This window comes from Emys orbicularis, chromosome 14, assembly GCF_028017835.1.
Source record: "Emys orbicularis isolate rEmyOrb1 chromosome 14, rEmyOrb1.hap1, whole genome shotgun sequence".
Classification (NCBI taxonomy): domain Eukaryota; kingdom Metazoa; phylum Chordata; order Testudines; family Emydidae; genus Emys; species Emys orbicularis.
In genome coordinates this window covers 32425736-32497824 of record NC_088696.1, presented here as the reverse complement: position 1 = coordinate 32497824, position 72089 = coordinate 32425736, and the positions used below count along the sequence as shown (strand labels likewise).

The following is a 72089-nucleotide window of genomic DNA, read 5'->3' as shown; positions in this document are numbered from 1 at the left end:
CTCTCTTGGGGTCTGATCCAAAGCTCAATGGGAGCCTTTCTATTGACTTCTGTGGGCTTTGGCTCAGAATTTTGAAGTATATATTTTTGGACTACATCCTGGATGCTTGTTCCTTTTGTGCTCTGAGGAAGGGGAAATCCTGTTTTCTCAGGGTGGCGGCGATTCTGTGTCCGAATTTTTGTGAGAGAAATTTAAGTGCCTAAATTGCAGTTATTTTTAAAAGGCTGATCTTGATCAATTGAACTGAGTTAGTGAAAATTTTTAAAATGCAAGTGTGTAATTAATTGGGGAATTTACTAGAATTATATTCCCTCCCATGTTCATGAGAAAATCCAAGCTCAACAGGGAGCAAGGAAAATATGTAGTTACACAATAATTATAGATTGTTTCTGTAGTGCGTAGGTATTGGGTAGTATCTCTTTAAATAGTGTGTGAGTCCTCTCGTTGGCCTCCCTGTCTTCTTTTGCACAAGCCACCAGAAGCTATCAGAGGAGCCATGTATATGTACTAGGCCTTGTTTGTTTGTATGTATGTAAGTGGTAAACACAGTACTTGGAACCCAGCTACGTCCATGTGGTTTCACCAGGTCCTTAAAGTTGGATAAAGAGTGAGGACACTACAGTTCTGAAACAATCATTTATAACAGTGAAGATAAGCAACCACTGGAACACATTACTATGGATGTGATAAATTCTCTATCGCTTGGAATTGCCATGAGCTGACCTACTAGACAGTAAGGAAGAATAGGACCTCCCTTCTTTCTCCATAATGCAAGGCTGCTGTATTTAATTCTAGGTCAGTGGTTTTTCCATAATAAACAAAAGGCTCTTGCACTTCAGTAAATTGAAAGTATGCTGGGGAATAGCCACCAGGACTGCAATACAGATAGAACCTGTTCATGTTCATATTAATAGAATTTACCTTCCCATCAGGGAAATGGAGAGGTCTTGCCAATAAAGATTAGATCTTGTTGTATATTAGACGGTAATAGAGAATAGATTAATCTGTATAAATTTGAAATATTTAGCGGTGTTTTTCAGCCTCAGATAATGAAACATCAGAGAGACCCAGTTAAATTTTCTGTTTATTGACAAACATCTGCTGCTCTAAAGAGACTGCCAGTAATATGGCTTCTGTTTTGAACTGATTTTATATCCTGATCACTCTCCATAGTCATGGGAAACATCCCCCCATGCTGGAATGGAATTCAGCAGATCTGCATAGAATAATCAATTATTTATTGCATTGTCTATGACAATTCCTCTTATTACTAAACCATACCTGATTCTTATGGCAAAGGGCTCTTGTTAGGGCACACAGCAGCAGAGAAAAACCCCATGCTTTGTTCTTCTTTTCAATGGCAAAAAAAGAAAAAAAAATATCTGAATTCGAAGCACTCAGCTCATCTAGTATATTTGGGTTTGTGAGAAGTTTGTTTGATCCAGTCAATGATTGGTTGATTTTGGAATTTCCATTATGCTTGGGAGATATAACCACCTAAGTGAACCAAAAGAATCAAGCATCAAATGCCATTTGTTGGGGAGAAGGAACCATTGTTGATGTCCGTGTTCTCTCTCCTCCACCAAGCCAGGGCCCCATGAATTTCCCGGAAGCTAGTTAAATATGTTAGAAGTCAGGCTGCATTGAAGACTGGGAGAAATTTTAAAAATTGAGGGACAGAAAATAACAGTGACTTTTTCATAACAGACAAACTGACCCAGAGAATATAGACATTATGGAGGTGCACATGTGGCTGCTTACCTTGAATGTCCATATTTCTGCGGCTGCTTCTTCATTTGCCTTCTTCTCCCTTCTCATTCTCTTGTCTTTTAGTTCCTCTAACTTGGTCACAACTTTTAGGTATTCCTGATGAGGTACATGGGCTGTAAGCCTATGTTTCCATTATAAAGCCACTGTAAAGACCAATTGCAAGTGTTCTAAAGTTGGATCTGCTCTTCTTATTTCACTTTATAGGCTAGTAAGAGGATGACATTGTGATATTTTAATGGTTGCTTTCCCACAATTATTGGATTAGCAATAAATTTTCATTCTTCAAATGTGGCAATGAGTGTGTTCAACAATCATTGCTCTTAATTATTATGATTTCTCACTCTCTCTACTAAGTAGCCAGTTATAGCAAGAAACTGCAGAGTAACTTTTCACTGTGATACACAATAATTAGTTGTGCAATATTATCATTGACATTGCTTGGCTAATTCCCCATGCTCTGTGCTGAAAGGTTACCATGCTAATAAGTGGTTGTGGAAATAAAAGTGTACAACAAAATCTGCTGTTGGGCATGTTGAATTGTGATAGAGAATTGAAGCAAAGTGGCTGATGAAAGCTGTGCTTGGGATTTAATATATTTATATACTTCTCTTAAAATTACATAAAGATGTGGACAGATACTACTTACCTGCACTGGCGTAATGGATTTAGGGCCTGATCCAAAGCCCTTTGAAGTCAGTCGGATCTCTTTATGTTCACTACAATGGGCTCTGGATCAGGTTCTTAATGAGCTGTTTGGATGAGTAGAACAGAAAATAACAGTCTCCTAAAAATACCTTGGAATTATGTTGACCTTGTGTTCTTCAAGAATGCAAAAGTAAAGGGTTAGATTCACTTGGTTTTGAAAGTGCCTCCTTCATATGCTGTTTTTATTGCATGATCTTTCCTGGTATGAAGAGCTGTATAAATTCTTGCTGGTTTCACCGAGTGGACTGATACAGTATACTATGAGGTTTTCCGTCAAGAAACCATCACAGCCAGTCAGGTCAAAAGTCCATTTTTTTGCTAAACAGGCTTTAGTAAAGATTCTTTAACAGGCTGTGATGACCCTTTAGGAAATTTAAAAAATTGTGTTCAGTAATGTGCATTTACAAAATAAATGCTGCTAGCAGCTGTGATACATAGCTGAAATACTGCTGAAATGTGGGCCAGGTCAGTGGCTTAGTGGCAGCATGTTCTGTTTCTACAGAGAAGATCGTTGCTTCGCAGACTGCCAGGAGTGACTGTGAGTCAAGACAGAAACCTCAAGCTCTTAGAAGGAGGAAATGTCTTGAATCGGCCTCAAGCACCCCTTTCTGGCTGACATGCTCAGTGATTCTGGAGGGAGTTAGTTCCTTGGCTGAAGGAATGATCACCAAAATGCAGGGCCTGAGGAGAATGGGGAAGTGAGTATATATAAGTAGTCATGAGAGCTGATAAGGCAATGTTTTTGCTGCTTAACTATTTTTGCCTGGAAATGTATTCTCGCACATATGTCCAACAAATATACCTTCCTTTTATGTCGACCACTGTTTTAATTAATGGCGTCTGTTTGTATAGCACGATACTAGTCCCAAATAGCACAAAGGGAGTGGGAAACACTTACAAGTCCCCTGCTTGGCATTGCCCTGATGTTGGAGATAGTGGAAGCTGCATATAGCTGAGAATCTGGCTCTGGATCTGATATGGAGGATTAGTGGTGGGCATCTGATTAATACAGGCATGTGTCAGGACATTATATAATGTACTTCAGTGCCACACACTCATGCCATGCCTTATCATATCCATATCAATGCCCACACCTTCATTTTTGTACGATGTGCTAAGTTCTAAACACAAATTTCATATCTAATCCTCAAATGTATGTCTTGATGTAAGTATTAGAAGGGGGGTTATAATGGCTTAAGTCCCGCCCCAAGCTGCTGTAATGAAAAGACAGTTTAACCTGGATATCGTTGAGCTCCGTCACTCTCAAATTGCAGGAATTATTGTTGGTTAGTGTTAAGGTACTGAGTGGAGGAGGCATTAGGGGAAGCAGTGACTGAGGGGATACTGCACCTTTTAATCTTGCTTTCAGCAGAAGTCATTTTTGTGCCTGTACTTTGAAAAACTGTCCAGGGTAAATATCTGTAACTGTCTTGTGGGAAAGTGGAGTTCATGTTTTTGGCAGTTTCCGCATCCTGGGTTGGCCATGGTCAAGCATAATTCAGAGAGTGAATTCAGAACGTATCTTAGGTGAAACTTCTCTTTTGCCATGACTGACAAGTCGAAGGGGTGGTGTGGATTGGGGCTTAATGAAGTCAACTAGGTTTTCCATTCGTTTTAACTTTGCAAATTCCACAGGTTTGAAACACATTAGTGCAGTGATTCAGTTTGGCCTGTGAGTGGCGCTGTTTGTCCAGTTACTGGACTATGTCACATAGTTGATCCCAAAACCATATGTAGGCTGGACTACTTCAGAATCTTTCATGCTTTCCAAATATCAGTGTGTGACAGCCTGTTTGTTGATTCTGAAAATAAAAGCAAACTAGAAACAATGCTGTGGCAACTGCAACAGCTCTCACTTGCTGTTCTCTGAACATATCAATTATTGCAAAGCCAGTCCTACAGCTACAGTCTTCCTTGCCTCAGTCTTCATGAACTCCTTCATTTTAACTTTCTCATTTCATAGATGTTCTTATTTCTCAATTCTACCGAATAAGCTGAGTATGTGGGACAATACATGGGTGTGCAGTAGGGATCCAACCTGTTTGCAAAGTTAGGAGAACATGGGCCTGCTGAAATCACATGAACTAACCTGGCACAGTTATCATTATTTCCACTGTAATTCCCACACAAGTTACTATGTAATTTTCACAACATGGTCAGAAGGTATTTATGGTATCTGGTATCATTGCATAATTCTTTAATACATACTTCCTTATTAAAACATCATCATAAAAATCCCTTCAAAACCTAATAGAAAAGGCTCCATTTTCTATCAAAAAGCATTGTGTATTTAAAAAGTGCATTTATGTCCAGCAGTTATAGTTTTTCTTGTTCTAGTCAATTAATTTCCCTTTCACAAGATTATACAGGGAAATATGCAGAGAAATCCAGAATAGTTTGCTAGTAATTTAAACATGTCGTTCCAGAGATGGGTGAAAAATTGCATAAAAGTAACATTTTTCATACGGCTACATCAACACTGCAAACATTTTTCACCACTTCATTTTGCATCCGTAAAATTTTGGGAGACCAAAAATGTGTTTCAGTGAAGAGTGAAAAAACGTAGAGGCCCCTTTTCCTAATCAAAACTTTTGGAGCAAAGAGGGGAGGTGACATTGCAGCCTTAGAGGTCACACTGTGCAGAGGAATAAGCATAGAGCTGGAAGCCGGGATTCTTTCATCACCTCTATGACAGACATTAGTACCCCTTTGTAGTTATATAGTGCTTGACAAACATCTAGTTAGACCTGACAACATGCCTGTGAAGTAGGTTATGTATCATTATCCTCAATTTTAGGGATAGGGAAACTAAGCTCGATTCTGTACATGCCAAAAGGCTGAGGCTAATCTCCAAAATCAGGCACGTAATAATATGTTTGTAATTTATGCTGGTTTTAAGCAGTTCAAATTCCACAGTGCACAGCCTTTGGCAGCTGAGATAAAGATACTCACTAGAAGGAATGGAACAGTCTGAAAAGAGGCGAATTATTCTTGCTGTTTACATATAAGGTTCAAAATGGTCAGAAGGAATTTGTCCTCATGTCTAACTTATGCTGACCTGTTTCTTTATATGAACGTAGTATTTAGATGCCTGAATGTGACAACCCTTGAATCTGAAGTCTTCTTTCCAAAGGGCTAGTATAAAGGCATTGGCAGACCCAGCTGCCCTAGAGTGCCCTTCCAACACACTGCATCTTAGCAATATTTGTTGTTTTTCAGAGGCAAAGATTCAGTCGGGGGTGGTTAGCTTTTGTAGAGCTAAGATACAGAGCTATGCTTTCCAAAGATCAGAATTGTTTAATAAGAAATACTTCCAACTTCCACACTAAGCAAGCCCTGCAATGCTGCAAAATCCACAAAAGCCTCATTTTGGGGGGACTTCTTTGCTGTCCTTGCAGACTTCCACAGGCCAAAAGCCAAGTGATGCTTTTTAAAAAAAATTGAATCCAGGTTTAACGCTGAAGAATCATATGTCATGCCAATATGTATTCCTGAAAATAAACAAGTACTCAAAACCATTTTATGGGTGCAGATAACCCACTTAGTTCCTCTTCTCTAGGACACTTGTCTGCAATGTGTTTAGCAGCTCTCACCTACCTCAGCGGGCGCTGTGACATTAATGTTTGTAAAGCTTTCCGGGATGCTCACATAAAAGGGACTCGATGAAGGCAAGGCATCTCAAACGGTGTCAATTGGTAGCTATGCTCAGCTGAAATTCCAAATGCATTCCTAGGGTGTGTTTGCACTGGGGATTTCCGGCACTTAGCAGCCCAACGGGGAGAGAACAGTGTAGCTCCACTAGTGGTAGCAGAGGAGGAAACCAGGGCTGGACTAAGGTAATTTGGGACCCTAGGCAAACCATGACACAGGTCCCAGTATGATTCTGCCTCCACTTGGAGTGGTGGTGGCAGTGGGGCCCGCTCCTTTGCCCTGACAGAGAGTCATGGGTAAAAGTGTGAGTCCCCTTCTCTCCAGTTTAGGAATGGCAAGGTTCGCTCCTCATGAGAGCAGTAGAGGTGGCAATCGATGTCCCCCACCCACTTCAGAGAAGCAGCTGTAGCAGCTAGGTGAGCCCCTCCTGTGCTTACCTCAGCTGCCCTCCACAGTGGGAGGGCTGGGCCCTCTCTACTCATCTGTTCTTGCCCCACATTGAATCCTCTGTTGGGGTGGCATTGGCAGGGCCCCAGAGCAGTAGGTCTAGAGTTATCACTTCATTGAGATACATACTGTAGTTTACACCTCTAAGAACTATTGTTTCAGGCTCTCTGCAGACTCAGGTGCTGCATTGGTTATGCTTGGTCCACATTCTGAAGGTTTTCTCTGCAACTGTTGGGGCCAGAAACTGTAATTTTTCTAAAAATGAAAACATCAATTATGATGTAATCATAAAATTCGAGGATCTGGGGCCATCAGCCTATAGTACCCTAATCCTGTCTTGGAAGGAGCGCTAATGTAGATGAGTATGATCGAACCTTCATATTGTACACAGTTAACATGACATGATAGTAAAAATGCCTGGGCCCTGCCTATACCAGCACTTCTACCATGATACCACCAGTTGAGTTGTACTGGCACTGAATCAGGGGTGGGAAAAGTGCTAACGTAGACAGGACCCCAGAGATGTGTTAAATTGGCCAGAAAAGACTGCAGTGATCTCTGATCAAGAGTTTATCTGCACAGTCTTGGGCTACGTGGCTAGTCTGCTTCTTGTAGCAACCTCTAGCAAAACCTAGTGAAGTGCTTTAGTGAAGTTTGCAGTATTAACCTTGGCATGCTGCAAGGCTTTCAGTAGGTTAAAATTCACCACAATGCTTATTTCACATGAGAAAAAAGATCTCATAGTATTAAAGCAATCCATATTTAATAGCTTTCTGGATGTGTTGGTGAGTGTGGGCTTCAATAATTTAATGTGAGGAATTGCTAACACAGTGGAAAAATCAATTGCGTTTATTGTACTGAAGGTAATCTGATAAGAATGTCTTATGTGAGTGTCTTTCAGATTGTCTTGGTCTAGATGGGCAGTGGTATGTGCATTATGGGGAGTTACCAAATAAAAGGGTTATGATTAAATGCTTGCACCTCTTTAAAGTTGGAGCTGATTTACTGGTACAGATGCTCCATTCTTGGCAATGCTGACAGACTCCATCTGTGTGCCACAAAGGGTCAGAGTAACTAAAGCCCCCTGGTGCTGCCACCTTCCATTGAGGAGCGTGCACATGTCTTCAAATCCATAGCATAAGGGATGCAGAATCTGGCCCTTGAGTAGTACACACTTCGACAGGTAGACCCGCAGAAGTCAGTGGGACTGCTGATGTGAGCAATGGTTACAGAATCAGGCCCTAAACAGGGGATGTGCGGCTCTGAACCTACCACGTCTTCTGAGGCTTTCTAATGTCACTGGAAAGTTCTATAGATTTGGTATTTTTTTTTAGCTTTACTGGGGCTTCTTAAACCCTTGGACATTTTTCTGAAAGGTAGGTTTGCAACCAAATTATCTGTAAAATGGCATGTGTGTGTTAATGTTACAGATTGCATAATGAGAGTCCATCCTCACTGTGATTTGCAGCACCATACCATACAGATAAAAAATATAAAAGAAAATGATGTAAAGGTAGCCTTGCTTTTGAATCTCTAATGACACATAACAGTGTAAATACTTAGCGGGTAAGGGCTGCTTTGCAAAGGTATTTAGGCACCTATCTGCATCTTAGGTGCCCAAATACCTTTGCAAATATTGCCTTGAATCCCGATGTCCTGCTCAATTCCTGTTTCTTCCACAGACTTTCCATGTGACCTAAGACAAATTTCTTAGCCTTTCCAGGCCTCAGTTCTCCTATTTTAAAGTGAGGGTATTTTAGCTCTCTCACCTTCTGTTTGTCTTGTCTTGTCTGTTTAGACTGTAAACTATTCAGGGTAGGGACTGTCTCTCACTATCTGTATTGCCAGTGCTGAGAGCAATAGGGTCTGACCTTGGTTGGGAGCCCCTGGTTACTAATGTAATACAAATGGTAAATAGTAATAATTACTTATTTGGCCCATTAAGCTGGTATAAAGGTTAGCCCAAGCCCTTTCCCGATCTAAACATTTACCTCATTAAAAGTAAAAAGTTTTCTGAAAAGAACAGTGTGTGCCAGTTTGGTACCATTAGCAGTCTCTGCCCATGGGAGACTGGGACTGGAACAGCAAGGGGCTTTAGGTCAGGAGTATATGGCATTAGCAGAGCCATGTGGGGAAGCTTGCATAGCACTTGGATTAAGATTGGCTCTAGCCAATGTTAGTAGCCTTTTTCTTTCATAAGCATAAAATTCACCCACAAAATATTAAATCTATCCACACTTTTAAAATAAATTGAATTTGGTGCTGACAAAGAGCTTTTGGTTTTCTAGTGGGGATTTGAACAGATGATTTTAGGGGTGAAAGGTTAAGTCCTCCCCTAACTACACTCTTCATGGACATTTTTTACTCCCAGTGTCCAACTGTGAGTAGACAGGAAGTAGATCTGGAGGTACAAGTATCTGAATAAACCTCAGTGACTAAGTGCAGTGAAACCAAAATGATATCGACAAATGCCAGGTATAACTTGATATATTATAAATTCATTCAAAGACATGCAGGACACCAGTTGAGTAAAAACTAATAACTAAAGACAGATTAGATATGTGTCCCCCTTGTGTGAATGGATTGGGAATGTATTTAATTTAGCTTTAGGATTTCCTTACTTTCAAAGATACTGGACTAACGGTATAAAGATCTGTGATGGTTTTCACCAATTCAAATCAAAACCAGGTCAGAATTATGCTTATTAAATATAATTGATATAAAGGTCAGAGGACTTGTTTCATTGGTACTGATCTTGCCTAGACACCGAATTATATAGCCTCCTGGCTAACAAGGCCCGCAGGTGTTTTTCCTTAAGCCCTTTGGTGAGCCACACCCAGCCAGTACCAATTAATACCCCTTAATTGGGGCTGGGCTAACAGGGGCCTGGCCAGAACTTTTTTGGCCAGCACCCTGTACATGCCTCCCCCTTAAGAAGCAGAAGGTCCAGCCGACCTCGGCCCCTTGGCCCTTCCACACTCTAGCTGGGGTGGGCCCTTCCGGGGAAAGCTCCCCGCCTCTGGCCGGGTGACCCCGGCCACCTCTGTTGGTGGGTTCTCCATCCCCCTCCCGCAGAACGTACACTGTTCTGGGAGTGGCTGCCCCCATAGCTCCGCCTCCGCTATCACACCAGTCCCCTGTTCCCTCTGCCCCTTGGGTAGGGGGTCAGGATTCCTCCCACCATCTGGCGGGACCTTCTGCACCTCAGTTTCCCCCGCTTTATTCCACGGGTCCAGGGCCTCATCCGCGGGGAGCGGTGATATGGGGTGCTCCCCTTCGCCCGTCCCCTCTTCTGAAGGGCTCAGGCTGACCAGCTCCCCCATATACCCTTCCCGCAGGTCCACCCTTTCTGGGCTCTGTTGTCTAGGAGTTTCTTCGCTACTGACAGGACTAGGCCCGTCCTTTCATCTGGAGACTGTCCGGCTCGGTATCTCTGCCCCCCCCCCTCGGGGTACCCCACCGCTTCCTTCTAGGCAGCGGACCTCAGTCCCAGCCTAACACTACCAGGTATGGTAGCCCGTCCAGCACCCCCACCCGCTTCCATCTGAAGCGGCCCCTCACTTCCAGGGGTACTGGGCCACGGGGCAGGACTTCTTGTCCCCATGGATGCCACAGGAATGGTGGACAGATTTGGCCCCCGTTTTTGCCCCTCAACTTGAGTCCATCCACAAAATTCTGCCCACCTGCACTCCATATCTGGGCAGTCCCGTTTCGTGTGACCCGGTTTCCCACACTGCCAAAACGTTAGCCAGGCAGCCTTTCGGGCGCTCCTTGGGGCTCCCCCTTCTTCTCTTGGCCTCTCCCGGGAAAAGGTTCCGTCTGTCTCCTCCCCGTCTCCCTGTCTTTCTGGGGTCGGTCCTCCCTCCGGGGTCCCTCGGCCTCTATGTACTCCTCCATCAATCTGACGGCCGCCTCGACGGTGCCTGGCTGGTGATGTCTCACCCATATGCGGATGGTCTCAGGGACGCTCTGTAGTAATTGCTCAAGGACCAGGGTATCCATGATTTCCCCCATTGTACGCGCCTCAGGCCTCAGCCAGTGCGTGGCCCAGTCCATCAGCCTCTGGGTATACGCCCCGGGCCGCACTGCCGAAGTCCACCGGGCCGACTGGAACTTCTGTCGGTACTGTTCGGCCAACAGGCCCACCCGGTCCAGAATGGCTGCTCTTATGGTCTCATAATAGCGGGCTTGTTCCTTGCTCAACGAATATAGGCTGCTTGAGCCTCCCCTGTCAAATAGGGAGCGAGTCGGAGGGCCCACGTTGCCCTCTCCCACCCGACGCTTGTGGCTACCTGCTCAAAGGTCCCCAGGAAGGTATCCGGATCATCTGCCGGGCTCATCTTACACAGTCCCCAGCCTGGCGGACGGGTGCCCTCTCCTGTCACAGGACTCACCAGGCATTGCAAGAGTTGCCCCTGTACGCTGGTTTGCTCCAGGATAAATTCCTTTGGGCTCCACTGCTGTTCCACCTGCCAGGCTAGGAAGGCCTGTCTCTCAGCCTGGTGGGACTGCTGGAAATTTTGCAGGGTCTGCTGTGTCTGTTCCTGCTGCTTTACCAGCCATGGCAGGGTCTCCTCCATTTCCGGGTCGCCAACCACGTTCACTGGCTTCCAATCCCTGACAAGCCCCCACGTGTAACAGAGCGCTTCGCTGCTCATCCCAAAAATCAGTCGGAGACCGCTTGTTATGCAAGCACCAGTGCCCTTTTATTCCTTGTGTCAGTTCCCACCACCATTTATATACGGTCCATTCCAGCCAGCTCCCTGGGAGACAGCTAGCTTCTTCAGCCAGCTGGGAACTACAGCCACAGGCTCCTCCCTTTTCTGTCGTCTCCCTCCTCCCCCGCCCCCCCTGCTTCCTTCCTGCCTGCCAGCTTTATATAGCCTCCTGCTAACAAGGCCCACAGGTGTTTTTCCTTAAGCCCTTTGGTGAGCCACACCCAGCCAGTACCAATTAATACCCCTTAATTGGGGCTGGGCTAACAGGGGCCTGGCCAGAACCTTTTTGGCCAGCACCCTGTTACAGACGTATACCGGGGAATTTTTCCCCATAAGAAATAATCGAATAAGGGGGGGTTCACATCTTCACCACACTCGCCTATGACAATGCTCTTTTTGCCTAAACAGTGTATCTTTTTACAATGACAGGTTATACAGTACACATTGTACACATAAAATATTGAATAAAATAATGTAGAACCCTACTAACATCATTCAAACACACAGAACATTTTAATACAGTCAGTACAGTACAGTAATACAGTATAAAATAGTGTCAATTATGCTAAAGTTAGGTAGGGGTGGCAGCTGGATATTCTTGGGCTGGCTTTTCCATGGTTGGCTTTTTGGTTGCAGAAGTCTTAGCAAAGGATTTTATCGACATCTGCTTTCCTGCATGAATCTCTGAATGAAAGATCTTCCTGTAGCAAGCCATTGCATCACTGAGAGCCTTGGAGACTTTTGCAGACCGTTCATGAAAAGGATCACCACTCTGTTTGATTTCCGTCATCTCATCCAGCAATTCAAAGAAATGGGAGAGATTCTTTGTCGTCAGACTCCTGGCTTCTGCCCTACGTCGTCGTCGTCGTCATCGTCATTGTCCTTGCTTTCTTCAGATATTCGTTGTTGGTCCAGCTCAATCAGTTCCTCATTTGTTAGTTGGTCAGCGTGAGACTCCAACAACTCCTGTACATCGTCGTCCTCCACCACCACCTCCTCGAAGCTGACATCCTTTGCCAACTTGACAATTTCTTGCTCGAGAACAGGAATGGCATCAAATCCCATGAAGCTGGGACAGCATCTGGCCATGCATGGTGCCAAACACCATTCATACATTGTGAAGTGACCTCTTCCCACGACGCATCAATGTTTTTCACTCCGTTCAAAATGTTGTAGGACTTCCAAAACTCCTTTACACTGGGCTTTCCTTCACCTGCCATCTCCTTAATCAGCATGGAGAACATCTTCCATAGGTAATAAGCCTTGAGCGTGGCCGGCAAATGCAAGTATAGTACTGTACTGTACAATAGGGGAACATGTTCCAATTCACGTTGGTCCCGATCCGTGCAAACGACAGATATGCAGATCTGGACCAACATAAACCAAACACATTACCCTATTGATGTGCGATATCCTAAACAACGGATAAATGGGAGATATATACCAGGGACCCCCTGTAGAAGCTTCCATTAAAAAGATATGTACTCTGAGCTACCAGACCTGAACTGCCAGATCTGAACTAGCTAGAGAAAGCTTGTTACAGGGATAGAGAGAGCAAACCTGAAGGCTGAGCAAGAACGGGTATTAGATAGGGTGTCTGCACCCTGGGAGTGAGCCTGAGAGGCCAGAACCAGTGCTTGGACACTGCTCAGATCCAGAGGGTAGAAACATACAGGATCCAGTGTTTGGATCTGAACCCATCAGCCTGGTGAGTCCAGCAGAGGGAGCTTGACCATTCTGGTCAATGATGGTTACCCATCTAGAAGTATGTAAGGAAGGGAAGATGGCCTCTGGCTTCTCAATCAATCAAATGCTTCAATGGGACAGAAGGGAGAGAAAATAGTATTTAAATGAGAACAGGTAAGGGAGAACAGAATAAGTACCATACAAGTATGCTGAGGGCGAGGACTTGCAGCTTTCGCCCGCCCTATGGCGGGGTGCTGTTGAGGGAACAGAAGGGTGCCTCCTTTTAATGTTGTCACCTTGATGTGAAACAGGCACCGGTAAGTTCATCATGTTGTCCATTGGTTCTTTGGCTGCCCCTCTTCTCAGTATATTGTTTAGGCTGTTGAATAGGAGTAACACAAACCCCTTGCATTTGGCACATGGACTTCCCAAGTTGCTGAAAGGCAAGTCACATGGCGGGGTGTGTGTGTGAAACACCCATATTCCTACTAAGTAGCAAGATGTCCTCCCATTTCATTTCTGGCACTGCCAAACAAGAGAGTTGGCAGAGGCCTCAGAAAAGGGTACATATATTATTGGGGAAAGAATGGACCAAAATCCTAGGAGGGGAATATGTAATGAACCTTCTCTCCAACTCTGTAGAGAAAATGGACTGAGGTGCAGCAGCTGGTGCACTGACTATTGAAAGAAAAATTGTCTGACTTTTTCCTATCACATGCAAGACTTGCATTTAAATAAATTGCATCAACTTGGTTTACTTACTACAACAGTCATTTGCCCTGTTTAGGTATTATACTCCAGTGCACCAATGTTCAGCACAAATGGGAGTAAAGGAGTTGAAAAGGAGGACAATGAAGAGAAAGGCAGTAGTCAGCACGATCTTTCATGGGGACAACCACAGAGTATTTAATAATGTCTCCAACGCTTAATTGGCTGGCTGATGTAGCACTGGGTGGGAGGCCTATGCTTAGATTTAACCTTGAGTTTCTTCATTCTTATGCTGGTGGAGATTTGAAGTCTTGTACAAGGGAGGGTGTAGGATTTTCATCTTTGTATAGCACCTGACTGCAGATAGCTAAACTGCTTTACGGATTCAGAAAACGCCAGCCCTCTTGGCATCAGGACTACAGCTGTGATGGCATATGGAAGGCGGGATATGGCTGTGAAGCTCCAAAGCAGCCCAAGATCGAAGGAGTGGATGAAAACCTAAACACAAACCCACTCCCATAATATTCTGAATTCCTGTCATGTAGAGAAGGAAACCATCTCTGAATAACCCTGGGATCAGTTTGACAAACTTCAGGCTAAGGCAAATTTAAACTATTATCCTTTTAATACTGAGTTTATTTTGGCAACACTGACAAACTCTTCATCGCAAGGCGAGTTAGAGTCACTTTGGAGTGGGTCTGTTCCTTTCCTTCGGAAGTGCCAAAGGGTAGCACTGGGCAGTTACAGGCAGTTGAAGGTTCCAAAGGTTTCTGTTCTGCCACCCTCCATTTCCATGGGATCTTTAGGAGCAACAGGAAAATACAGGCTGTGGTGTCTTCAGTACTGTATGTGGAAGACACACAGCTTTATATTCCAATCTTTGTTGACCTTGCAAGTGAGCAGCTTGTCCATCATCTACTAGAGTCTGGGTCTGGGTGCGGCCTACTTGAAGTGGGAGGTAATGCTTAAAGAGTTGAGGAAGCAACCAGAAGAACTGGGCATAGATTAAATCAGCACCCTCAACAGATGGGGAATGCTCACCCTTTGGTAGGCAGCCAAGCAAGTTGCAAAGGTGGTGTCTATTGATGAGTGCTTTTCATCATCTAGGCATTGCAAGAATGTGGAAGCCTGTATTCTGGGTGTGGGCCTCTCCATGGGCATCATAAGTGATTCCCAAAGGCTGCCTCTGCACTGAGGTTGTTCTGAAATTCTCCCACCATTGCTGCACTACTGCTAACAACCATTGGGAAAACGTGAGTGTAGACTTGTTGCTGGTTTTTGTCACTATGCTGTTTATCCCTACTCAGAACATGGCCCATCTGTTTTTGAGACAGGGGGTGTTGAGTGAGGTTTTGGAGCTGAAGTCTGGATGTTGATATTAAACTTGGTTAGTTAGCAATGAGCTATTTGTATGTGTTATTGACATAATCACTGTTTTAAAATGTTGTACGTGTACTTAATAAACACCTACACTATTTAAAAAAAATAAATGTGTTTAATTTCTGAACAATTATTTTTAGAATATATTGTTATGCAAAGCTGTCTTATACGTTAAAATATATAAGTATTTTCAGAATTTTTACACAAAAAAGCTTAGATTTGCATACACTCAATATATGTGCAAAATGTGTGCATAGCCATCACAGATGCACATTTAACTGCACTGACTATGTGTGTAAAAGGCCAAGTACACATTACTTGGCTGGTTGTGCATGAAATCATAGTAATTGTGTGTGCAATTGTAAATATCAGAGCCACACAGTTTAATCTAGGATGCCATTTTTGCTGTTCTTTTTGCTTTCCCTTCCTTTTTGGATTGCAATTCCAGAAGGTAATATGTTTCAAATAGCAGCAATGCAGCTCTTTGACAGACTCTGGTATGCAGGAAGCTAAGCTGACAGCTTTGGAGATACCTCCAGATCTGTCTTTCTGACTGCATTATTCTTCTCTTGTGGGTTTCTGGGTCCGTCTCCCCTCCACCCCCCCCCCCCCCCCCAGTTCTCAACAGATATCCCTACCTTTAAACATATAAGATTTTCACTGCTATTTCTTATGAGCTTTCTGTGTAGCCAATAGTGAGGAGAATGTTTCCCCTTTGTATATGTAGGCAGTTAGATGTAAATGTACATATTTGGCTTCAGCGATCCCACAGAGCCCAGTGCAGGGTCATTTGTTAGACTGAATCTCTTCCTAATGCAGAGGAAAGCTTAGGCTCCTGTTTTTTACTGTTAAAAGCAAGCCCATGTGGAGAAGTCATTTGTCCAAGATGGGCCCAGAGGACCTATTTGCTATTGATGTAAAGAACAGTCTAGTAGTTAATGACAATTGCTTAAATTCACAGGAAACTGTTGCTTTGTCAAATCACAACAAAATGGCAAGAAGAAAATTAATAACAAGAGTTCATGAACCAGTTACTAGTATCGTTTCTATTTTAGCCTGCTGTGTTTACTGCTTATGTAAACCGTATGCGTTGTTGTTGTAGTAGCAGTGTCCGTTCCAGGAGGTTAGAGAGGCAAGGTGGATGAGGTAATATCTTTTATTGGACCTTCTGTTGGTGAGAGAGACAAGCTTTCAAGCAACACAGAGCTCTTCAGGTCTGGGAAATGTGTTCAGTCTCACAGCTAAATACAAGGTGGAACAGATTGTTTAGCATAAGATGTTTAATGCATATTTCAAGGGGCCATTGAGGGTGAAGTGGACTGTTAACACCTCTCCAGTCATATGGGGGAAAGAAAGGGGAGGGGGGAGGGGAAGGCAGCTGGGGGTGGGGTGGGGGTTTAGTGGGTTTTAAATTGTTGTAATGAGCCATAAATCCAGTGTCTCTGTTCAGGCCACGATTTTTAGTGTGTAGCAAAATTATGAATGTAAGCACCCAGGCTTGTCTTTTGAAGGTGTTGTACATGTTTCCTTTGAGGATGAGGACTGATAGGTCAGATATAGAGTGCACGCTTTGTGAAAAGTGTTCACCCAGAGGTGATAGGATGTTTTCATCTTTTATCATTTTCCTGTGTGAGTTCATTCGAGAGTGTAGTGAGTGTCTGGTTTCACCCACTTAGTTGTTGGAGCATTTAGTGCACTGGATGAGGTACAGCACATGTAGTGATAGGTATGTGTAGGACCCACGGATCTTGAAAGGTACTTATGCTAAACAAACTCTTCCACCTTGTATTTAACTGTGACACTCTGAATACATTTCCCAAACCTGAAGAAGAGCATTGTGTAAGCTTGAAAGCTTATCTGTCTCGTCAACAGAAGTTGGTCCAATAAAAGATGTTACCTCATCCACCTTGTCTATGTAAACTGTGGCATTGTACTATAACCTCTGCTATGTTCTATGTTGTATGTATTGTAATAGACTGGCTAGTGAATGTACACCACTGCCCTTGACTGGATAGAACTGGAACTGCCCCACTGTGTGTCATAGACCCTGTACTGCTAACAACTAGTGGAAATTCTCCTTCAGATCAAGGGTTAAGCTTTGGAACAGGAGTACCTAGTTCAACCTCCACAATTGCCGAGATCCCTGTAGCCATGGTTTATAGCATAATGACCACTGGAAAGTCTTAAGTGGACTTGAATTTATCCCAACATTATAATAGAAGGGAGAGAATGTGGTGAAGCGGTTAAGACACCAGCCTGGGAGAGCTGGAGGTCTCCTCCTGGCTCTGCCATTTCCTCACTATGTGGCTTGAAGGTGTCACTTAAACTCATGGGCTCTATGTTCCTTGTGTGAAAGGGTGACAATAATGCTTACTTATTTTTGTAGAGGGTCTTGAGACCTGTGCAGGAAAAGCGCTATATGGTCTTGTCTATATTCACCATTTTCCCCTAATATTTCCCACCATTGATACTGCTGGTGCTGCTCCAGCAGTGGTAGCTAAGTAAGAATGCTAATGGAGACAAGGCATTGGCATTGAACGTAGACTTGCTCTGAGCAGCATTAGACAACAAGGATTGAGACTCCAGTGGCTGCCTAGTGCTCTCTCTACGCTAGGCCAGTTATTGCTGCTGCAACTTGTAGATTGGCACTGGCGGGAGTAACAGCGGGAAAGGGGTAGTTCAGACTCAGCTTCTCAGGGGAGGAGTGCTTTTGAGTCACAGCCCAGTCCCACCTCATAACAAAAGATTTAGGGCTTGTCTTTACTGTGGACTTAACTCGAGTGTTGCTCCTCACTTGAGTCCTGTCAACATACAGAAATTCTTAACTCAAGCGTGGTGCTGCTTATGACTTGAGTTGCCTGACCCAAGACGGGGTACAGGCTAACGCTCGAGTGAGCACAACTCGCTGGCTGCTAATTCAACTATTCTGGGAGTGTGGACACAGGCTAGTTCCACTTGAGTGCCATTGGTCCTCCACTGCCTTCCGTGAGCCCAGAAAAGGCAGAGAAGTTTAGGCAGACAAGTTTTCCCACACTTCACTGGGAAAGAATTTATAGAGCAGCTCATCTTACTGCAGCATAAAGAACCGTGGGATGCATCCCCAACAGGGGGAGGGATAGCTCAGTGGTTTGAGCATTGGCCTGCTAAACCCAGGGTTGTAAGTTCAATCCTTGAGGGGGCCACTTAGGGATCTGGGGCAAAATCAGTACTTGGTCCTGCTAGTGAAGGCAGGGGGCTGGACTCAATGACCTTTCAAGGTCCCTTCCAGTTCTAGGAGATAGGATATCTCCATTTATAAATAAAAAAACCCAAGTCTTAGTGTCTCACATGAGTGTGTGCAGCACACCAGTGTGGACACAGGAGATCAAGCATTATTTCATAGTAGGGCTGCACTAACCTTAGCTAGTGTAATGAGAGAGAAATAACCTGGGTGTAGATGTTGCACAGTTAACATGTACTGAAGACATACCCTTAATGTGCTTCTGGAGGTATTTAAACCCACAGGGCCTTATCTAGCTTTTACACTGGTGTAAATCAGGAGTAACTCCATTTAAGTCAATGGAGTTGCATTGGTGTGAAACCCCAGTGAGAGGAGAATAAAGCTCACTGGGTCTGAGAGCACAACACTGTAGGCGAGGGTTTGAAAATAGCTGTTCTGTTGAGTTCTGGAAATGGCGTGTTACATGTGTGACTGATAGAAAATGCCCTTTGCTTTTCACATGTAATAACTCTGTTAAAAATATATATCTACTGTTGGTAAATTAGACTAGGATCCTTTGTCTGAGTCAACAAATTTCTGTCCCATAAGAAAGCAAGATACTCTGGAGTTCAGACTTTGGTTGCATCGGTGCTGTGACAGTATGACTGATTCCACTTCCAAATTGGTCACAGTCAGAGTCCGTTAGAGATCTGTTAGCTATTTTAGAAATACAAGATCAAAAATGCTTTGCATGCAAAGTCAATGCCAGGTATCAGTATAATTAAATATAAATCATTCAACAAAAATGTGAAGAGTGGCTTTTTCTGGTCTAAAAAGAGGTTTTATTGGAAACCCACAAAATCAAGTAATGTCATGTAGGATGCCACAAAGTGCACCTCAGGAGTCCACAACTTTTTAGCTGACATCACTCTAAATACCACTTTCACCATAATTTTAAGGTTAATAGCCATCACCTTGATCATCCGTATAACCGAAAGTTTATTTGCCTGTTTGCATATTCAGAACATTAAAAACTTCTTTCTATTCCTTATGCAAGAACATAGACCATCAAGATACTGTGCATCTAGCCATACTGGATGAATTTTGAGTTGGTATTTATGGAGTGCTGGACAATCAACAGTGAAGTGATTAACAATGATGGTATTTAAGTGACCATAGTTGGACTTTATGGTTAATTGAGATATTCTATTTTAAAGAGGTTTATACCATGCTCATCACTGTGGTATCTGAGAGAAATAATTTATTTTACTACAATTGTCTCATTAAGGAGACAAAACCATTGTCTTCGACATCAGAAAGTTTTTTTTTTTTAATTTTATAATGAAAGCTTAGCTTTTGGAGAACCCACAGGAAGACCCGAATTCCTCCTCAGGATTTATGAGATTTTCTGTATGTGGAGATTTCTCCTAGATGCTCTGGTTAAGTAAGTGATAGGGATGAAACTAATAATGGTGCATCCTCAAGTTACAGCTTGTCACTGAAGTTGATATCCTGGAAAGTTATAATAAGAGAGAATCAATGGAGTATGGAACCTTTTACTTTATTTCATTTTTGACTGTGGACCCAGTATTGAAATGGGCACCTGTAAATGCTGGTCAAATTCTGTAGCTGAGCATTTAAAATGGGCATTCACAAGTCATGTGATTTGACTGGCCAAAGTCAGGGTAGTTTAGGCATCCATGTTTGAAAACCCAACTCCCTCACTTGCTCACTATTCAGCTTCCTACACCTTTCAGTTACTTAGGCACAGAAAATGTCAGCAGAGTTTGAAAGCTGGAGGATAGAGATTTGCAATATAAACTTTCTTTTGAGTTGTGTTTCAGAAATCTCTCAACCATTGCATTTTACAGCTTTGTGCATACGAAGAGTGTGCTAGCAAAGAGTTTAGCAATGTAACTAAGTGTTCCATATCCTACTGCTGCACTAATTCAATTTTAATGCTCTATTTAACTTTGGATTATACAAATCAGATGTGTAGTTTGGACTAAAGTTAGATCCAATTGAATGCCTAGATCTATTCACGGGTGATTATCTGAACCAAACCACACCAATCTTCCATGTCTTTTGTGGTTTGCCCACCAGCACTTGTAACCAAGTCTGTACTGTGCCGTATATATGTGAATTTCAGTCTGCATCTCCATTTTAATTCTTCAAATTGTTTTAGCAGGTTTTTCAGTAGGATAGGCTTTATTCTGATGGCTCAAACTAACATTCATTTATGGCAGCCTGTCTTTGAGTATCTCTTTGAATATATTCTTTGCCACTCTATCTGCAATATAGCCTGATATATTCTTTGCCAGTCCATCTGCTCTAATTTCATCTGCAACATAACCTTACTTTCACTTTGTTTCATTCTCTGTAAGCCATTCTCTATAAAATCTCTCATAGATTCATTGTGCATATGGCTTATTTTGAAAATATGGAGTCTTCAGACACTGAACAATGCAAAATTAGTCTAGGTTGCTCCTTGAAGTGTGTTAATTATCCAACATGTTGACTTTATCAGCCCATGTTAACAGGTCACAAAGATTCAGAATTGTATTTGAGAGTATTGCAGGGCAAGAAATGGTGATCCAGGGTGGACCTGTTTTGTTTTGATTTGTTTTGTTTTGATAGGAAGCAGCCTAATTAATAGACTTGACTTCTACACAGGAAGTGAGAGGCTAATCTGGGAAGCTGCATGCATCCATGACCCTGAAGTAAACAAAGAAGACATCTGATTTTCAAACCATTCTCATATGAATAGATCAGGGTTTCTAAAAGCAAAAAATTATACAGGCAGATATCAATTCCCTGGAGATTTGTTCTTATATTTAGAAATTTTTTTTAATCATGTGATTTTTTTTTTTAAAAGCAGGGATACAGGTATACTAATAGGAGCAACACTACAATTGGTCTAAAGCACCTCTAATAAGAGAGACTTTTTGTTCATCCCTCTTAAACAAAAACACTGTACAAAGCCATTCATTTCTTTGGCTAGTCTCGTCAACAAATGCCCTTTAATCACAACCCTAATTTTATTGCAACAAGTACGAGAGTTTATTAGAGCAGGGGTTCTCAACCTTTTCCTTTCTGACCTCCCCTCCCCCAACATGCTATAAAAATTCCACGGTCCGTCTGTGTGACAACTGTTTTTCTGCATATAAAAGCCAGGGCCAGCATTAGGGGGTAGCAAGCAGGGCAACTGTCTGGGGCCCCACGCCAGAGGCGGTCCTGTGAAGCTAAGTTGCTCAGGCTTCGGCTTTTTGCCCTGGGCCCCAGCAAGTCTAATGCCAGCCCTTCTTGGCGGACTCCCTGAAACCTGCTTGCGGCCCTCCCAGTGGGCCCCCTGGTTGAGAACCATTGTATTAGAGCCAGACCAGTATTGTCAAATACTAGTGATCAACAAGTTGAGCATTGTCCAGATTTACATGCTTATTTCTAATATTTCTTACTCTATTTCTAAGTCACATCCCTCTGTTTTTCAGTTTAAACAAACTTAAATGGATTGACTGTGACCAAATTAGACATTCTTTAGGAAAAGCAACATTTAGGTTTCATATGGTTTCTAAAAATCCCATCTGTTGGACTTCTACCTATACTAAGAGTTAATTAGATAAATGATTGCTCCCAGCTTAACGGAAGAAAGAAAATATTGTAGTCCATAGTGTGATACCAGATTTCTTATGCTTTTAAAATAATCATACCATTTATATTTTTTCCTCTATGGGTGCAGAAAAAAAGCATTGACACCAACTTTCATAGATTTTTAAGGCCAGAAGGTACCAGTATGATAATCTCTTCTGACCACCTGCATCACACAGGCCATAAACTCTAAATCAAGCTAGATCATTTCTTAATGAAAGTCAACCCATTTTGTTTAAAGACTTCAAGTGACAGACAATCCACTATATTCCTAAGTCTGTTTTTTCCAGTGGTTCATTACTCTCACGGTTAAAAATTTGCACCTTATTTCTAATCTGAATTTGTCTAGTTTCAGCTGCAAGCCATTGGATCTTGTTATGTCTTTGCTAGATTACAGGTCCCTCTGCTATCAGAAATCTTCCCATGTAAGTACTTACAGATTGTGATCAAGTCGTTTCTTTGGTCTTTGACTGTAAGACTTGTGTCCCAGATCTCAGGCCATTTTTGTAGTTGTTTTCTGAACACTTGTTAATTTTTCAACATTCTTTTTAAAGTGTGGACACAAGAACTAGACACAGTATTCCAGTAATGGTTCCACTAATGCTCTATACAATTACAATACAATTCAATATTCCCTTGTTTATAATCCAAAAATCACAATCTCTTAGCCGCTACATTGTGTTGGGGATTTATGTTCAGCTGGTTATCTGCCATGACCCCTAAAGTTCCTTTTAGAATCACTACTTTCCAATACAAAATGGTTGCACCCAATTTTTTAAAAACCTGCAAAACACTGCAACAAAAACTCCTGGAACCTCAAATCTATCAGATTAAAATCTTCTGCCTAACTCTGTGTATAATCACTTCCTCCTGGATAAAATGTCAGACCTCAAATGTCTGGCCTACAGAGGATATAGTCCTAATCATACTGCAGCTAGTAGAGATTTTACCTTTACTCAAACTGTAGAGGCCCGTGGCTTTGGATGAATGGCTATTTTTGAGCCCCAATGCTAAAGGGGCCAGAGTTAGCTGGTAGTTTGTGTCCTGTTTGGGACCATGGATTTATACACTAGATGCGTGCACAAACCATAAGAGCTCTGTTCTGGGCCCTCCAAAAAGTCTGAGAAGTTACTAAACCACTTTCTGCACATTAGACAGTATTTGGTCCCCAACAGGCAGTGCTAATTCTAGTTTTCAGTTCAATTTTACTTCCCCAGATGATTGGGAAAAGATGTTTTTGCATGTTGTTTCCTTTTGTGAGATTTTTTTAAAATCACATTATATCAATCAACAGTAGATAATAAGATGTGTGTGATAAATTGTGACAAAGATGACCGCATGTTAACAACTGGCCTCTGTGCTTTTTTGTATATTCTCAGTGTTCTCTTTTAACAGTATGTGGGGTTTGTCCATTTAAATTAAAATCACCTTAAATCACTAAACACTACTCATTTTTGGTGGCCAACCAGCATTGCTTTTCATATTGGGGACTTTGCATCGCTATTCAATTGCGTCTTTCCATATCTGTGAAGAAGGCCTGGAATCGAGACTCGGGAGTGAATGGAGAACTCTTTGGGATCAGCCAGGCCATCTATTGTAGCAGTGATGTGTTTTGTCTCTTGCTCAGATGCCATACCCAATCTTATTCAATCGTTTCCTGACAGATGCCAGAATTACATCATCAGACATTGGCTGCTTAGACCTTTAACCAGAGAAGTAAGTTGTAGACCAATGGCAATAAGAGACAAGGTGATAGGAGGCTATTGAGGGAATACAGACATGGCTGATGGACAAATGGAACTGTCTGGAAAGGCTACTTCAGTGGAAAAACATGGAAGCTAAATGTAGAAGTACAGTGCTCTCTTCTGCAGTTGTGGGCCAAATGTAAGGTGCTACACTTAGGGAACCAAAACCAAATGCATACATACAGAATAGGGGAAAACTGGCTTGGCAACCTCAACATGAGTCAGCAATGAGATGCTGTTGCAAAAAAAGCAAATGCAATTTTAGGTTGCATTAACAGAGGCATAGCATACAAGTCACAGGAGGTGATAGAACTGCTTTACTTGGTGCTGGTTAGGCCTCAGTTGGAGTACTGTGTCCAGTTCTGGTCACCAATGTATAGAAAGGATGTAGAAAAATTGGAAAGGATCCAGAGGCAAAGACAAAGATGATTAAGGGGATGGAATTCAAGCCATATGAGCAAAGGCTTAGAGAACTGGATATATTTAGTTTGGAAAAGAGAAGATTAAGGGGGATATGAGAGAGGTCTTCAGATACTTGAAAGGCTGCCACAAAAAAGATGGAAATAAGTTGTTCTCTTTTGCCACAGGACAAGAGGCAAAGGGTTCAAACTACAGCATAGCAGGTTTAGATCAAATCTCAGGAAAAACTTCCTAATTGTAAAAACAGTAGGAAAATGGAACAGACTGACTACGGAGGTTGTAGAAGCTTCTTCACTGGAGGTTATTAAAAAGAGGCTGAATAGCCATCTATCTTGGATAGTTTAGACGCAACAAATCCTGCATCTTGGCAGGGGGTTAGACTAGATGACCCTTGCAGTCCCTTCTGACCCTATGATTCTATGAAATTTCCGATTGGTGTAAATTGGTGCAGCTCTATTGAAGTCACCAACTGAGAATTTGAACCTGAGTTCCTAAACACTTCCAATATGCATTTCTGTTGTGGGTTAATATTGTCTTTCCTTTGACAGACACTCAATTTAACATGCTACCAAAATGCTTTGTAAATTCAAACAATTCAAGGAAGCATGTCTATGAGAATCACTGACAGCATCATTTGGTTTTATTTGTATCATTGGCATTTCTTGTGTGGGATTTTTTTTTTTTTTATGAATAAAAACATTCCATCAGGTAGTAGATTGAAAATTTTCCATCGCCCAATGTATAAGTAAGCAGGTCAACAAATAAACAAACAAGCCCCCCAATGTTATAGAGAACAAACAAAATAAAATAAAATAAAACAAGTTAAACATTAGTACTTGGCTTTTTATGTATAATGCATCGACCTCAAAAATCTGAGTCATTCTGTCCATATAAACAAGTGATAGTAGTAACAAAGTGCATGAAGCAAATTGCTAAATTTTAACTAAGATATTAAAATAAAAAGTACTTTAAAACAATACTTTTAATACAGTTTCTTGCCATGATTCCATCATGCATCAACACAAATCAAATCCTGAGGCAACCTGTGCCTTTGACAGTCTTTCTGTATGACTATGTAAATAAATGGAAACGATGACCAAAACCTGCAAGAAGGTGACAAGCGTTGAGACAAAAGTCCATCTATATTCAGAGTTGTATTTAAAAAAAAAATCAAAGTGCACTGCTGGTACATCTCATTTGGGCCTATTTGGGACTGGTACCCCACAGGGGACATAACCAAAGTCCAAAGAAGTCAGTTTCCATTGACTTCACTGGATTTTGATTCAGGCACCAGGGGAATAAAAGGTGTTGGATATTCTGCTATTAGCATCACTATGACTAGCATGAAAATTGGAAAGTTGTACCATATTTTTGGGATATGTAAGTAAACATCTTTTGTATATTTAGGAGGTGCACACTCTTAAATTATCTGATGAAAGAAAGTGTAGAGTACTGGTACTTAGTGTTTTGGTACCAGTACCAGACTGGTCCATTAATTAGCATTCAGACCTATCTCTAATTACAGAAAAGGCATATAACAAAAAGAGTAAGTATTTGGTTATTAATATTTTATACAGTTCAGCAACCCAGCCAATCGGATTTTACATTGCCAACTTTAACGATCTTCAAGCTAGTGGCTTCCAGTTTTAGATAATACCAGTCCTTGAAAAAGTAGCTGTACCCTGTGAAGAAAAAAAAAAGATATATATTATGGAAAACACAATTCTTGATAATAGTTTTTGTTTGTTTATTATTTTAGCTAAATCTATAGGAATAGATGTAATTTTAAAAACCCTGTTAAAAACAAAACACAATTTCTTCTAAATATCATTAGAAAAATTTCATTTGTATTAATAACTTTATAAACATATATTACATTTGTATTAATAACTTTATATATATATTTAATAAAGTTATTAATACAAATGTAATATATGTTTATATATGTTATATATATATATCTATATATCTATATAGATATATATAGATATATAGATATAGATATATACGCCACTACCCCGATATAACATGATTTCGGATATAATGCAGTAAAGCAGCGCTCCAGGGGGGTGGGGCTGCATGCTCCGGCGGAGCAAAGCAAGTTCGATATAACGCGGTTTCACCTATAATGCGGTAAGATTTTTTGGCTCCCGAGGACAGCGTTATATCGGGGTAGAGGTGTATATGAAATCCAGAGTGGATATCAAGGGAGGACTGATTTTGAATGAAGCCCATTTTGTGAGCACAAATATTTGCTGGCACAATTAATGTCATTTAAAAATTTTGCTCCATGGTATGAAGGTGCGACCAGGTAGGCACCTCCGTGACATCTCACAAACACTTGTGCCTGGGAAGCTGTCAGTGCAAAAATGGAGGCCACTTCTGAAAACAATGGACTAGGTCCTTAGCTGCAGCTGAGATACATTCAGAGATGGAAGAAGCAAAGTTGGCTCCAAGCTACCAGTCCTGAAGCTTACCATGGTCTGATTCAGACCCTGGGAGAATTAGAACAGTGCTGGAACATGCTCTAACTGGCCACCCATGATTCCAAGAAGCCATGTGGGGAAATCTCATGGGCACAAGGATTCCCTGGTCACGCCCTTTCCTCTTGGAACACTTCTTATGTCAGAGGATCTTATGCTGACCCTATCTGGGACTAGAAGGAGAAACCACAGGAAGGCAGCTAATCTGGTTTTCAGGCTTCACACCACGAGAATGGTGCAAAGCAGAGGCATTGGACCCAGACATCCAGTCCAAGCTTTAAGGACTGAGTCATACACATTTATCTTCCATGTGTGACTGATTCTTCTCTTACATTCCTCCACATATAGAACAGGTTTGTAACCTCCTAGAGCAGTGTTTCCCAAACTTGGGATGCCGCTTGTGTAGGGAAAGCCCCTGGTGGGCCGGGCCGGTTGGTTTACCTGCCGTGTCTGCAGGTCCGGCCGATAGCGGCTCCCACTGGCCGCGGTTCACCGCTCCGGGTGAATGGGAGCTGCTGGAAGTGGTGGCCAGTACGTCCCTCAGCCTGCGCAGTTTCCAGCAGCTCCCATTGGCCCGGAGCAGCAAACCACGGCCAGTGGGAGCCGCGATCGGCTGGACCTGTGGACGTGGCAGGTAGACAAACCGGCCCGGCCCACCAGGGGCTTTCCCTACACAAGTGGCGTCCCAAGTTTGGGAAACACTGTCCTAGAGGATAGGTGACAGAAAAAACTAAGGCCTTCAAGCTACCCATGCGCAAGACATGGCATATAAAACATAAAGACAAAATGAAGACCCAGTATACAAATTATATTGACAATGAGGTAAGTGTTGGGTAGGTGCCCAACAGTTCAGAATTTGTATTCAATTCAAAAGTTCAGGTGTTTAGACAAAATCTAACATTGCACTGACTTTCTCATGAGAAGTCTCTTTCCCCATGAGGTTTTTGGCATTCTGGTTCTGGTCAAGTATTCTGGAAGAAGACCCTTTCCTGAGGTATATTATTACTTCCACTTCCAATCCACGATGAAACAAAGTGGAGAAAACTCCTCCAAAGTAGAGATGTTCCAGTTGGCAAAACTTGGCTTCTGACTCCCCTCAGGGTTCCATATTTGGATTCTTACTCCCCCCAGGGTTCCATATTCCACAATATGGCTCAAACCCATCTCTACTCCAACCAGGTCTCTAATGGGCCGTTTTAAACATGGGTTTGGAATGGGGAGGAACTGTGTTATCTAATTTGGTTTGCTCATTTCTAAAAAGGGAAAATGAGAACTAAAAATCAAAGGATTCCTTTGCTACTAAATCTCTATTTCTAAGAGACTTCCTTTCCCAGGGACAGGTGTCAGGGGAGCTTAAATACTTTCAATATCAATGGTAGCAGATTTTTTAAATACAAGTACTGCATGAAAGTGGTACTGATTTGAAAGGATGGTTGTTTTTTACAGGAACCAGAAACGTTCAGGAAACGTAATAATTCCTAAATATTTTTCTTTAAGAATAAATTGAGAGCAATGGGATATTTAACTGAAAAACTTTTTTCAGCTGGCAGCATGCCAAGCAGAATGATTGAGTGGCTGCATGTTCATTAACCACTAGAAATGAATGTCTCCAGGAAGTCCAGAAGTAGACAAGGGCAATACACACTTGAAGGGAAGTTCTATAATGACTTATGCCAGACCGCTCACCACTTCCGCTGAGATCCAGCACAGCATCTAGGTTATCTGGAACTCCATTCCAAGCATCAGCAATTAATTTAGGGAACCCAGGGTCCATTTTCTTCTTTACTTCATTGTACCTGCAGAAGATAACACCCCATAATCACATGTCTTTATTTAATTGTAACATTTGACACTACCTTTCAGGAAGTCACCAGTAATTGTGGCTGTACAAAACATTCACATGTGAAATTCAATAACCATGTTTTCACACTGTTTGTTTGATTAAACTGGTCCAATTTTGTGAAAATCCTGTGAATTTTTGCAGCTTTTCCGTTTGAAAATGCAATCCGTTCTGAACTGAAAATGCACCTCACTTTCACCCAGATAGTCTTTTCTGAGCAACACCATCAATTTCCCAAAATTCATATTTTAAACTTCAAAACGTAATTCCAATGAAGATCAACTTTTGCTCTGCAACCAGCAACTTTTCAAAATGGCACATTTTGATGTATAATGGCCAGTTTGTGAAGATTCCATTCAAAGCTACATTTTTGAGCCATAAAAATTACCCAGAATGAAATTATAAATAGTTTTGCATGAATTTTCACCCCAAATCTCCACTGTTTTCACACAGCCCTACCAGTGATGATAAAAAGGTTACAAGAGCTAAACTTCTTTACAATGTGTTACTACTAGTAATACCTTAGCTTGGAAAAACAGAGAATTTAAACCAGCCCAATTACTTTCATTTGTTATACTTTTGGGGCCAAATCCTCAGCTAGTATAAATCAGTTTAGCTCCACTCAACTTCTATCTACTTTCTAACATCCTTTTGAAGTGACTGGAGCTTTGCCGATTTCTACCAGTTGAGGATCTGATGCTTTGTTCACTTTGGGCACTTCGCTCTAGACTAGCCTGTGCACAGGGAGAGGAAAGATGTAAGAAGCCTTTCCCTCATTTTCATAGCCCACATACAGTTAATCCACAAGTGACTGTCCCTATGCACATAGGAGCACAGGGACTAATCCCATTCTGTGACCCTCGGGATGCAGGATATCCCCACGGGGGCAGGGACGCTATGGCCTGGCTCTCTACCTCACATGGACCTAGGGACTGAGGCTACATCTACACTACGGGGGGGGTCGATTTAAGATACGCAAATTCAGCTACGCGAATAGCGTAGCTGAATTCGACGTATCAGATCCGACTTACCCTGTTGTGAGGACGGCGGCAAAATCGACTGCCGCGGCTCCCAGTCGACGGCGCTTACTCCCACCTCCGCTGGTGGAGTAAGCGCGTCGATTCGGGGATCGATTGTCGCGTCCTGACGAGACGCGATAAGTCGATCCCCAAGAGATCGATTTCTACCCGCCGATTCAGGCGGGTAGTGTAGACCTAGCCTCTGACTGATTCCCAGAAGAAGGGGAGAGGAGAGTATGCAGGATTTACCAAGGGATGGTAGTAATGGATGTGCCTATGCCCCCAGTACAGGACTGCATCAATGAGCCTCAGTTTAAACTGTGATAGTGGACTGATCTCTTTATGATCATCTTCACTTCCTACACACACATACTGTACAGACGTGTTTATATTCCTGTTCTATACAGAGCCTGATTCTCCTCTCCCTTACTAGTTTTACACACATAAAACTCTCTTGATTTCGACTGAGTTACTCCTCATTTATACTGATGTAATTTAGATCAAAATGAAGCCCATACATTCAGAGAGAGATTTAAAATCATGACTTTTTTTTTTATTACTAGTTAAGCAAAACCTACTTTGGGGGGCTAAACCATCCTGCAGTGAAGTTTTAAAAGTTTAGCTGTGGAATTTATGAACCAACTCCCCTCACCACCAGCCCAATAAACCTCCTTGGCTTACCAATCCTGTTATGAAGACACTGAAAGGGAGGCAGTGGGCTTCATTCTGATACCTCTGTTTAAAGCTTGTGATAATGACATGAAAAGGACTTTTTGTAAAGTAGTTATTTTGATTCTGTCTGGCAGAGTACTTGTATAAAATAAAACAGCTGCATATTTAATGGTTATAATGTCTGTGTTAAACATAGTTGCCTTTTCCCAAATGTTTTTTGATTGCTTGCTATCTTCTTTACACAGATATAAATCAGTTAAGCTGTTTAGTTGCTTAACAATAAATTATACATTCTACAGTGACTGCAACTGATAAGGGGCTTTGATAGAAATAGTGTCTGAGATCAGAGTGATAAATTTCTTGGAGTCCCAAAGGTACAGTTAATCAAAAGCGTGAGCGTTAAGGAGGAACTAGCAGCTTTGCTAACTCATGGTCTGTGATTTGAAGTATTACAAATGTCTATATTATAAATACTTGAAAACATTAAACATGATCAGCTGCATAGTTACTATTTTCAAAGTGAGTGATAAGCAATCTTTTGCTTTTTAGGATCAATGCCTGTATTTTCAGATAATGGGGAAAAGAAGAGTGCTGTTCTCAAAGGTAATTAATCATACTTGTCTTTCAAATGGTAACCTCTGTGAAAGGATATTTTATGTACTTATAGGAATTCATAGCCACCAGGATATAAAAAAGACACTTCATCTACTTTGTTCACAACATGAAATTATTGTTCATATAAAAAGGATTCAGGCACCCTAGATGTATCTTTGATATGTGATATAGCTTACATTTCACTGAAAGAATACTTGAAACTTTGGGAACATATTACATCTGTAGTAGGAGCTTCCTGGTTTTTCCTTGTTTCTATATTGTCAATTAATGAATGGCTCTTATTTCTACCTGAAATTTAAAGTGTGTGTTCTTAAAACCAAACCCTGCCCTAATTCCATGTGCGAGGAAGGTCTGCCTTGTGATTAAAGCAGGAGCCAGGATGTCAGGATTCTGCTCCCAGCTCTACTAATTTCTTGATGTGTATTCCTTAGGTAAGTTTCAGAGTAGCAGCCGTGTTAGTCTGTATCCGCAAAAATAACAGGAGTACTTGTGGCACCTTAGAGACTAACAAATTTATTAGAGCATAAGCTTTCGTGGGCTACAACCCACTTCTGGGTTGTAGCCCACGAAAGCTTATGCTCTAATAAATTTGTTAGTCTCTAAGGTGCCACAAGTACTCCTGTTATTCCTTAGGTAAGTCACCACAGTTCAGTGAAGCACTCAGACAGGTGACTAATTTTAAGAACCTATTTTTGTGCCAAAACCTGCTGACAGTTATACTCATGCAACTCCATGAAATAAAATAAAATGAGACATTTTTCTTCAGCTACAACATAAGATATTTGATACTAACCTTTCAATCACACTCATAGACCTGCGGTTAAAGACATTTCCTTCTAGCACAGGACTCAGTTAGACTTTCTAGACAGGGACGGGTGTGAAGGAGCTGTCCTTTCCTTCTAGCACAAAGTTAGCCAAAACTTCCTGCTGTGCAACTCTTTGAGTATTACTTTGATTATTTGGGAAGGAAGAATAATTTTCAGGAAACTGGTTTCAGTCCCCAGATCTGCCACAGACTTCCTATATGACTTTAGTCAAGTCTTTCAATCTCTCTGTGCTTCAATTCCCTTTCTGTAAAATGGGGATAATCCTTAATTTCTCCCAGCCTTTGTCTGTCTTGTCTATTTAAAGTATAATCTCTTTGGTGCAGGAACTGTCATTTACTATATGTAACTACTATGCCTAGCACAAAAGGATCCCATCTTTGTTAGAACCTCTAGGCACTATCATAATATGTGATAAATAACAAAAATAAGAATATGATATTTGAATTCTGCCTTTGGTTACTTATGTTGCATAATATTATTTTAACTCTCTGACAGACATTTCCAACATGACTCTTAGGGCACATTAATATACACACTAGTATTTCTGGGTGTCTGTGGACATCCTTACAAAGAGTGCTTGCCTTGCTGTGCATAGAAAACATATGAAGAGGATTGCAGATGCGGTCAAAATAAATTTCAAATTTAGATTTGACAAAAGATTAACAGATATATTTCAGCAGGATGTGCCCAGCTCCCCTCAGCACCAACTAGATAAGTAAAGCAAATATGTTAGCCCTTTGTTATTTCTGTGGCTAGAGAGCAGCTATCCCAAAGTTTGCTAGCCTTATATTGTCCCCCCCCCCCTTTTTCTGGCCAATGCCCTTCAGGAATAGTGGTTTAAGGGGAGATTTTTCAAAGGCACAGATGGCAGTTAGATGCTTAACTGCCAGTGACTTTCACCTAGCTGCTATTTGTGCCTTTGAAAATCTCAGAGATTTATTCCAGGCCTTGTCACCTGACCACCTTGTTTCTGTGCTGCCAAGGGATATAATCTTTTTAGGCTCTTGTCTGGCAAAACATTTTGCAGCAAACACCTGAGCCTAAATGAGAACAAGTATCCACCACAACAGCTGTGAGCTTAGTTAAGGGCTCACCACCTTAACTGTAATGTGTCTCACCTCCAAAACTTGTCTCCTGCAAAAATGTATGTCTTCTTGTTTTTGCTCCAGTTAAAAGCTGCATTGACGTGTTGTACCTCGGGAGGTAACCCCAGACTGGTGAGTTTCTTTGGATATCCTCTCTCCAAAGTACTGGCTGAATAAACCCAGTACTCATTTCCTAAGTGGGAAAAACACTTAGTTACATGGTAGTTAACTCTGTTACAAAGTGGATTAACTGAAAAAGCTATTTCTGTTTTGTGACACTTTATAGGATCTTTTATCATCCTGCTTATATTACTAGTAAACTGTGTGTTCCAGCAGGCAGAGCACTGCACTGAGGCTCAGGAATTATGGTTCTGTTCCTGGTTCTGGCATTGACCTGATGCTTGGCTTTGGACATATAGCTTCCCCAGTCTGTGCCTCTGTTTCCCCTCCTACTTGTCATCTGGCTTGTCTATTTAGATTGTAAACTTTCTGGGACAGTGGGTGCCTCTGACTATGAGCATGCATAGGCCTTGCTGTCAGCTGGGTTTACTGTAATACAAATAATTAACAATGATAATCTGGTTGGATGATGAAGTCTTAAAGCAGGCCAAATGCAGCCTATATCCTGCCCACACCCACCCTCTCCATGTATCTGTGGTTTGTTTATTTCAGAAATTTCAATTCATCCATCAAGTTAGATACAAGAATATCACATATTAAGTGGTCGTCTATATCTCCATTTTAAAAGGCCCTGATTCTGTGGTCCTTGATTTCTAATATGACCCAAAATACAAATCAAAGGGCCAAATTCTGCAACCTTTACATTGTTTGGTATCTTACTCAGTGAATATTTCCATTGACTCCAGTGAAATTATCCACCGGTGACCACGGAAGCTTTCGCCATGAGAGAATATGTCTATTGGCCATAATTATATTACAATAATTGTGAACGTCAGAAAGCTTTCCATTGACTTCACTAGGAGTTGGATCTGGAACTAAGTTATATAACACGAGAAAGGTGTAAGGTGCAACATTGAACTTCCTGGCAAACTCATAGATTCACAGATTCCAGGGCCACATGGGATCACTGTGATAATCTAGTCTGACCTCCTGTATAACACAGGCCATAGAACTAACTCAAAATAATTCCTAGAGCAGAGCTTTTAGAACAACATCCAATCTTGATTTAAATATGGTCAGTGATGGAGAACCCACCATGCTCAGATTAGATTGTTCCAATACTTAATTACTCTCACCATGGAAAATGTACTCCTTATTTCCAGTCTGAATGTGCCTAGCTTGAACTTGAATCGGGTTATACCTTTCTTTTCTAGACTAGAGCCTATTATTAAATATTTGTTCCTCGTGTAGGTACTCATAGACTCTGCTCTACTTCAGATTCCCCTGTTTATGCATCTCAGAATTGCATTAGCTATCTTGGCCACAGAGTATACTAGGAGCTCGTGTTCAGTTGATTATCCACCACAACCCCCAAATCTTTTCATAGTCACTGCTTCCCAGGATAATCTTCTCCATCCTGTAAGTTACCAGCATGGCCTTTCAGAAGCAAAATGTGGATGCTCCTGTACAAAGGATTTTAGGGTACTTGGGCTAGAGGCAGTTTCCTACTGATCTTTTAGCGTTTGCTAGCCTTTCCTGTTTAGAATTTTTCTAAAGCAATTGCATTTCCCTGCAAAAAACAAAACAAACAAAAAACGACACCAAACCAAACAAAATAAAATCTCCAAAATCCCCCACAACTAACAATAATATTTACTGGAGATGGCATATCAACGCATTTTGACTGTGCTGAGTTTTTATTTTTTACCATGTAGCTTAACTCCAATAGCCAATCAAACATGGGGAATAAATTAACAATACTTTCCCCCCCTTGCAGAAAATGTACAGCAGCATCAACCATGTGTTTTTTACATGGTTGGAGATGTTTAGTCATGTTGCAGTGGATTCTGGAGGATAGTTTTGGCTGGCTCGGTTTTCCAAACATTGAAAACAACCTCCCAGCTGCAGTAGTTTGGCTAGGCTAGCTGGAGCATATATACGACTGACTTAAAATGGATAGTATACTAATTTGTATCTATTATTATCCTCTCCCATCAAGCTAGCTAGCATGCCCGCGTGCATCCTCTCTGCCTGATGAGTAATCCAAGTTAGACTCCCGGAATGCAGAGCAGGAGTTTGTCTTTGACAGGCAGTAGAGGTGTAGCAGGAGAACATGGAAAGGAATGGAATTAAGTCTAAGATTCTCAAAGAGAAGTGATCTGTACTGATCCTGTAGCTGACAATGAGGGTGACCTGGACAAAGTGAAGTGTGACATTCAGTGTGAGTGAAATGCCAGCATTCACATAGAGTGAATCAATTCTGCATATTGCTGAGCTTTTCTTTCAAGACGCTAACAGCCTTTCAGCTCCCAGTGGGTTAATGGCAGTGGAGGGTACTCAACACCTTGCAGGTTCTGGACCTTTAGTTCTAGGAAAGGAATAGCTGAAATCTGACATTCATAACAGATCTGATATGGCTGCCCTCAGAGGTACATTTCCCTCATCCAGCGTAGCATTTAGAAGACTGAATTTGAATGCAGCGCTTATGCAAGCTATGTTTACAACTTCAAACCAATACCTGAAAAAAACACGGTCTTCTCTTCCTGAGGGGCCTCATAGACAGCATCAATTTTTTCTGGCACCTCTGGCCAGAATGTAGCAACAAGCAAGGGACCTGTGGGTTTATTTCGGGGGTTTACAGTCCTCCACATGAATCTGAACAGAACAGAAAATGGCACAGGCTTTACAATGAACTGATTCATCGGCACATCTGTTTCTCATCATATCTGGCAAAGGCATATGTGCCTGAACACGCACATGCTCTCACATGGTCTAGCAACAGCAGCACAAACTTATAACTGCTTGGCTATACGTTCAAAACTGTGCCTGAGAGGTTAAATGAATCCTCCTGCAGCATGCTAATGAAATGGTTGCATAATCTGCCGCCCGCCGGAACCCCACTGAAATGAAGTAGATTGATGGCTGAAGGGTTCATGTTGCTTCTTGCGCCAGAGTAAAATGTATTCTGTGCTTCAATTATACAAATAAAACCATTTACAAGGCAGTTACATGATTACAGTTATCCTGCTGTTGTGTATGGAGCAGATGGACAAGCATTTGACAAATGCAGACATTTGCATTCCATGAATTGCTCTTGCAATTATTATTGTAGAGACTAAAAGTTCAAATCGAATAACTATATATCAAGCAGCTGGGAAGTGAGCTTGGCTGTAAGAGAAACCTTAAACATTAAAAATGTTCATTAGAGAAATGCTTATTTTATGTACAAGCAGTATCCTCATTTGATTTAAGATTTTAAAAACTAATTATCTTTCAATGTCAGTGCATTGTGTAGATGGCACTTGATATTAACAAAGGCACTACTGTTTTTCTCCCCTGTTGAAGGAACAGCCTTTTTCTCCCCCCCCGCCACAACAGAACAAAAGCTTATAGCAGTTTGCCAAATTTTTAAGATGAAAAATCAACAAGCTAGCTGAAGCCCTGTTGCAACATAGTTTAGCTGGTAGCTAGTAAACTAATTATCAGGTCAAATCCAGCTTTTATCATTCTGAAAAGTAGAAGCTGAAAAAAGTGCCAGTTTTTCTCACCCCTAACTGGAATCCTTTTCTCATGAAACTCTCAGAGACTGAAATTGTATTTCAGTGTTGCCTAAAAATTGCAGGATCAGGCCCTAAATTGCCTTTATAGATTGCTGTACCACCATCAGTTGAAATCTGACTATCAACAAATGGAGCTAGCAAGGACACAAATTTAGAGCATTTTAATATGTATTTGTAAGTACGATAGTTTTTCGTCTCATTTCTAAAATTAAATAATTATGATAATAGGGTGTAGTAGCTGATATGAGCAAGACAGCAAATGGCTAAACGTATGTTACTTTTCCTCTTTTTTTTTTTTTTTTTTTACAAAAGTTTTGTTAGATATAACTTGAGATATGGTCTTAATAACCATAATAATGATGTCTTAATGTGTTCTATTTTTCATTGATATAAACATCAATTTCATATTTATTTTTAACGAAGAAGTCGTCAGAGTAGCTATAGCAGGAGACACACAAAAAAGCAAATTTACTGATACACTATATGAAAAAGGTCCTTTTCCTATTGCCTATTATATGCTTCTTTTCTTTCACAGAAAAGCAGATCACATGTGACATAAGGAACTCCATGTAACACATATCTGCCACTACATATATAGCTTTTAATAAATGATTATCCTTAGAGAAGGGCCTAAGCTGCAGAATTCTGATCCATATTAGTGGCTCTGCTCCCCTTTGCAAAGTTTGGATCAAATTTAGGCTCTAATCAGAGAAAAGGGCCAGTGATCCATATCCACATTTGGATTCTAAACCTCCCAGAGCCCAGAAGGGTTCGAAAGCAGGGATGTGGTTCAAGCCCATCTCTACTGAATGGAGCCCATCAAAATATTTTTGACACACAGTTTTCTGTTGGAAAATGCAGTTTAGTCAAAAGTGATATGTTTTGTGGTTACGTGTTGATTCCAGCAAAAAATTCAATGGCAAAAGAGAAGAAATGAACTTTCTTGTTTCATTTCAATAATGTTGAAACATTTTGTTTAGACTTTTACATTAAATATTAATTTAATATTGTATATTACATATACATATAATGCATCTAATATATTATGTTTTTACATTTGTGAAACAAAATGATTCAGTGGATTTGAATTTAAATTATTTGGACTTTTCATTTTGCAGGAAATTTCAAAAAAACTTTTTGTTCCAATTGAATGAAAACAAATTTCTAAATGCTGGAATTTCCCACTGAACACAAATTCCAATTTCCTCCCGGCTCTACTAATTAATAAGATTGCTTCATACATCCTCATTGGAAAGACTAGCAGGTCTTTTAATATGGGACCTCTTGCTTATGTAGAGTAGCACATATGCACAGTATTTCCCTTCCCTCATTTCTTGATTCTACATACATCTGTATGGAGAGGAAAAACAAAAACAAAACCCTTTGCTTTGAAGAGTTCATCTAGTCTTTCTCCTTAGTCCTCTCTCAGTCTTATATCTATGTGATATAAAAATTGGATTCTTTGGTCATTTTTATTATTAAGGTGGGTGAGTCATAAAAGTCACAGGCCCCATGATTCAGGGTTATTAATTCCAGAAATGGATCACAAGGTTGTTTTCTGCCTTCTCCTCTAATATTGGGAAATCCAGGAGACTGATAGGGGAATGAATTCCAAAGTAAACCAAATAAATAGTCACACCCTTTCTTTGCTGAATGTTAGATAAAGTATGAGTCAGTTTGAACAATTTGTTTTAGTCTTTATATTGTTCTTGGAACAATTAAATTATTCCGACTGCATGTTGAATTTCATATTTCCCTATGATTTTGTATATTATAAAATGTTGACCTGTCACAGCTGATGCCTTGTATATACACATTCATAATACTTGCACGTGAGTTTCAAGTGCAAGAGACCTATGTGAATAATATAGTTGATTAAAGCAAGGCAATTGTTGATTACACTAATGCTATGACTTGCACTACCACTAGCAGCTGGCAAACAAAGAAAGGAGGGGAGACAGGTGGAGAGGAACTGCAAGAGACTGTTGCTGGGCTCAGCAGAGGTGCCCTACATAAGGAAATTGAAGTATGGTATATTTATACACCTGACAACCTCCTCTCTCTTTCCCAGGACATTGAATGGAAATTTCTTCAGGAATCTTGGATTTTAAAGGCTGGGAAACTGTTTTTAGTAGGATCTGTTTTCAGAGATGACCTCTATTTGTGAATTCCATTTGTGCCAGAAAATAATTATGGCTGTATTTTTGTGGAATATTAATATCCAGTGCAGTACTAAGGTGCTTTCCTGAATCAGGACCTGAAAGGCAAAGGGACTTAGAATCTAAGTGCCTAAATCTCTTTTGAAAATGGTACTTAGACTGCTAAGTCAGTTAAGTGTCGCAATGCTGAACACATTAATACCTTTAAAATCCTGGGCCTAAATGACTACCTGTTTACTCCAGCAATATTCCATTGGCAAAAATGGAAGCTGGCTTGGGGCATGGCTGAAAATTGGGCCCTAAAAATGATACATATGGCATTGGAGTATCAATTTTAATACCACAATTCAGAAATGGTATGAGCTAGCCCCCAGTCAGGCAGGTTTTGCAAATGTATCAAGTTACTTTTGTGCAATGCAACAAATTTGACTCCACAGATTTCCCCCCCCTGCATTTAAACTTTGTCGTTGTTGTTTTGTTTAAAGGTGATTGACTTTATTGAAAGGCCATGTGTTTAGCTAAAAGGAAGCCTGAGCTAAGGGTTGCCCTCAAATATCGAGGCTAGCAGAAGTGTGTGCCCTGTGTATGGTAAACAGGAAGTGATTCGGGTCCTGGGGTCCAGCCCTTTGCAGCTCAGGCATGGAATGGTCCAAAGGTGGCTTTCTGCGATGTTTGCCCTCCATGGACTGCTTGTGCAACTGCTCACAGCCCACAAGGGACTTTTCTGGCAGCTGCACATCACCAGATTGTAGGGAAGCCCTGGCCACACCTACTTTTTGGGGGCCTGATAGGAATAGCACAAGAGCTTCTAAGTGCCCCAATGCCAGCAGAGATTCCTTCCCAAGGGAAATCTCCTGAGGCCTCTTATACCGATAGCACTACAAAGCAGCTTCAGCGGGAGTTTTCTTCATAGCCCATGTCTACACTAGCGGGGGGGGGGGGTCGACCTAAGATACGCAACTTCAGCTATGCGAATAGCGTAACTGAAGTCGGCATATCTTAGGTCGACTTGCCTGGCCGTGAGGACGGTGGTGAGTCGATCGCTGCCGCTCCCCCGTCGACTCCGCTTCCGCCTCTCGCAAGCTGGAGTTCCGGAGTCGACGGGGAGCACGACTGGGGATCGATTTTATCGCGTCTACACTAGACGCGATAAATTGACCCCCAGATAGATTGATCACTACCTGCCGATCCGGCGGGTAGTGAAGACCTGCCCATAGTCTCTTTACTGTGTTCCTCTCTTCTCCATCTGTCACCCCAGTCTCTGTTACTTGACCAGAAACCCAGTAACAGAGCAAAAGTTAACCTCCCATACCTTGGCCCTTGATTCTGATCTCACATGCATGTAAATTGGGAGTAAATCCATTGAATTATTCGAGTTATACCAGTGGAGTTACATAGTGATGAATCAGGCCCCGAGAGCTTGCCTCTCCCTTCTGCTCTTTTCTGTGAAAGGATGATCAAAGAACATGGCTTAGGCAATATTATTTCGCAGAAAATCATAAGTGTTCCAGCTGAAAATTAAACGTGGAGGACATTTCTGGGCATACAACACCAGCAGGCACAAATGATTATTAAATGGCCTGAGATTGGAAGCTCCACGGCAGATATTTTGTGAGCATGCCCAGTTTGGTTATTTAGTTCTGTTCAGTGCATCCAAGTCTCTTGTGTTTCAGCAGAGCACATAGCTGTTGTGGTTTCCAGTACTGCTGGAAAAATGGCCTTTGTGCCTGTTTATCTGGTTTATAATATAACCATTGACATTCTGATTCATGCCAATTTCATATTTTACAGCACTGCATGAGCAGTTTTAAACAAGGAAGTCTGCTTCTTTTAAACAAGTGAGATTCATTTTTACATTTTTAGCTATTATTAAAAAGCATAATTTCTAAAATGAATTTACTCAAGCACAAATGAGTGTGAATGTGCACACATATATACTCCCCCACACATATCATGTACATAAACACATATGCTGAGTTCATAGATTTTACGGCCAGAAAGAGCCATTATGATTATTTAGTCTACTCTCCTGTGTAATACAGTTCTCTGTTTTGGTGGCAATAATAAAACATTGGATTATTCGAGCAATGAGTGTACTTTTCACTCTTTTATTCTGTGTTACTTTTTGCAACTCGCAGACACTGAAATTGGATGGGTCAGTTCCATTTGATAGTTTGGCCAGGTTCACTTTCTGGTCCTAAATCTGAGCTGTTGTGTTTGCGTTTCTCTCACTCTCACTCTCACACTCACACTCACACTATATGCACATGTTCAGAACCTTAGCTCTAGCCAGAGAATGTTTGGTGTAACCAAGCAATGGGGAGGCGGGGGGAGCACAAGAGTGCTGTTTATACTCCCCCAACTAGAGCTGGTTGGGAGTTTGCTGGCTAAACGTTTTTTCATTACTGAGTCATCAAAACTGAACTATTTTGCAGAAACATATTTGTTTCAATGATCTTCTGGCAAAACATAAGTGGGTTCCAATGGAGCCCTGCCTGATTTCCTGCCACCTTGCCTGGCGTGCTGCTGGGAAGTCCAGGCTCCCAAGGCCAGTGGCTCTAGGAGCACCCCTGCCATTCAGACTGTCTTTGAGTCGGGGACCCCAGAGCTTCCAGGCTCCCTGTGGCAGAGCCCAAGCTACTGCAGAAATGGGAGCCTGGAAGCCCTTGGTAGTTCCAGCTCTAGACAAACCTCCCAAACCTGCAGAAGAGAGCCTGGGAAAATCTGAGGCTCCTGGGACTTGTAGGTTCCTGGCTCCCTGTCGTTTAAACAAACAAACAAACAAACAAACAAAAAAGATTATTTCTTAAACCTTCCCCACCCCGACCCCCGATTTCCCTTCCATGGGAAATTTCATCATTTCCACTTTGTTCTGAAACAGAACATTTGTTTTCTGGTTTTCAACCAGAAATTTACAGAATTGCTTTGACAGTATAGCACAAACTTTCCTTCTGCTCCAAGTAAACATAGAATCATAGGGTAAGACGGGACCACAAGGGTCATCTAGTCTAACCCTGTGCCAAGATGCACAGTTGGCTAGAGCCTCCTTTTGAAAACCTCCAGTGAAGGAGCTTCCACAACCACCCTAGGCATCTGTTCCATTGTCCTCCTGTTCTTACATTGTTTCCTGAGATTTAATCTAAATCTGCTATGTTGTAGTTTGAACCCATTGCCTCTTGTCCTGCCCTCTGTGGCAAGAGAAAACAACTTTTCTCCATCTTTTTTTATGGCAGCCTCTTATCACTAAGCAATGTCTCTCACTTACCTGTCTTTGAAGAAAAAGGTTTCTCCTCTAATTTGGGATATACCATCAAATATGATGTCTTGTTTGCATAACGTTGGGGTGACTGGTCCAAGCGTTGGAGCTGGATCTGGCCCAAAATCAGTGGATCCTCCTACAACAAAGAACAGATTTATACTCTAATGTTTGAGTGTATTGTTGTTCTAATAATGTGAAGACCCCAAACTGCTATAAATCATTTAATGGAAACAATCACTTCAGTTGTTTGGAGGTTATATTTGATGGAAATTAGAAAATGTTTCAGAGGCTGTGTAGTTCAGTGGACAGGGCACTAGATTAGGACTCAGAAGGTCTTGGGGTGGGAGGAGTCTATTCCCAGCATTGCCACTAGCCTGCCGTGTGAGCTTTGTCAAGACATGTCATTTCTATGTACCTGTATTTCCCCTCCTACCCATAGTTGATCTAGTCTATTTAGTCTGGAAGATTTTCAGGACAGACAATTTTTGTTAGCAATTTACAATTATTAACTTTGAGAATTTTTTTGCCCAGTGATGGGGTAGTTTAAAATATAACAAACTAAAGTTTCTTAAAACAGTGTATGCCATGGTATCTGAGCTGATGTGCAGATAATTCTGAATAAAGAGTACTATACATACCAGCTTTTTGTACTGCAATTTTTCCAGCCTGCTAATAGTTTGCAAGTCATAAATACCCATTTTGAGCCATTTGTAGCCTTTCTCCCTTCATTAAGAATCAAAATGTTCTCTTCAAAACATGCACTTTGCCATCTGTTGGATTTTATTTTGTTTTGTTATTTGGCCGCGGCTGCATTGCCTGGTGTAGCATCTGGCTGCTCCTTAGCAATCAGGTGGTTTTACATCATTAAACAAAACGTGACTCCAGCTGATTTGATGTAGCTCTGAATAATGCTAGAAAATGTGTAATGAACAATAATCCCAAAAGCAAAATACAAGTTTGTTTACAAAAATGGAAAGTTCTTTGAGTTAAAGTATTACTTTAGTTAGTTAAAGACGCAGGAAGGATGGTCTTCTGGTTAAGGCTTAGGCCTGTGACTTAAGAGACTTGGGTTACATTCTGAGTCTTTTAATTATGAACTTGTGAATATCACTTAACCTTACTGTGTCTCACTTCCCAATCTTTTGGTAGTATGCTGCATCCTTTTCTGCTTCCATCCCTTTGTCTTGTCTATTTAGATTGTAAAATATTCCAAGCAGGGATATTTTTTACATGTTTATGTGCAGCACCTTGCACAATGAGGTCCAATCTTGGTTGGTCTCTTCAGACTTTACACAAATGATTAAATAATTTCAATTAAAGACCCCAAGAATTGGAAAAAATGAATATCAAAGTCACGTTTTTGAATAAAGAACTTATATCTGGTAATTATTTGGTATTATTATTAGCATTCCTAAGGTTTCCAGAACTACAGAATCAAGGCACCAGTAATTAAGAAGTGATGCAGTTAGAAAACCAAGAAGCCCGGCTAGAGAAATGATATGATCCTTTCAAACTGATCAGCAGCCTTATATTCAGAGATATTTTCATCCCTACATGGTAGCTTAGCAAGTCTATAGACTGAATGGATTTTAACTGATCAAAGTCATAAAACCACCACCATGCAATATATGCTAAAATGATCTCTGGAGAAAAATAAATAAATATTAAACATGAACGCAGAATACAAATATCTGATATCCTCTTCTTCCCCACAGAAATCACAAGAAACATCTGGTATATACAGCTATCACCTTCCACACATTATCTACAATTGTTTTTCCTGTTGTACAGCCTAAATCGTTGGCTGATTGATAGGACGGTGATAGAGGTAACACACTACACATTATACTCGTAAATTCTGGTCCATCATCAATAAATCAATCAGGTGAGGAGGTTTATTATTCACATATCATTCTGAAACGTATCAGGAAATAACAAGAAACATCTATCATGTGGAGAATAATCACTAAATTGAGCAGAGTGGAGACAAGACACTCATGAAAAGCAATTTGTCCCTCCAGCACAATTTATTTTCATTTTAACCAGCACCAGCAATCACCAGCTTCTAAGACTAGGGAGTGTCTCCTTAATGAACAAGGTAGAACTCCTCCTGCCCTGCGGCTGCGGCAGGGAGAACGAGAGAGCTCCTCTCCCCCAGGGCTGCGGTGGGGAGAGTGGGGAGGGTCCATACCAGGACCCTTGCACTGCCCTCTGCCATTTAGTCAGGATAGCCCACCCCTTTAGCAATATGTAGGGCAAGGTGATTATAGATCCCTGACACCTGGTCATGAGCCCGGAGTTAGGGACTACATGTTAGAGAGCAGGTATCCCACAATTCCCAGCATGGCGTTTCATAGCCAAAGAGAGAGAGGGCCTTTGAAAGTTCCACCTAAAGATTTGGGATTAACCTATGCTGCTCTGGGGCTTTCACAGCTCAGAAGCGTAAGTGGCTGCTTGTTACTGAATTGAGCCATAATAGGAAGTAGGAACACTAACAATATCTTGAGTGAGGCAGCCAAGGAAATGGAAATTTGCATCTCTAATTAATCAGAAGTGCACATTATTTATAATAGCATCTGAAAATAATAGGTCAGCCGGTACTTTTGATAAATGATGAATACCTTACCATAAAGTTCCTGGATTCCTTTAATATCATCCTGAGACAGTCTGAAGTTCTTGGTAAAGGTGTAGATTGGAGCCATAAGAGCTCCTGGGTCCTCAGAGTGCTCTAGTCCCATGGCATGGCCAAATTCATGAGCAGCAACCAAGAAAAGACTGTAACCTGAACAACACAATGAGTCCACAGAGGTTGCTTGTATCCGAATAAAGATATATTGCATCTATTATCCCAGTCCCATAAAATTGCCACTCCTCCTCTCTCCACCAAAAGATTCCCATCATAAATATTGCTTGATGTGGAATTTCATATAATAATAATAAACATGCCATGCATGTTGCCAAGTCTTAGGAAATTTCATTAGATAGAAAGGTTTCTTTTAAATCCTATTGTACAGTTGACTCGTGCATATATTTTCATTGTCTCCCGTGCAAAGTGCCTGTGAACATTGCCTTAGTACTTCTGAGAAGGAAGGAAGTACCGGTAGTTCAAGTGAAACGTTTGATTTATTTAGCATGGAAGAATTAAACCACAATCTGGACCTTGAATCTTGCTTTCAATCATTAAAAACCATCCAGTGGATATACAGAGTGAGGCAGGCAAGGGTTTTTTTATTTTATTTTAACAAAATAGCTGTTTTCATTATTTGTCTTGCTTGAGTTGAAGATAAGATGAGGCAAGAGGCAGCCTAGGATTAGTGCAGTAGCCTTTCACCTCTGGATTTCTGAGTTTAAAACCTACCTTAGGTCACTAGTACTTTTGTGCTGCCATCTTAGACTCTAGTACATATTTGTCAACACCAAGTCGTCACCTCCCTAATCCTTATTAGTACAGGAGGGCATTGATTCAGTACGGTTAAAGTACTACTGATAGGTGAAAAATCATCCATATTACAAAAGGGCAGCGTTTTATCAACAGTTACCAAATCAGCGTCTGAATATAGAACTTATTTCCTGTTCTAAAAAAATGGAAAATGCTTCTGTATATCAGATACCTGAATTTAGCAATTGTTGGTAAATGTTGCAAGTACTGCATTTAAAAAACATCTCTAATTTATTTACAAATAACACCAAAGCTTATTAAAATGAAAATAATTTATTTTAAAAAAATATTTCCCCCACTTTTTCAAGAGTTGTGGGGTTTTGGGGGGGCTTTGGGTTTTTTTTTCTGCTAACCCTTTCTGGCAGTGGTGGGCAACCTGTAGCCCATGGGTTGACAGGTTGCCCACCACTACTTTAGGGGAACATTTATGATTAAAAACCTGTTTCCTTTCCTGTCTTTTAAAATATCATGCAAACATTTTTATGTATTTATTTTGACAAGCTTTTTCCAAAACCTAACTTTGGGCGCCAGATGTACTCTGAGAGTGTTCTTTTATTTTCAAAAGTAAAATATGCATTCCCAAATTTTTAGGGAAAGTAATGCAAGTGTACATGAATTATAAATATGGGCCCAAACTTATCCTGGATGTAATGCCAATTACATCAATTACTCACAGCATTTTGGTCAATGTTCTTCTATCATTGGTTAGCCTGAGACAGAGGCGGGAGTAATACACATTATTAAAGGGTTTCAAGTTATTGTTTGAGAAACTGTGTTACCTTGATCTGGACAAAAGCCCCATTTGCGGTCATCATCATAGTTACTAGTGGAAGCACACCACATCTTGCCATCATTACGTCCAGCACTTGTGCAGGATTCATACTTATTGCCAAGGAAAGTGAAAGGGAATACGCAAGGAGCTCCTTCTGAATTTCCACCAACCGTTGACATTGCTATGGGGAAAACAATATTTAAATGCAATAAGTAGAGAATCAACCAGCTTTTGTGACCTAAAACGGACATCACCTTCTCTTAAATCATACCTAAGCCCAGAAAGAAACTGGAAAATCTGAACTGTTGTAACAAACATGGAAACTGTGACTGAAAATTACAGTTTGAAAAGGAAATTGCCTGCAACCGAGGAAAAGAGAGGGAAAGTCTAATTGTTCCCGCTGAAGCCACGGAAGCTAAAGACAAAAACTGCAACTGGCAACTACAGCTCAATGGCATGTGGAATTGGAGGGGGAACTGATTAACAAAGTGGTATTAACAACTGGTAGTAGCCTAATTAATAAGATCTTTTCTGGTAATGCTTTCAGTTGTCTTCCATGAGTAGATTGATTGACATTTGCGGTCATCATCATAGTTACTAGTGGAAGCACACCACATCTTGCCATCATTACGTCCAGCACTTGTGCAGGATTCATACTTATTGCCAAGGAAAGTGAAAGGGAATACGCAAGGAGCTCCTTCTGAATTTCCACCAACCGTTGACATTGCTATGGGGAAAACAATATTTAAATGCAATAAGTAGAGAATCAACCAGCTTTTGTGACCTAAAACGGACATCACCTTCTCTTAAATCATACCTAAGCCCAGAAAGAAACTGGAAAATCTGAACTGTTGTAACAAACATGGAAACTGTGACTGAAAATTACAGTTTGAAAAGGAAATTGCCTGCAACCGAGGAAAAGAGAGGGAAAGTCTAATTGTTCCCGCTGAAGCCACGGAAGCTAAAGACAAAAACTGCAACTGGCAACTACAGCTCAATGGCATGTGGAATTGGAGGGGGAACTGATTAACAAAGTGGTATTAACAACTGGTAGTAGCCTAATTAATAAGATCTTTTCTGGTAATGCTTTCAGTTGTCTTCCATGAGTAGATTGATTGATAGAAACTTTATAATTTTGTTATATATCAGCAGATTATGAAGTGTCGCACTGAGGTTTAATTAGCTTCTGAGGACAAAAAAAGATCTTAGAGGAGTCAAAAAGTCAGATCTTGCACACTGCGACGGTTGAGGTGTACTGACAGAAAGGATCAATTTAAAATCAGTAGTTTTTAAACTAACTCTAATGAGAAGGATATAAGCGATATGTGATACGTGCTGTGGAGTAAAATTTCTACCTTTGGTACTCACAGAGACTGCTTTTTTCTTCCTACTCTACTATATCCACCCACACTTACATATAGTACACATATGTGTGTGTGTGTGTGTGTGTGTGTGTGTGCAAACATGTATGTCTATTTGAGCATAGTGCATCAGGAAGACCACAGTTGTACTTGTGTGTACCCAAAGTAGAAATTATACTCTAAAGCAGGTATCACAAACAGAGAATACACCTCCCCCCATTTAAAAAAAATCATTTTCCATTTTAACACATGTACAGTACTAGCTGGCTGTTGTAAAGTCACTTGTGCTTGTACAGGATTCAAATGATAGTTGGCAGCCTAATATTGCCTTAGAAATTTAAATACATTATTATTTAGTGCTGGAATATATGTAGTTCTCCTGCAGTTATGAAACTCCAGCTAGTAGTGTTCAATAATGCATATAATACACACAGCACAGTAACAAATATTTCCAAATCCAGGCTTAATGCTAATTGGGACACATACAGTCAGTTGTTTATGCGGTAGTGGTTCCTGAATGGAAGCTAATGCAAGTAGTAACATTCATTTTATATCAACAATTTGTTTTATATGGACATAAGGGAAATATACAAGACATTTAGGCAAATGAAATAAAGTCCTAATGCTCAAATCCTCCACCTATAGCACTGAAGTGGGTGACACAGGTTTACAGGGGCTACAGAGACCCAATACAAAAAGACTCCATATTCCCTTGCATGCCATAGTGACTATCTCTCCAACTCTCTGCATTGGGGGAAGACCAGGGAAATGGCCACTGCATCCAAAACTAGAACAGATCGACTGGACCATAAAACTGCTTAGTGGCTATCCGTGGGCTGTTATGGCCATTCCAGCCTCTAGACCAGCAGTTCTCAAGCTGTGGGTCGGGACCCCAAAGTTTTAATGGGGTCGCCAGGGCTGGTGTTACAGTTGCTGGGGCAAAGGGATGAAGCCCAAGCCTGAGCCCCACTTCCCAGGCCCAAAGCTGAAGCCCGAGTCCCACCGCCCAGGGCTGAAGACTGAGGGCTTCAGCCCTGGATAGTGGGGCTCAGGTTACAGCCCCCAAACTGGGGGTGAAGCCCTTGGGCTTTGGCTCTGGTCACCCCACCCGGGGCAGTGAGGTTCAGGCTTTTGCCCTCCTGTCCGGGGCAGCGATACTCAGGCAGGCTCAGGCTTTGATCCCTCCTCCTGGGGTCACGTAGTCATTTTTATTGCCAGAGGGAGTCACGGTGCAATGAAGTTTGAGAACCTCTGCTCTAGACTGTGATTATAGTGTGCTGCAGCGCAACTATATAGGCCTATAGGGCGGCTGTTTCTTCCCCTTATTCCTCAGTGTTTAATGGGCAAAGCCTTTTCACTTGTGGTTTCAAGACTTGGGCCTTAGTTCCATGTAGGAATGACAAAATAAATAACAGACTAACAAATGCACCAAGCAAACCCCAAACCTGCCTTACATAACTCTCTTCTTTGCACAGTGGGAAAGTCACTACCTCCTGCATGAAGCCTGAGGGCACGTCTTCACTACCCGCCGGATCGGCGGGTAGCAATCGATCTATTGGGGATCGACTTATCGCGTCTAGTGAAGATGCGATAAAATCGATCCCCAATGGCTCTGCTGTTGACTCCGGAAATCCACCGTGGCAAGAGGCAGAAGCAGAGTCGACGGCGGCGCAGCAACGGTCAACTCGCCGCCGCCCTCACAGCCAGGTAAGTCGACCTAAAATATGCAACTTCAGCTACGCTATTCACGTAGCTGAAGTTGCGTATCTTAGGTCGACACCCCCTCCCCCCCCCCCCCCCCGTAGTGTAGACCTAGCCTGAGTAACCGACTTGGGAGTTGGGTAGGCAGGGCAAGGTCCTGTGTTGTAGCTGGGCAAGGTCCTTCTGTGAACTGTGGAAAGGGGCTGCAGTACAGCTCGGACCAGGTCAGTGGGGGCCACTGGGAGAGAGGAAGCTGGATCTGCTTTTAAATATGGCCAATGGGTCAGAACCTTCATGGAAAGGATGCTGAAGAACTGTGCCCCCTATTTGTTGCTCAAGGTTGGAATGAAGGATATTGAGTAGCCACAGTGCAGGAGCGTGGCTTAGCCAGCATGCATGTAGATAGGACGTACTGACTTTCACGCTGTGAAAATAGGAGTGTTAAATATGGCAGGGTTTGGGGTTTGGTTTGTGGAGTTGCAGAATCTACGCCAATGCCATATGGTCATTCCACTTCCACACCCACTGTACCGAGGCATCACTGGGCTTAAATGGCATAGGGGGCTTTGTGCCATAATTTGGAAAGAGCTCCTATATTTGCTGTAAATGCATAGAAAGTTGGAGTCAAGACTAACCAGGCCAGTTAGAAGATTGGCATTTTGCATAAACCAGATGTAAACAATAAACAAATGCAAAGCACAACAGTCTGATTATGTAGTAACTTCTTCATCTGCTCAAAAGTTAGTCATTATTTGTATTACCAGAGCACATTGGAGCCCCAGTCTTGGAGCAGGACCCCACTGTGCTAGATACTGTCCAAAAAACAAAAAGAGGGTCCTTACAGGTAAGTGTATGAACTACTTCTAGTTATTGTTAAGATTTTGTGTAAGAATTTCAGTATATTCGTCCCAATGTTTTCCTGCTCATTTAACTATCACTTAGATTTTTCTGTGTCCCCATTACCAGTTATGCTAAGTTTGATCCTTTTTTGCTGTTAAGAGTAATGATGGGGCAGAAATAATTAGCAACCCATCAAAATGCTCCAAGTACCTATTTTAAACAGAGATGGCATTTTAAAAAGCTTGGAAATGGATTCAATCTGTTTGTTCATCCAGGGCCAGCCACTGCTCCAGAGTTAGGCTAATATTTAGTTTTGGTTTCATTACATTTGGTGGCTTCACCTTGGCTCCATTAAGTGCCAAGAGTGCTGAACCATCATAGGCAGTTTAAATGAGTAACCGTGCCTTTAGTCTGGATCTCGGAAAAATGATTCCGCCAAGTTATACAATCCTCTAAACTAATTGTGTTCCTGTGACACGCTATGTAGTAACGACTGAAGTTAACAAGCATTTAAAATTGTCAAGAAAGCAGAAAGATCATTCTTCTGGAGAGAAGAGATAATTTTCAATTTGTTTCCTAGTATGGTGTAAATTCATAAAGGCATGTTTATTAAGTTAAATTTGACTGTGCTAAACACTCTTTTAAAAAAAGAAAAAAATTAAATGTTAATCATTAGTCATTGGCTGTTTAAGTTTCACATTTCCTTTGTACTGCTTTTTTCATTTGCGACTCATGTTTCAGGGATATTAAAAAGTAATAATCTACCCACATTTACCATGTAGTGGTAGACATTTATACCTACAATTTAAAGGCATGTTCCTACATACATGTGTGCTTATGCTCATTTTTGATTTAGCTGTGCAACTGATGTCCATGGGCAAGCTATCTAGGATTGTGTGCATGAATCCAAGATTTTTTCATCTGAACTGGGTATATGCAAAATTGTATGCAACCTTAGATGCATATGTTTTTACAGATTTGGGCCATACTTTGGTTGGCCTATACAGTATACCTCAGATATATGTCTGTTGTTGTGGGTAATTCCATTTCCATCTGGAAGCTGAAAGAGCCAAGGAATCTGGGAAAGTTGCTATTTGCGACTTGCTTACGTTAGAAAAACGCAAGCAAACTCTTTCAAACCATAGGAAAGCTTCAGCTCTGAGCTTTGATCCAACATTCCAAGTGTGGTTCTGATTACATCTGAATGGATATATTCACTGCTAGTCAGGTAACTAGAGTGAAGGAAAAAGACATACCATGGCCTCAATTCATTTTTGGGTGTAATTCAAGGAGTTAGTTCTGATCTGTACTGCACAGCTCTCCCTAGCGATTTTCCAGCACTTGTGCTGATAGTCCAGAGATTTATTTATCTGGGGCCTGCTGGAAGAGCATACTCAGTAAAGGGGACAGAATTCTGGAATCCACTTCCCTTTTGGTCTGACAGACCACCGCTTCCTACCTGCCAGGCATACTGAATAGCTATTTTATTTTCTCTGACTTTTCCTGAGATGCAGAAAGGACTTGAGGATTTTTGTTTTTTCCTGGGGGTTGGAGGGTTGGATGGGAATTCAGTAGTTCTTTATTCTTGTTAACTGATGTTGCCTTGGTTTAATATTATATTAATATATATAAACACACATAGGTTTATGTATGGGCTCATCTATAGGTTATATTGTGCACGTGCCTAGAAGCCACAATCAACACATTTTCAATAAAGTGGAAATATCAACACATCCAGAGGCACATATGCCCCTAACTCAACTACTTTTAACTATTCAATTAAAGGATGGAAAATTACATGTGTGATATACAGATCAATGACAAACTAGACCAGCACATCAATGTCTATTTACCAGTCTCTGGGCAGAAGCCGTATTTCTTATCTCTGTCGTAGTCTTCTGTAGTTCCACACCACCGGTACCCATCAGTCCTTCCCTCTGTTGTACAGCTGTCGTAGGATGTGCCTTGAAATTTGAAGGGGAACTTGCATGGCTGCCCTTCACTATTTCCACCCATCGTGAAAAGAGCTGCAGTGAAAGTGAAACAGAAAAAAAAATAGAATATTTTTAATGAGTAATTATATAAATTATAACTAGAAATTGGTAAGAAAAAACATTATTGGTTAATTATGTGTAGTATGGCAGCATGTGGAGGCCCCAAATAACATGAGGGGCCCATTGTGCTCGGTGCTGTACATACACATGGTTAGAGACCAGAGAGTTCATGAGCTAAACAGACAAGGGTGGGAGAAAGTAAGTAATATCCCCATTTCACAGATGGGGGAACTGAGGCACAGAGAGAGACAACAATTATTAACATGGCTCAAGTGAAGTCCACGGGGTTGCTCAAGTTTCTGGCAATATATCCTTTATACCCTGCCTCATAATATATTACTGCCTATTTGTAGCTAATACTTCTGCTTCAAACAAGGCTTTGAGGGAGTGTTCCAGGAAGCCATCTATTTTCCTTAGTGTTTTGCTAATTAATTTACACTGTGCTACAGAGGTGACTAAAATAGCATCTTAAACATGTAGACAGGTTTGTAGCCTGCCGTTATCACTTTAGATGACAATTTTCCTAATGAGCATGTTATGTGACATTCCTCTGTTTGTTTAGTCTGCAGACTTCAATAGAAGATACAAGTAGGGGAGACCATATCCTGGTATTTTTCCTATCCCACTTTTCTTTCCTTTAGCTTCTCAATAGCTCTGCTTTACTTTACTGAGTGTCCACACAACAGTCACTTGATGCTGCAGTGATTGGCACTCTATAAATATCCAAGCTAGATAGACTGCACTTCACTCCTCTGACAAAGAGGGAGAGATGGGCATGCCTCCCGCGTTCCCTCCCAGTTAATAGTTTTAGACATGAGATGCTCCTCTTCAAGAAGTTCAGGTTTGCATCCTCCCTCTCACCCACCCACACATAAACAAGCCCCATGACTCACGAACATTCCCAAGCTTTCTATAGTCCCTGAGAATCATGATTCCTTCTACCACATACATGGGGAAGAAGGGTCTTGTAGTTAAGGCACAGAACTAACTCTATGGCTGGAGATTTGGGTTATCTCCTTAGGTCTGCCACAGACATCCTGTGTGGCCCAGGGAAGGGCAATTAAATGGTCTTGGCCTGGTTTTCAAAAATAGATGTGAAAATGAGTAATGTATGTGTGTGCTAATGACCTGGTATCCATCTCAAGGGAGCATCAAAATCTAGGGGGTAAGAGAGTTGCACCTAGGACACAGTATCTTTTCTTTACGGTGTATGTTACTTTTAGCTCTATTTTTCAGACTACTGAAAAATTATCACAGACACTTTGTATTTGTGGGATGAGTTTTTCCCTGGGCTTAGTCTGTTATGTAAGCGGCAAGATGGCCATATTTACATATCCATTGTTTCTTGGCTTGATTTGCTTTTTAAGGGGGGGGAAACCCTTCTCGCTCTATAGGCTAACTAAGCTGAGTGGCATCACTGCTGAACAGGGAAATATTGTGACACAGAAGACTCCCTTTCCAAGTTAAAGCATGACTGACTAGGGCATTAAGGATCCGATCTTTCCAGTTAGCATGCTTTGGTCCCATTGAGGGGAGGGTGTTCGGTACCTTCCAGGACTGGGCCAGAAGTTATCATGAAAGAACAAGTTATTGTTAAATGTAGCAAGCATGGTCCTCTGGTCTGGCCAAGCTATCCTCTGCACAGGATCCAAGAGAGGGGGCTTAATGCCATATTTATGCTTCCCTGATCCTGCAATCAGCCACATTAGGAACCTATCTCTAGGGGGCACTACATCCTTCAGGGACCTCTCGATCTCAAGACTCTGGCAATGCCCTAACATGTCCCCTATGGCCCCTATGCTGGGGGAGCTGGGCAAAAGTGACAGAGCCGGAGCCAAGTGTCTGACTCAATATTTATGTCTCAGATTCTGGTGGTGAGTTAGTCAGGACACATACATTAAACAGTGCAGTCTTTATTTTGATTGGTGAAAGATTTTTAAGAGAAATGACACTTGGAAAGCAAAACGAAATTGAGTTGTTTGGATGACTCATTTGCCGCACATTCGGCTTCCAGCTGCAGATCTGGCAGCCTCGGTCTATGAGCAGAATTTTTGATTGGTTTGAACAGGGATAAGTTGCAAAATCATATGGAAAGTCAGTACAATATTAAGACACAGTCAAAATAAGGTTCTTCAATTTGCCCCTGGGTAATGACACGTGATGCTAAAAGTTCCTCATTCCAACAAAGTTCTTACAGGTTTTTTTTAAACTTAAACCTCTGAGTTTTATTGTAAATGAAAAATAAAGACACTGTATCACTTGCTCAGAGAACTGAAATAAAGGTGCAGTTACTTATCATCAAGGCTTCATCCAGGGCCTGATTCTGATGTTAAAGCAGGGGAAATCAGGAGTAATGCCAACGCAAAGAGACTGAGGCATGACTTTCACGCGGTCCCTTCACTCCCCAGAGCACAAGGTGTGTGATGCAGTTTGGCCTTCACATGGGCCCCACAAAATGGGATAAAGGTTCTCTACTCCTACCCTGCCCAGTGCACAAAACAAACCCTTTGGGTTTGATTCTCATTTACTCAAAGGGCCTTTTACAGCACTTAGGCAATGTAAAGGGGCCTTCAAATGGGTTATACCCTAGGCCCTTTGACACTACCAGAATGTTGTTGAAGGATTTCAGTGTTAATGAGAACTGAGGCCATATGTTCTCAGCAGAACAAATGACTATATATGTTAGTTGATAACTGGGTTGGCGTTCTGAAAGGTGCATGTATAGTGTTTAAAATACCTATACTTTTTCTGGGCAGAATAGCTTTTAAAAAGCCTTCAGTGCAGATTCAGGGTTTAAACCATTTCTTTTAACCATTTCACATGTATTCTCTGGTTATATAATGTTATAGGAAAGCTAAAGACACTGACTTTAGAAATGAAAGATCAACCTACTGCCAATTAGAAATCTTTCCTGACCCAACAGACTCCATGATGTAAATCCCTAATCCTGCCCTATTTGAATTTATTCCTAGGTTTTAGAAAATGGTGTCCTGGAATAATAAGTGAACAATACCACAATGTGTTTAACAAGAAACATCTGTGCATAGCTGTACAAGGATCTTGCAAAACAATTACATCACAAACAAACAGCTCAAAACCACCAATTCAATTTCAAAACATTGACACCAGCATTTTGGCCATGCAGAATCATAACTCCCCTTGACATTGGAAGAGACTGTTTAAATTCTCTAACCCGTGTAATTTTAGGCACAGAAATAGCCCACGATGCATGAATGTCTATCTGTCCACCTACCTACCTAACCATCATCCCTGCGGTATCGCTAGTATTTTAAAGAAGTAACAACATAAAGCCTCTCTCCTGCTCCTTTCCAGATTGAAGGAAAAGTAACTTGATGAGTTTATAAGGGATGATTTTGGGGAGGTGGGGAAGTTTGCGGAAAGATTGAGGACTTGTTTACACAGTGAAGCATAGTGCCCCAGAGGGCGGTGATTGGTAGAATGCTCTAACGTGCTGAGCTCTAATTGCCCAATGTAAGTGCTGACATACTCTAAGAGGTACCTAGTGCGCACTAAGATGATGTGAACTAGGTACTTCTTAGAGTGCACCAGCAGGGTTTACTTGGGGCAATTAGAAGACAGCACATCAGAGTGCTTTACAGTATTGACATGCCCTCAGAAATGAAGGACCCCCTTCTGTCACCTCAGGGCTGGAATACTGAAGTATGTGGCACTATACCTGAAAACTACCAATAACTCTGAAAAACTCTGGTTCATTTTGCTAATACTGAAAACCTCCTGTTCTGAAAAGTGAGCCTGAGAAACACCTAAGATGATAATGTCTGCCTCTGATCACTCTTAGAATAAGAAGGCGAGCAGGAAAGCATTGAAAAGGAGGGTATGAGAATGTCTTTTTCTACACAACAGCTATTATGGTCTCTCCAAAAATTATGGCTGCTGGACTGACAAATATATACATAGAAATACCCATCTGGGCAGTTATTTTATGTGAGCCACTGCTGATCTCTGCAGTACGTCACATGGTAGTTAGGGTTTGTTAGACTGGGCTAACATGGGCTTGAACCTGCAAGATATTGAGCACATCTGGTTTTATTAGCTTTGTTTTTAAGCACTGGATAAGATGTTTATTAACCTGCACTCCCTTTCCCAATACAATCTAGATATAATCCAGCCGTAACCTTGCAAATAGGTGCACTGCAAGTGTTCCAAGGAGGAACAGGATGATTCCAACAACTTTGGTTTCAAACAAAACCTCCAGTATTATTTCCTTCAATCGTTCCTTTCTGACTCACTATTATTATTAACTATTGTGTTACAGGAGAGCCTGGAGGCTTCAAATGGGACTGTGAGCCCATTGTGCTTGGCACCGTATAAAACACACCAGGGACACCCCTCGACACTTTTCACATGGGATGCACAGCTGAACCACTCTCATTTTAACGTAAAAGATCATGACAGAGGGGCTGACGGGCCAAATTTCAGTGAGCTGTGCTTGCGACCTGGAGCATGGGGTCTCAGCACAACTCGTTATCCCAGAGGACCCTCTGTCAAGGGGCTGCCGGGTGAAATCTGAGTGATGCCGTGAACCTGTGTGCCAGGTTGCAATGCCTCTCCGTTTGGGAGCCCTCCCAAATGAGGCCTCCTTTTCCCCCCTGTTCTGGGCAGCCCTGTCCCCCAATTGGCGCCCCTGCCAATGGTACACAACATGCGTAAAGCTGTGAGAAACACGGAAACACCTCAGTTCCTGACCCCAAGAGCTTACAATCTAAGTAGACAAAGAATGGAAGGGGGATGTAGAGGTGAAGTGACTTGCCCAAGGTCACACAGTAGGTCAGTTGCAGAGTTGGAAATAGAACCCAGTTATCTTGAACTGTAGGCCCCAGCCCTACCCACAGGTCCACACTTCCTCTCCAGAATATTTCCTGTAGTTTGAGATCCATTACATCAAATTAAAGGTCACATAACATAAGAGTTTTCTGTAATCTTCTACTCTGCAGACTCACCCTCAAGATTTTAAACAATGCACATATTAAAAATGTGCGAAGAGAAAAATGTTCACCATATTAGTGTTAATTTAAAAACAATCACCACATTACATATCTGTACAAAAATTGCTGAGTTAATGAAATTGTTATACAAATTATTTCATCTGTATATGATCTTTCCAAAAAAAAAGTTCCAAATTATGAGACAAGTTATCTGTGAGTCCTAGCACTCTGTTCACAATTCAAAAAGCTTACTAAAAAACCCTACATATGATCTCAGCTTTTCAAAACCCACTAGAATTTTTCCATTAATATGGTTTCTAATATATGGTTTCTGAAATACTCAGTGCCATTCCTCTGTCTGCACTGGGCAATTGAAAGTACTTTTTAAGTAAAAGAGTCATTCGGTATTTGTTAACAATAAAAACCTAATTCTAAAAGCATGCCCACTTACCTGACTAGCATTTTGCAATTATACCATTAACTATATAACATTTATTGTATAAAAATATTGTATAAAAATTGTAATTGTATAAATAATATAAATAAACAACATTTATTTCCCATCGTCAGAATTCTGTAGAGGAGTCAGAGCATTTCAGTGTAATGTGATGTGATGGAACAATGTATTCCATTTCAGAGAAGGGGGCCTGGATTCTAGCAGAAGACAATGGGCTTGATCCTCAGCTCTATGCGTTGAGAGAGCTTCAGTGACGTCAAGGGAGGTACAGACGTTCTGGCCCACTGACTCTTTCTGCCTTCACCTTGTGAAGTTTCACAAACAATGGTCTCAGTTGTTGCTTTTGGGGGAGCTACAATTCCTGCTGGAGCGGCCTGGTGTTCAGGGGGAAAAGATTTGCTGCCCCAATGCGTAGATAAGTGCAGCACGCTCCCCTCTCTGAATCTGGCCCCATCGTGCTAGGAGAAGATGACGCTATGATTCAGGGAGCATGGGGAGTGTGCTTGTACTTGGCTGCTGGGTGTCAAGGAACAAGCGCAGGAGGCTTCGTGTGTTATCTTCTCCTGCTGAGCAGCAGGTTCAAGCTGGTCCTATACTGGTGATATTTAATATCAAGCAAGTCAAAATCTAGGCCTGGTGAATCAAAATGAAAACATCTTTCTTTTATCTGTTCTCATTCTCTTTGCAATCACACCACCCCCTTAGTGGGACTGTTATCCAGTGGAAAAGCCTGTGACTTCCTCAACTGACCTCGATGTGCCATATGACATTTGGAAACTCAGGGTCTGTATAAATCAAGATTAGTTCCTTGCAAGGCTCACCTGTGCTGTGTGGGGAAAATGCTAATCTGCTCGTGAACATGCAAATGCTTGCCCTTGCAATGGCCGCATGCCCAGTTTGGGCCAAATCCTGGTCCCACTGAAGTCAAAAACCAAATGCTAGTCCTTTCCATTGCTCCCCTGTTATGTGGACCTCTCTTTGGAGAGGGCCAACTGGCAGGACTGAAAAAAGAGGAGGATTTCTTACTAAGCAAGGAGATCATGTACTTTATTTAATTCACCTGACCTGAGCACAAATTTCCTCTGTGATGCCAAGAAGGAGATGGTGGGGAGTTGTTTAGCTAGTGTTTTCTGTTGATGTCCTCCTCATATTTCCTTTTTAAAATTTTTTTCATGTAGTTAATAAGGACCGACTGTGCTCCCACTGAAGTCAATGCTATAATTAGATTCCAGGAGCTGAAGATAGTGGCCCAGATTCTCTGCTGGGTGCACTGAAAGGGGGAAGGGACACAAAGGAGCTGACACCGCTATTTGATCCTGGGACTGAAGTTTCTATATCAGTTTCAACATACTTTAGAGCATTCAAAGTGGAACAGTACAGTGATAGCCTGACATGCAGAATAACTACAGTTGACTCCTCTTGTCTAAAATCAGCCATGAGACAAGCCTCCAACCCAAGTGTTCAACTTACATTCATGGGGACAGAATCCGTATTTGCCATCGGAATCAAAGTTGTATGTGGTTGAGCACCAAAGGAATCCATCATTGCGCCCTGCATCAGTACAGCTGTTATATTCCTTATCATTGAATAGGAAGGGAAATTTACAGTATTCGCCATCTGCATTCCCATACTTCACCTTAACAACTGTAAAGGGAGAAAACACAACAGTGCATCCTGTCACCAATTGTTTTCGTCCATTATGGTGTCTGCATACAGGTTTGTTTCTTTTCTGGATTGAAACTTTCGTTATAAGGGACACTAGTGTAGAAATTTCAGGTGCATGATGACTGTAGCTGAAACTGTAATAAGTAATTTTGGGGGGAAAAGCATGGATATTACTCGTGTTGAAGTGCCCAGAAAGATAATTATAGTAGTTGCTATAGCAACGCAAACTTATACCCAAGCTGTTAATTTGTTTAGTAATTTAGATCCTTTAATAGCATAATCTAAAATGTGCACTATAATTCCGAAGGTTCCAGGGAGTCGTTTCAGCATAATCTTAACATGCCTCTTATTCCATTTTGGCATTTTCAGTCAGAATTGAATCTGATCTACTGCTGTGCTAGCGGACACATTAATACATACATCCCCAAACCTGGTTTTTATTTCAGGCGATTGTAATATATAGAAACTTTCCTTAAGAATACAACACTGGCATTGTAACTTATTTTAAAGTGCATTCTACCTAGTTTCCCTTAGTGATTTCTCAATATGAGGAACTAATTAAGAACATAAGAATAGCCCTACTGGGTCAGACTAAGGGTCCATCTAGCCCAGTGTACTGTCTTCTGACAGTGGCCAGTGCCAGGTGCCCCAGAGGGAATGAACAGAACAGGTAATTATCAAGTGATCCATGCCTTGTCGCTCATTCCCAGCTTCTGGCAAACAGAGGTGAGGGACACCATTCCTGCCCATCCTGGCTAATAGATACTGCTGGACCTATCCTTCATGAATTTATCTAGTTCTTGGCCTTCACAACATCCTCTGGCAAGGAGTTCCACAGGGGACCAGTCATGATTTTATAGACCTCAATCACAAATTGACCATTTGTAGAATAAATCCAAATACACAAAAGAGTTTCCTGTTCATTGTTACTTTTAGGGAAGCATTCAATCCAATAATGACAGCCACAAATCTATTGCTTCTGCTAAAGTTTGAAAAAAGCCAAAAGAGATGGAACTTGACTACCAGGATATAAGGATTCAATTATTTTTCCAATGAACAAATGACTTCAGAAATTTTGAATTTGAAGTGAACTACAGAAATGAGTATGCATTTTAAATTCTGCTTTTGTGAGCCTCCATTCCTGTTAAATTTCCGGCACAAAGAATTATAATAAGTAGACTATTATTTTTGTCAAATTAAAGAGAAAAAATGACAATAAACATCAGTATTATTTACTTCTAAAAGGTGAAATAATGGCCAAATCATGCTGGCCTGCCTCAGATGAGTATTTTATTGAGATCAGAATTTGGTTCATTAGGTATAAGGTCAATAGTTTGCATAAAGAAAACATCCCCTAATTCTCCAAAAGACAAACTTGCAGACATCTCTAAGTCCCATTTTTTCTCAGCCCTGGTATAGATCTATATTTCAATTCAAGTCACAAACCCGTGGAGCTCTGAACTCAGAAGCTTTTGACAGATGACATGAACCAGCAAATCCTTACTCATCTGAATGGTCCCACTGAAGATAATGGGGCAACATTTTCAAAAGTGATCACTAATTTGGGGTATCCAGCTTAGAGAGGTCCAGTTTTCAAAAAGCACTGAGCCCTCTCCTTCTAAAAAGGAAGCCCCTTTAAAGGTCTCAGTGGTTGGGACCGAAAAATGGAAGCACTCAAAATCCCTAATCACTCTTGAAAATCATGGCCTGGCACTTCTGTCATGAGGGCCCTTTACTCACTTCTCTCTGCTCACATGAGTAAAGGTTTGCAGGATCAGGTCCATAATTAATTCTAATTTCTGGGGAGAAATATGTAACTTTTTCTAAAAAAATATATAAAAGTTTGATAAAAGCAGAATTTTAAATGATTAAAATGCATAACCATCAGCTTCCAGCGTCATAGTTCTGTTCTAGCATTTACTATTTAAGTCATTTCAGTAACAGAAGTGCAATCTCTGGCCACCATTTCAGACACAGCAGTCTATAGTTCAAATGCTTTGAAACATTAAAATGTCTGTGTACCTTGTCCCTCTCCCAGAGTCCACTGTTCATCATCATCAAAATGGGAGTCGCCTCCAACACCTGGCCCAGGTGCAAAAGCATGAGCCAGGAGGCCATCCTTGCCATCAAATGGATATCCATCACCATGCTCTGCACAAGAAAGAACACAGAAGAGGAGCACTTACAAGTTATAATGGGCCCAGCCCTGCAAACATAGTCATGAGTAAAGATAGTCACATGGATATTCCCAAATGAACACATCACTGGGAATACATCACATGGGGAAGGTTTTCAGGATTGGACCCTAGGAGAGGTAACCATTTCATATGAAAAACGAAAGCACACAAGATTAGTGTGTGTATTGCAGCATGTTTCTTTATATGTACTAAGGATATTTGGAAGGGATTCTGGTGTTAGTGAAGCTCTGTGAGATACTCACACTTTACACTGTGCTTTACATATCCATGATATGTTCTTGATTTTGACTGGTGGGAACAGTAAAATATACATTGTAGTTAAGTGATAGTTTCAGAGGAATATAACTGTCCATATCAGTCTTTGCAGGCTCCTTTAGTCAGTTACACAGCAAGCTATTCATTTACAACGTACTCTGTTATCTTTTCCTGTATGTCCCCTTCTCTTTGCACAAGCTACCAGTGCTGCTCACAGGAAAGCAAATTAGCTTCATTTTTCTCAGTAGTGAATCCCTGAAAAGCTGACTCCTATTCAGTATCCTGATGTCTGTGGTTCAGCCCATCCTACTTCCACATCAACCATGCATAGTCTCAGCCCGCTTTCCGGGCAACTGCCTTTTCAGTAGTTCTCCTGTTACTTCACTGAAGGCTTTTCTTGGAAGCTCACCACACTTGGGTAACGCAAGCTGGCAAGGGCATAACCCTGTTATTCACAGCTCTCTCACCACACTGACCTGACCACCGAAGCTGCCGGTGTCTCCAATTACATCACTAAAAGCCTTTTGGTCTGATGTGTTGCCATTTGACAGAAGCCCTAAATACACAGGCCGGAGTCTCTATTCCATTGCACCTATTTTGTGCTGGCCTCATTCCATTGACATTAATGAAGTTTCCTCTCCCCAATATTCCCATGTATCAGGCATTAGTCTTTCTTCATCAGTAAAGACTCAGTTTGAGAAAACTTATGAACAAAAAAAAATGCTGCATAGGGCCCCCACCAGTTTGACTCTGACACACAGGAGTGTGAACTGTGATTGCAAAGAACTGAAACGTGTCTCTATTGTATACTTAAATATAAAATACTATAGGGGAAGCAATTCTTGTGCTATTTCTGGGCTGCTGTAATCAAGTGGTACTAAAATCAGCATGAGCGCTCTGGATTTTGTGAGACTTCAGTTTTGTGGACCAAACAGGCCTGGTAAGAATCTGAAATTTTGAGTGCTCATCCATACTGCACAGAATCTCTCAGCCTTCTGAGGTTGACCCATCACTAACTTAAGCGAAGAAAACAAGCTTGAAACAGAGACCTCCTCAGAGAGCTCAGCTATTCCATGAACTGTTCCCTTTGGTTCCAAATGCCATCTCCCAAAAGATTGAACATGTGAATATATTTATTCAAAATTATATAGCCCTCTACAGCTTGTTGGTTAAAATGCCAGAGGTTCCTTATGAAACCCAGGCTCTTTCTGTGTGAAGTAAAATTAAGAAATCAAACCGAATCAAGTCTGGCTGTTCAGATCTAGATTTTGGAACTCCCAAAAGCTAAGGATGTTTGGATTAAGGGCCTCAGTTCAACCCATAAAAGTAAATAGAGGCTAAGTGTGAAGTTCAGATGGCATGTCCCAATTCATCTGTAGTGTCTAGGAGTATTAGAATAGTCCACCCTCTGCAAATAACCTTTGAAGACATGTGAAAACCTAGCAGAGTATATTAACAGTATAATATCATTCCATTCACTTCAGTGGACCTGTGCCAATTCACATCCGCTAAGGATCTGACCCAATATTTCCCGGTTCTACTACTGATAGTTTAAATTCAGAAATGATTTTTTGTCCCCTAGCAATTCTCTTGTAACAGATAAATTAAGGGTGTATGTGTATGCGCACACACACACCTTTGTGAAATCTGACATAGCCTGTACAAACCAAGTGAAAACTTGGGCATCGTTTGCCAGAAAGGCTCATTGGAGTGCTTGCTTGAGAGTAGGTCACTCGAATACTGAGGATTAATGGAAGGAAGAAAACCAAGAGCATATGTAAAAATAGAAACTATACCCCATCGTCCAAAATTAATCATAATGTCCGCTTCTCCATCATTAATTCGGGAAAATGTCAGTGGTGTGACATCACTCCAGACTTTAAAGGCTCGGGCAAAGGCATCGTCTACTGTTTCAGAGTCCAAATCCGGTGTATACCCTAAAATCCTTAACGGTAAAAGGGGAAAAAAATCACAGTTTCAAAAGTTAAACACCACATACATGTGCTGATCGTTACAGCTTGCTGTTTAAAGTGTTGAAAGTGCCAGTGAAAGTAACTCCTTTGGTAAAGGGAGGTGCCTACTGTGCAAAAAAGATCAGGACATTCCCAGGACTCAGGGGTAGTGAGACTTTGTTGGGGCCATTCTCTAATTGAAGTGTAATTATCTGCCAGAGGGTTACTGATATTTCCTTGAAGAATGAGGACACTGCAGGAAGCAGCATACTACATAAGTGGTAATTTGACCAGAGTCTGTATTACTTACATTTTTAATGCACTCTGAACTAAGTATATGTATTGTATGTCAGAGTTGGCATACAGGAAGAGCCACACCTAACAATATTTTGCTTCACTGAAATTAAAGATCCTTCCAGTCATATCATCCTGTTAGACATATGTTTACACAAGCACCCACTGAGTCATCAGAATTTTGGGAGCCTCCTAACGACCAGAAGCAATTTGGAGCTCCAAAAATGGGTACTTTGCCCCTTAAGCTTAAAAATCACCTTTTTGTTCTTAGTCATGTTTTGGTTTTGTGTCAAATAAATGATAGTTAATTCCTTGCCAGTATGCCCAGCAACCCTGCCATCAGGGACGTGGTACAGACTGAGAAGAATGAGAAGGGGAGACACAAGCACATAAAATAGAGGGATAGCTCACAAGAGCACCTTTTTCTTCATCTTGATTTATGCTGACCGGGACTTATTCATGGATCTCATTTCAGACAATGATCTTCCTGCTAAAGAAAAGCTTCCAACACTGTGTGGCTTCTTGTGGTTACTGGATCGGCTTTGTGTCTGGGATTACTGCAGTGGGATGATATCATCTGGAGCACATCAGCAAAAGAAGGCCTGAAAATCTACCACAATGTTCTCCAGAGTTCTCTGGGCTACTCAGACTATGAAGGATGCTCTTACCCCCTGACCAAAGAAGGATGAACACAAATAGAAAAGCAGCTAGGAGGAATCTGCGAGGATTTCTGATCCTCTCACCAGTCATTAAGAGCATCATCTTGTACAACTGAAGTCAGTGGGAGTTTGGCCATTAATTTAAACAGGAGCTGGATTGGACCTTCATTCTTTGGCACATTTTCCTTAGTTGCTAAAACCACAATCTATGTAATACATTTGCTGCTTCTTAGACAGAATGCCTCACAGTCATAAATAAAGCTAGTCAAATTGTTTGTGAGGAATATTAATCCTTTCTCCCTCTTTCCCCCACCTTTGCAAGTTATTCATGAACCAGTCTGGATATGTAAGGGCATGTTGTCATTCATAAATATTCACACTTGGGTGAAAAATGTTCAGCCTACAGATTGTTTGAAAACTTTTCACTTCCACTATTGGCTACTCATTATTCCTTAATCCTTTTAGTCTGTTTTAGTACTTGTTAGTCCCTGACTGGATGAAAAATCTTAAGATTCGACACTAAAGAATAGTAAATAGTGAATAGTTTTAGTAGCTTCTATGGTCTTCATTGCCATAGTTTCTGAACACTGTTGGGTTTATCCCCATAATTATCCGATGCAGTCAGGAATACTATTATCCCTATTGTACAGACAGAGGTGAGATTAAATGATTTGCCCAAAATTACAGAGGAAGTTTGCAGCAGAACAAAATAAAACTCAGATCTCCTGCACTTTAACAACAATTCTCTCCTTGAATTTATGGCACAACTTTTGGATGTATGTTCATTAAACTTTAAATTTTGGGGCTTCACAGACATTTTCCAGTGGTTGTCCAAACACAAAGGGATTATAATTTGGGGATCCCTGGTTCAAAGTCTGGAGCTCAGACCACTAGAAAATTCCTCCATTTCTAAATGCCACATTGAAGCACTTCAATTCTCAAGGCATCCTAGGTTTGTGAAATAAAATATTGCTAAGGCATTACCTGTACGTTATCTGATTTTTTTCCCATTTTGGCTTTCTTGGAAAGAAGTTATAATTGGCCACATCTGGATTACCACAGCGGGGCTTCTTCATCGTCTCAATAGTGTTTTGATCCAGATCTCCTGTTTCAGGCAGCCCAAAGAATTTCTGCATTTTCTTCAAAGTATCTTTCAGCACGAATAAATTGCAGTTGTCTTTTGGGCACCCATAGTATGTATTCAGGTATTGCTTTAAAAAAAGGGGGGGAAAACGCACAGAGAACAAAGGTTTCAAAACTCTGAAACAGGAGAGACATCCCTACAATTATTGATACTGAACGTTAACTTTTATGTCTATACCTTGTAAGGTTTTTTAAAATTACTATGTTAACAACCAACATTCAGATAATCTTCTTAGTTGACACAGACCTCCAGGGACACAAAATGCTGCGAAATTAAGCAATCGTGCCAGTTATTAGAAATATTTCAGAATACATTGTTGTCTTTATTTCATTAATTGCTTTATAAAAAGCAGAGCACAAAGCATTAAAAATGAACTACAAAGGAAATGATGGGTCCGTCTTGTATTGGTTTCTTTATCATGTATAAACCTGCTTGTTTTATGCTTTAGAGTTTCAGGTTGTGTCTATCCTTTTTTTTCCTGGAAGAGTCTATGGATGATTGAAGAAACCAATGGAACCATATTAATTAAGAGGGAAAGTGCTTTTTATTCAGACTGTTAGAACTGACTGGGGTTTTAGGTTTGTTTTTTGTTAATCTGTTTAACTCAAATGCTTGAGAAACAGTTGGAAGAAAAGATGTCTCTGCTAAAGCTTCACTTACTGTTCCCCCCCATACAATTAAATATGAGGAGCACACAATCTACATCTCTGAAACCTCCTCTGAGTCCTCTATCAGAACAAGGAAAGACTAACCTTGACCTTCCTGATATGTCCATGGTAACAAACAGGCCACAAAGTAGTCTTTCTTTAAGAAACAACATTCAGGCTTTGTGATGAATTGTAAAGAAACACAAAGGGCAGCACTAACCCATTTTTCCTCCGCACTGTGTTCCTCTACATTGTTCTATAGAAACAACTCTATTTTTATAAATTTGATGCATTCATCAACCCTAGTACGGTTAAAAAACATGAAGAGAACAAAAGGGCATATAAGGTACTGGTTTGCTCCTTTTAACAACGGGAAATAATATTCAGACACTAGGTGTTCCATTTAAAATGGATGAGGTATGCCTTTTGTGGTCTGTTGTGTCTAATCACTGACGTGCATTATACTCAGTCTGTTTCCTAGCAATCATCCCAATTAAGAAGTCCTACCATTCATCTGTATGCTGATTAACTGGATACCTCTGTTTAACATAAGTATTAGGCATACAATTGTTGTTATGATTATCCTTTTAAGGTATGTGTTTTCCTCCCCAAAATGTGCATATGCATAGAATTAGCTAACCAACCAACCAACCAAAACCACAAATCCCTATTTTATGCTTCCCTTACCCTAACCCATAATTTAATTGTCTGTCTCACTGTGAGCTTCTTGGGGCAGAGACCATCCCTGTTTGAATGTCTGGAAAGCATCTAGCATATTGTGGAAGCTGCCATAAAATAATAATACATAAAACATTGTGTAGCAGTCCTATTCTGAGTTTCAATACTTGATCTTTCATTTCCCCTTTCAAAGTATTCTCCTCCCCTCCCCCGGAGCTTTTAGAAGACTTTAAACTATTTCTAAAGCATTCAGTGCACACTATTATAGGATGCAAAGCAAACAGAAGTGGGTACACAGAAAGCTGTTAATTTAAATTATAATTAGAGGCCTGGCCTTAGCTTCAAAATTTGGATCCAGAGACGGATTTCAAAAGCCCTACCTAATTTTCCTAGCTCAGGGTGTTCAGACCTTGGGGTCTGGTCTGGCTTATAACAGAGACTGGACCAGCTATGGGATTTGGATTAGGTACTATGTTCCAATTTGGGAATGGATATCCCTACCAAAGTTTGATGGTGTTCAGATACATATTGAGGATATTGGTTGGGTACATCTGTAATAATAATAATGACTAATTGTTATTTAGACCATAACTTTCATCCAAAGATCCCAAATGCCTTGACAAACTAGCTACAAACTAATGGCCCTGATCTCACAAAGTGATCCTTGGGGAACCTTCACTTTTGTGCAGAGACAGACTCATTGACTTCAGTGGAACTCCATGTTGAAGTCTGTTGTCTGCAAATCCCTTTGCTGGTTCTGAGCGTGTGTATAAAAGGATTATTTCAGCCATCCCTGACACACATTGTAGAATGGAAAGCAGGGTATGTGCTGTATTCAAAAAGCGAAGAACATCCTAAACCAACAGAAAACATGGCAGGTAGAATATAGTTATTCTAGTTGAGTTTAGAAAAGATACCAGGGCAAACATCCCCACAACAGTAAAAAGTAGCAAGGGATTTTTCATGACTAAAAGTGGTTAGGGCCTGGACCTCTGAAAGCTGGCACGTCCACCAACCCAGCACCCCGTGTCACCGTGCCAAGGAAATAGTTCACTGTTGACTCAGAAGGAAGGTTGCAATATACTAACTGTGCAACAGCCTGGGTTCCTCTGAAGGTGCTTCATTCAAGTACTGACCAGGCTTGACCCTGCTTAGCTATAAGATTTGATAAGACCCCAGTCTGAGGTGGCATTTTTGCTCTGGAAACCATTGCATCAGCATATAAATTAACAAACAAATCTTATGCAAATTCTTCATGCTGTTCTGCCACCATGAGGTTCCTTCTGCCAGAGCATAGTTAATGGGGCCTATTAGCTTCATGTGAAATGGTTCAACACCACATTCTACCCATATCAGCACTTGGGATAGGTTATCCGGATTTTCATATTGGCATGTAAATATCCTGATCATGCCTCTGTCCTTAACTCTCAACTATGTGCCACGGTCTCAAAACTAGGGTGTACGGGGCAAAAGTTTCTAGGGAGTCTGAAGGGGCAAGGTGCGTCTGTTCCCATATACTATAGTTTGGGAGGTAGCTGAGCAATAAGAACAGAGGCGCAATAAAGGTATTTACTAGCTAAAATATAAATCCGGATAACCCATATCAATCTTCCCTACAATGGAGTTAGGGCTGAAGAGAAATGAACATAGCCAGCTTTTCTATGAGAACAGGCTTTTGAAAGGGGATTTAGTAATGTAAATTATATCTTGGCCTGAGCTGCAAAATTCACCTCTCTCAAAGTCAGGAGGGAAGTGTGGTACTCTGGGGTTTTGATTCAGGCCATCATAGAAACAGAGTCCAGCTGCAAAATTTTGATCTAGGTTCTGATTCTGAGCCGTAAGGTTACTCAGATCCAGGGCTCAAGGAAAACCTAGTCATGTAGTATTATCTAGGAATACTACAAGAGAAACCAAGAAGAACTCACACATTAAAGCACCCTGTGATTTTCCTTGGAATATACACAATAAATCAGTTTGCTGAATGAAATGTAGATGAGATGATTACCGTTGTTCAATAAAAGCCTGATTGTGTCTAACAAAATGGAGAGAGTATTTAAGAACAGTTGATGTACCGTTAGAAATATATGACCCATTGTCATGCTGCCAAGGTCAGTAAAACCTTTGGTGATTTGTTCTCTGAGAGCCAAGACTGGAAATTGCTATTTTGGGTCAGTTTGCTTGCTTTTGCTAACATCTCCACCCCCTTTTGGAAATTCTCCACCCCTTGTCCCCACACCTCCCTTCTGCCTGGCAAGTTTCCCTGAGATGCACATCAACTCCTAAAGAAAGAGGGACCAACTTTCTATCATTTACATGCTAAAATAAGGATAATCTATCTCAATCTTCCTTAAAATGGATTTACTGTTGAAGAAGAGAAATGTCTATAATTTATATGCTAAAATAAGGATAATCTATCTCAATCTCCCCTAAAATGGATTTCCCCATTATATCATTTTAAGAAAGTCCACAGGGTTACAATAAGGTTAGGATAAAATTCTACATATCCATAAATTGCTAATGTCACATTCAGAAATCCCAAACTCTTTCCTTTGTTCCAGATTGAATTTGGCTTAGGAAAAGTATATTGCAAAGTTAGAACTAGTCATTATCTTCTTTGAAGCTCAAACCAGCTTTAAGCTATAATTGTCCCTTAAAGCTGTGCTTATGCAATGCATAGTAAACAACAGGGAAAACAACATTTTGAAAAGCTGTGTGAACTGCTAACAATAAGTTCAGGTTTATGTAAGTGTTTTCCTATATTTTTCTATTCTATTTTATTTACTTTGAATTTAAATTTATCTATTTCTCCCCCTCCCCCCCTTTACCACTTTAGTGAAAGTCCCAGAAATTTAATGAAAGTATTCTTCTCCTATGTATTCAGACTTCAGGGTGGGGGGAAAAAAGACTCTCAGTGCTGGCTTTAAAAATTTTAAGAGAGGAAACATTATTTGGCTCTAGCTTTTACATCTGAAAGCTGATATCCTTGTTAGCCAGCTCTCCCTTCCAGAGACTCTAGAGAGAAAAGGCTACAGTCATTTCCTAGTCTCAGCTGAAACAAGAAAGAAACATCTGCTATGGAGAACAACAATATAATTCTGAAGCAAAAAACCAAAACTTACCACTGCTAGTTCTTTGTCTGTTTTGGGAGAGTTGTCTCCAGGAAACTTAATGATTGGTGACGGTGCAGCTAAAGTTTGGTGAAAAAAATATAGCTGGAGCAAGAGTACTTTAAAAATGAAGGCAAAAAGGCTAAAAACAATGTGAGTCTTCATTTTGCCTGAACTCGAGTTACCCTCTTTGCAAAGAGATTTCTCCTAACGGACTGTCGGTCACTTTAGCTGCACAGTCCACCCACCAGTTGCTTATCGGAACATCTTAACTCTCTGCACCGTTTTCCCTTTTGCTTGCTCTAGCAATTCCTTTGTATGTTTAAAACATCCAGATGCGCAGTCTCGAGCTACCACAAGAGGAAGTCTGAAAACCAGTGGAAACATGAGAAAAAGGGCAGTTACCAGATGTGATTTGCTGTGATTTTAAGGTAGCTACAGGCAGATATAGTGATTTACGCTGAAAGAGACAAAAGGCCAAATTCTGCCCTCATTTAATTACATTCAAGCCCCAGGTTTGCCCAAGTGCAACTGGGAGCAAAATCTGACCCAAGATTAATTGCTGATGAGGTATCGTATACATGCTTAGTAAATTTTAAAAATAAAAGCCTAAGGATTTTTTTTTAAGGTTTAGTATTTGCATCATTTTGTTCAAACTATTTTCTTGCTCCAAACATGCTTTAGTCCTGTGTCTCAATACATTATGGTGCATTTTAGTAAACATTTGGGGCGACATTTGGAGTTAGACTGTGAACCAACACAGGAGAGAGAAGTCTTGTTACACTCAGGTGACATGCACCATGGAGCTATGCACACAGGACTCATTGGGACTCCCTCCCGGGCATGTACAGAACACATACTATGTGATATAAATTTTTTATCAACACTCATTTGGGATGACCTGTATAACCTATATGTGGCTTTACCCCCGGTATGCAATGTACATTCTCTCCTTCTCTCAGTACAGTTACAGTCCGGCTGATTTTGCAGATACAAGTGGCAATCTCATGTGGATGTTATGAGATCCAGACCTTATCTATGCTAGGGATTTTATCCATCAGTGCAATTGTACCAGTGCAACCTCACTTGGCCACACTCATGGGTACTTTTCATTTTTATCTTTTGCACGGTGTGGCCAACTTTCATGGTTTTATCACAAGTCTCATGATATTCAATGATTTTCTTAAAGACCCAGCTCCTGGAGTGATTGATAGGCTTAGGTGTGAATCTCAGCTTTTATTTAAAATAAAAATAATTTTCTAGGCCTTATGTTTGCAGAGTAAAACTTGAAAATGTGACCCAAATACACCCTAAAGGCTCGAAATAAAAAAAAAACTAAAAGAACCCATAATTTGGTTTAAAAATCACAAGCTTTTTTTTTAATCTCATGACTTCTGGGGCCTGACTCATGATGCAGAATGCCTGGGTTTGGTAATACTGCATGCATACCATGTGCACTCTAATCAACATGAAACCACAAAATATGTTCTGTTAAATGTGAAACAGCCCTCAAAGTGTTCACCAGTGTTCTTGTGATCCAAATGGCACCACAGAGATTGCATTGGCATCATTCTAATTACAACTGAATGCCATTTTGCAGGATGTCCTGGAACTTGTGCTTTTGCCAAGTGCAGCTGTTTGAAAAAACAGGAATTTGTTCACAAAAAGTTTTTATACTGGACATTTTGTATCTGCTCTACTGCCAAGCCATTGTGCTAACTGCATGCCAACAGAAAGAATAAGGGGCTTTTACCATGTCTATGAACTCAACCTTCTTATAATGGGGCCACAGTTTCAGGGCAACTGCACCTATATTTGCCCTCTGTGGTCCACTAATGGCACCCACTCTCAGGCTTCCTATGGCCAGCTGCCACCTCTCTTGGGCCAAGACTTGCGTCTCTCTCCTTATTATACAGGGGTTTTCCAGCTGCATAGTTCCCTGCTTTACACTGTGATATTTCCAGCTGTGCACTTTGTTTTCTCTCCAGAGGTTATGCCCAGTGTATTGCCTCCAGATACAGGTCACCACATAGCACTTCCTAAGCAAGCACATTTATTCTTAAGGTGAAAGCATTATAGAGAGAACATATTAAAACAATAAAAGAACCCGCACACACAATAATAAGCTTGGCAGAGGTGATCTCAACTCCAACCTCAGGCTCTGGAAGATGCCAGTCCTCCAAAAC

At 41.1% G+C, this 72089-nt stretch overlaps 1 protein-coding gene across 1 annotated transcript; it reads right to left on the bottom strand.

The window, feature by feature from the left end:
• Nucleotides 1-25652: 25652 nt before the first annotated feature.
• On the bottom strand, nucleotides 25653-70068 carry MMP2 (matrix metallopeptidase 2). Its single transcript, XM_065416329.1, has 13 exons — nucleotides 69916-70068; nucleotides 65312-65538; nucleotides 63219-63367; nucleotides 60992-61120; nucleotides 58775-58948; nucleotides 51680-51853; nucleotides 45932-46105; nucleotides 44340-44495; nucleotides 41720-41849; nucleotides 35254-35390; nucleotides 32649-32808; nucleotides 28244-28353; nucleotides 25653-25756 (listed from the first exon to the last, which is right to left on the bottom strand). The coding sequence occupies exons 1-13, from the start codon at nucleotides 70066-70068 to the stop codon at nucleotides 25653-25655; spliced, it is 1977 nt and encodes a 658-aa protein (XP_065272401.1).
• Nucleotides 70069-72089: the final 2021 nt, after the last annotated feature.

Excerpts from the sequence above, each read along its gene's own strand:
- MMP2 (XM_065416329.1), bottom strand. The coding sequence starts at position 70,068 with ATGAAGACTCACATTGTTTTTAGCCTTTTTGCCTTCATTTTTAAAGTA. Across the intron at positions 46,106-51,679 it reads CGGCTTCTGCCCAGAGACTG|CAATGTCAACGGTTGGTGGA; the intron begins GTAAATAGACAT and ends TTTTCCCCATAG. Across the intron at positions 25,757-28,243 it reads GCTGGATCTCAGCGGAAGTG|GGTACAGCTACTTTTTCAAG; the intron begins GTGAGCGGTCTG and ends TTTTCTTCACAG.